At 43.5% G+C, this 71,087-nt stretch overlaps 6 protein-coding genes and 1 long non-coding RNA gene across 8 annotated transcripts in view; 5 read left to right on the top strand and 2 right to left on the bottom strand.

Annotated features, from left to right (window-relative positions):
* The window catches only part of LOC127296920 (alanine--glyoxylate aminotransferase 2 homolog 1, mitochondrial), a 10,477-nt gene extending 4,847 nt beyond the window's left edge, over positions 1-5,630 (top strand). Inside the window, exons 2-9 of the mRNA XM_051327168.2 lie at positions 3,001-3,231; positions 3,547-3,717; positions 4,122-4,265; positions 4,379-4,558; positions 4,642-4,867; positions 4,973-5,086; positions 5,169-5,255; positions 5,328-5,630. Of these exons, the coding sequence (XP_051183128.1) occupies positions 3,001-3,231; positions 3,547-3,717; positions 4,122-4,265; positions 4,379-4,558; positions 4,642-4,867; positions 4,973-5,086; positions 5,169-5,255; positions 5,328-5,371 (1,197 nt within the window). The 3' untranslated portion in view covers positions 5,372-5,630. The remainder of the gene's footprint in view (positions 1-3,000; positions 3,232-3,546; positions 3,718-4,121; positions 4,266-4,378; positions 4,559-4,641; positions 4,868-4,972; positions 5,087-5,168; positions 5,256-5,327) is intronic.
* A 12,677-nt stretch (positions 5,631-18,307) lies between these two features.
* Positions 18,308-20,056, top strand: LOC127349209 (uncharacterized). 2 transcript variants are annotated; one of them, XR_011742213.1, is made up of 4 exons: positions 18,308-18,692; positions 18,790-18,945; positions 19,060-19,134; positions 19,238-20,056. It is a non-coding gene; the product is annotated as an uncharacterized lncRNA (long non-coding RNA). The 2 variants fall into 2 exon arrangements; XR_011742212.1 differs by having other exon boundaries at positions 18,308-18,945.
* Positions 20,057-20,911: 855 nt separating this feature from the next.
* On the top strand, positions 20,912-25,766 carry LOC127296921 (nuclear pore complex protein NUP96). The gene is made up of 5 exons (XM_051327169.1): positions 20,912-23,682; positions 23,973-24,096; positions 24,388-24,539; positions 24,610-24,707; positions 25,169-25,766. The coding sequence occupies exons 1-5, from the start codon at positions 21,220-21,222 to the stop codon at positions 25,362-25,364; spliced, it is 3,033 nt and encodes a 1,010-aa protein (XP_051183129.1). The 5' UTR covers positions 20,912-21,219; the 3' UTR covers positions 25,365-25,766.
* Positions 25,767-27,681: 1,915 nt separating this feature from the next.
* LOC127296922 (uncharacterized) lies at positions 27,682-28,212 on the top strand. Its single transcript, XM_051327170.2, has one exon. It carries the CDS (start codon positions 27,767-27,769, stop codon positions 28,034-28,036), a length of 270 nt encoding a protein of 89 aa, XP_051183130.1. The 5' UTR covers positions 27,682-27,766; the 3' UTR covers positions 28,037-28,212.
* Positions 28,213-29,739: 1,527 nt separating this feature from the next.
* Positions 29,740-30,406, top strand: LOC127296923 (uncharacterized). Its single transcript, XM_051327171.2, has one exon. It carries the CDS (start codon positions 29,964-29,966, stop codon positions 30,210-30,212), a length of 249 nt encoding a protein of 82 aa, XP_051183131.1. The 5' UTR covers positions 29,740-29,963; the 3' UTR covers positions 30,213-30,406.
* A 308-nt stretch (positions 30,407-30,714) lies between these two features.
* Positions 30,715-35,362, bottom strand: LOC127349210 (putative MO25-like protein At5g47540). The gene is made up of 11 exons (XM_051374986.2): positions 34,772-35,362; positions 34,258-34,419; positions 33,905-34,023; positions 33,635-33,709; positions 33,326-33,419; positions 33,048-33,107; positions 31,975-32,043; positions 31,612-31,710; positions 31,321-31,365; positions 31,120-31,222; positions 30,715-31,031 (listed from the first exon to the last, which is right to left on the bottom strand). The coding sequence occupies exons 1-11, from the start codon at positions 34,955-34,957 to the stop codon at positions 30,967-30,969; spliced, it is 1,077 nt and encodes a 358-aa protein (XP_051230946.1). The 5' UTR covers positions 34,958-35,362; the 3' UTR covers positions 30,715-30,966.
* Positions 35,363-41,531: 6,169 nt separating this feature from the next.
* LOC139830186 (uncharacterized) lies at positions 41,532-42,765 on the bottom strand. Its single transcript, XM_071818186.1, has one exon. The coding sequence runs from the start codon at positions 42,741-42,743 to the stop codon at positions 41,646-41,648; it is 1,098 nt and encodes a 365-aa protein (XP_071674287.1). The 5' UTR covers positions 42,744-42,765; the 3' UTR covers positions 41,532-41,645.
* Positions 42,766-71,087: the final 28,322 nt, after the last annotated feature.

Genomic DNA, 71,087 nt, shown 5'->3' with positions numbered 1-71,087 from the left:
CAATGAAAAACTCTGCCAAGACTTTACTGACGATGAGATAAGCAACGCCCTGTTTCAGATTGGACCCATGAAGTCGCCAGTCCGGATGGTTTCCCGGCGCGTTTCTTCCAACGTAATTGGGGCCTTGTGAAAGAGGAAGTAATATCTGCTGTGAAGGAATTCTTTAGGACTGGTTCTCTGCCTGAAGGCACAAACGACACTTCTATTGTCCTAATCCCGAAATCTAAAGATGCCGTTAGTCTGAAGGATTATCGGCCTATTAGCCTCTGCAATGTGATTTATAAAATTATCTCTAAATGCATGGCAAACAGACTTAGACCAGTGCTAGACGAGATCATCTCACCCTCTCAGAGTGCCTTCATCCCCGGAAGAATGATTACAGATAATGCCCTCATGGCCTTTGAATGCATCTATGTGCTCCAGACAAACAACAATAAGGCAGGTGAATTCTGTGCTTACAAACTCGATCTTAGTAAAGCCTATGACCGTGTAGATTGGACATTCCTTGAAAGATCCATGAGAAGGCTAGGTTTTGCTGATAAGTGGATAGATTGGATCATGGCGTGTGTTACATCTCATCGGATATGCGATCCGGCTCAATGGTTCACTTCTTGAAGCATTCCACCCCACACGAGGACTGAGACAGGGCGATCCTCTATCCCCTTATTTGTTCCTTCTCGTGGCCGAAGGTCTTTCAGTTCTCATTGATCACGAAATCAGGGAGTCAAGAATGAAAGAACTTAAAATATGCCGTAGAGCCCCAGGCTTGTCTCACCTTCTCTTCGCTGACGACAGCCTCTTGTTTTTTGAAGCAAAAAAGGAGCAAGCGGAAATTGTGAAGAAAATCCTAGGAAAATATGAGAGGGGTACAGGTCAACTACTCAGCCCATCAAAATGCTCCATCCTACTCGGTAACAAAGTAAAAGAGGAAGATGGACAACAAACTTTATTAATTCTGAACATTGAGAAGGCTGAGTTTGAAGAAAAGTACCTCGGTCTACCTGTTCCAGAAGGTAGAATGAAGAATGGTCAATTTGAACCGACCAAAGATTGTATCCGAAAGTATATGAATGACTGGTGTGAGAAATATATGTCATCTGGGGCGAAAGAAACTCTCATTAAGTCGATGGTGCAGCGGTCTCTACATATGCTATGAGCATTTTCAAATTTTCGGCTGGCCTCTGTGATGAGTTCTCCCAAATCACCAGAAATTTTTGGTGGGGCGATGAGCTGGACAGAAAGAAAACACATTGGAAAGCTTGGGAAAAAATCATTGCCCCTAAGTATTTTGGTGGTTTGGGCTTTAGAGATTACAGACTTTTCAATCAGGCACTCCTTGCTAGACAGGCCTGGAGATTGCTTGCTTTCCCTAATAGCCTCTGTGCAAGGCTTCTAAAGGCCAAATATTATCCTAATGGTGAATTGACTGACACGGCTTTTATCCAGAATTCCTCTCCAGGTTGGCAGGGTGTGTGTCATGGTCTAGAACTTCTGAAGAAAGGAGTGATCTGGAGAGTACAAGACGGTTCAAAGATCCGCATTTGGCGTGATAATTGGATCCCAAGAGGAAACCTCAAGGCAAGCAAAAAGATAGGAAAAGGGAGACAAAGATGGGTCTCAGATCTTATTGATAAGAACTCCATGACTTGGAAAGAGGATCTTATAAGGTCCCTGTTTCCCAGCTATGACGCGGAAGAGATTCTGCGAATTCGTCTTCCACACTCTGCGGAACAGGACTACATCGCTTGGCATCATGATAAAACCGGTATCTTTACGGTCCGAAGTGCCTACAGACTCGCCCTATTACATAACTCGGAAGCTTTTTGCTCTGGCCAGCAGAGTAAGAGTCCAGAAGGTGACCGGATTATTTGGGATGCCATTTGGAAAACCAAAGTCCCTCAGAAGGTTAAAATTTTTACCTGGCGTCTTGCTACTGATGCGTTGGCTGTACAGGAAAATCGTTGGTCTAGAAACATGATCTTGGATCCAACCTGCACTATCTGCGGTCAGGAAAATGAAGATGGATATCATGCCATAATGAGATGTACAAAAGCGATTGCCTTAAGAAATAGCATGAGGGATGTCTGGGAGCTTCCTACTGAAGATAGGCTAAGAAATAGTGGGAAAGAATGGACGCTAAATATTTTGAACTCCTCCAATCCAGAGATGCGTGAAAAATTGATGCTGCTTTGGTGGCGTGCTTGGCATTTGAGAAATAACTGTATCTTTGGTGATGGCAAAGCTAGCATTGCTCATTCCACCGATTTCCTGAGAAACTACAGGTGTATGCTCAATAACAGGGGAGCCGAAATCCAGGCTGAAGATGTAAAAGGGAAAAAGCCAATGTTTGAAACTGAGAGAATGCCCATGGGAAGGAAACCTGAAAATAGAAGTCTAGAGTGGAAACCACCTGATGAGGGCTGGCAAAGTTTGAGTGTTGATGCTAGTTTTGTAAAAGAAACAAACCAAGCTTCTTGGGGTGCTGCGATCCGTGACCATTTAGGTCAAATAAAAATTACTGCCTGGGGAATTATCAAGAACTGCAATAGTGCTGAAATGGCAGAAGCTTTGGCTTGCCTGGAAGGAGTGAAGCAGGCTATAAACAGGATTGAGACTGGTCTTATAATCGAGAGTGATTGTGCATCTGTTATTACAAAGGTCAGCTCATGGGAGAAAGACCGCTCCCAGACTTCCAGTGTGATTACTGACATCCATCGGCTGCTGACCTTGCTTCCAGCTTACAAGGTTCAGAAAATTAGTAGAAATCAAAATAATCTGGCGCATGACCTGGCTAGTTGTAGTCGTGTGAGTAATAGCGATGGTGTGCTTCTTGGCTCTGTTCCTCCCTGCGTGTTGGAACGAGCTGGAGATGATTGTAACAGAACCCTTGTTTCCGTTTAATATATTACACCATTTCAAAAAAAAAAAAAAATGCACAAGATGTCTGAAGATATGGCGGCATGTAACGTCCTCTTACTTTCACCCTGTTTGCATTTTCAGCTCAACATCGTGGAAGGAAAGATGCAGTACCTGTTTGACGAACAGGGCAAGAGGTACCTGGATTGCTTCGGAGGCATCGTCACGGTGTCATGTGGCCATTGCCATCCTGATATCGTGAACGCCGTGCTGGAGCAGACCAAGTTGCTCCAACACACCACCACCATATACTTGCATCACGCCATCGTGGAGTTTGCCGAAGCACTTGCCTCCAAAATGCCAGGCAACCTCAAGGTAATAGACTTCCTTCCTTTGGTTCAGTGGCGGAGCTTGCCCAAGATGATCCGTGCGGGGAAAGAGAGAAAAGATGAATGTTTGGGGGTGCAAAAGACACCAATTTTTTTTCATCTAAGTCCCTAAAATAAAAAATTCTTCAGAGATTCTTCCAATTTTGGGGGTGGGGTGGGGGGGGGGGGGGGGGGCGGGGGCCCCCCGACTTACACATAACTACGCCACTTCTTTGGTTCATTGCTATTATAATTTATGACACGGACGGACTCGATGGCGAGAATCAAGTATGAGTGCCAATAATTTTGGGATGCTATGCAGGTAGTGTATTTCGTCAATTCTGGGACTGAAGCGAATGAATTGGCAATGTTGATGGCTCGGCTGTATAGCGGGAATCTCAGTATGGTTGCATTGAGAAATGGATATCACGGTGGGAGTGCTGGAACAATAGGACTGACGGGTTTGCAGACATGGAAGTATCCGATTCCTCAGGTGTGTGTCCTATTATGAGGAGATCATCACCAGATTTCTGTCCAATGTTTTTTTCTTCAGTAAGTTCAATAAATGAACTTAAAAAGATGATCCTATCACCAATTTTGATTTGATAAATGCTAAAATTGATACTCAAGCACAAAAGTATTTCTATATCTCTAGTTTTTCTGCAAGTTCATATGGACTTCATCTCGGTTAGTTAATTTGCTTATTTTTTCCGCAATGCTGTGTCGTGATATAATCGGAGGTGTTAGTCTATTCTTGCACTACTTTTGTTTAATTACGACCTAATTTTACTTAAGATGTTTCTTACTTATGAGTCATTTCCTCATTAGCAAACCAGTCTTGATGAGACTAAAAACTGTTAGTGCAAATGAGTCATAGCCTCATCACAACTTTTGCAGGGTGAGATTCATCATGTCATGAATCCGGATCCTTACCGTGGAGTTTTCGGGTCTGATGGTGCAGCTTATGCCAAGGAAGTGGAAGAACATATAAACTATGGCAGCTCAGGAAGGGTTGGAGGTTTCATTGCAGAAACTTTCCAAGTATGACAAATTTACAATTGTAGTATTCTTAAGAAATTGAATATTTCTTACAGGTATTATCCAGATGAACCTACTCATAAAGCAGTCTTCTTGATTGATGAACATGATTGTAGGGTGTAGGAGGTGCTGTTGAACTAGCCCCTGGATACCTCAAGTCGGTCTATGATACTGTCCGGAAGGCTGGTGGTGTTTGTATAGCTGATGAAGTCCAAAGTGGTTTTGGTCGTACTGGAAGTAACTACTGGGGATTCCAGACGCAGGATGTCATCCCTGACATTGTAACAATGGCGAAGGTTCGTCAATATTGGGAAAAAGCTCTACCTCTAAAGTTGGATTTTATTGACAGTACTCTTAATGTTTTTTCTTTTATTTCCAGGGAATTGGCAATGGCCTACCCTTGGGTGCACTTGTAACAACTCCTGAGATTGCAAGCGTGATGGCTCAAAAGATCCAATTTAACACATTTGGTGGCAACCCTGTTTGTTCGGCTGGTGGACTAGCTGTGCTCAAGGTTCTCGACAAGGAGAAACGACAGGCGCATTGCGCAGATGTTGGCGCTCACTTGGTGGAGCGTCTGAAAACTCTTCAGCAGAAGCATGAAAGTAAAATGTTCCCTCCATCCTATGATCAATTTAAACAAACCTTCTTGTTCATGTCTGAGATAATCTGTTGAAGCTATACTCATCCGTGGTTGTGCCTCTGCTCAGTCATTGGAGATGTTAGAGGAAGGGGACTGATGCTCGGGGTGGAGCTCGTTACTGACAGAACAGAGAAGACACCGGCCAAGGCCGAGACCGCTGTACTGTTTGAGAAACTGAAGGGTGATAACCTCATTGCCTACCCCCATGATCTCAAAATACTCATTGGCACCCGCCCCTAATTCTTTTACTTTTTTTGAACCAGATCTTGGCATTCTAGTCGGAAAAGGCGGTCTGCACGGCAATGTGTTCAGGATAAAACCACCGATGTGCTTCTCAAAGGAAGATGCAGGTTCGTATTGAAAAAACCTCCTGTTTATTCTGAGTTGCGCGCATGGGCTAACAAAAACGCTGGTTCCTGCAGATTTCTTGGTGGATGCCATGGACTACGCCATGTCAGGGTTCTGAGGACCCAGAACGTTCTTCCGCTCCTGAAGCGTCACCAGCAGCGACACGGCGTGCATGGATGCCCTGGTGCTGGTGGTAGTGTACGCACCGATAGCTGGCCTGCATGTTTATGTGTTCTCTGGTGCTGGTAGTCTCATACCTACCGATAGCTTGGGCTGCATGTTTACATGTATATGTTCCCGGGTTGATGTGTTCGTGATGGTGAAACAGAAGGGAATCCCTTCCCAGGGATGGAATAAATGAACGGCGATGAAAACAACGGAAGTGAGTGTGGAATGTGTTGTCGGGCTTAAGTGCTATATTTTTTCCTGGATATCATTTTCCAACTAGGACTTTCTTCCCATTTCCATTACATCACATAACGGAAATATATAGCATCCAACCAGTTTTCACCACAAAGAAAAGCTAAGGAAACGGGAAAAAGATTTGACTGACGCCCAGCTAAAGGAAACAAAAGATGGTAGGAAAACCCGCTGCTCAAGCTCGGAAATATACAACATCCAACCAGTTTTCACCACAAAGAAAAGCTAAGGAAACGGGAAAAAGGTTCAACTGACGCCCAGCTAAAGGAAACAAAAGATGGTAGGAAAACCCGCTGCTCAAGCTCGGCGTCTAAAGCCAAGCTACAGGGCAAAAAACCTACCCTACACTACTAAGTTCAAGGCCTCCATGACCACAAAACACCCCAGGTATATAGGTACATCATCTCACAGCTACAGGAACTGACATAGCAACAAATAACGAGGCTTCAAGCACTTCCATTCGTGAGCATCAGGACCCCCGGTCTTGTCCTTGGAGTCCCCGGCGCCACCGTAGCATCAAAATGAAGAGACGATGCCCGCTGCAGGATTTGATCCGCCCCATTCTTGATCTTCCCTTCGTCTTCGGATCCATATAGCCCTGCCCAATATTGTAAGAAAGAGCAAATCGTGGATCGTTACCAAGGGAGAACGAACAACAACTCCATCAAAAGTTATCTTGTTCAAAACGATGGAACCAAGCAACACTTTGCCATAGAGAGGTAGGACAGAAAGCAGTTCCCAAAATACCTCCCAAATTCCCCAAACCACTTAGGCATTAGCGCACTCAAAGAGTAGATGATTTGCAGTCTCATGTTGGTTCCAAAAAGAACATAGAGGAGAACCAGCCCATTTACGCTTTTTTGGGTTATCTCGGGTCAATATAGCATTCGAAAGAGTTGCCAAAGGAAATTTTAATTTTTAGAGGTATTTTTTCCTTCCAAATCCATTTATTATGAGAACCAGCTAGATTTCTCTTGAGGTGTTGATACATTGATTTTGTAGAGAAAACACCATTAGCACTCAAGTTCCAGGTGACTACATCCGAGACATTCGACATAGGGCGAGACAATGCCTTGGATTTGATAAAATCCCATTGCACCGCCATGTTAGGTAACAACCTTCTAAAAGGAACATCAAAGTCACAACTAAGCACTTTCTCGAAAGTCCAATATTGTCCATGACAAATGGCGAAGAGGGCCGGACAAGTTTCAGACAAAGGTTTATTATCTAACCAGGGATCAATCCAAAACCTCACCAGGTCCCGTTTACTTAGGACGAGTTTCCTCCCGCAAAATAGTACTCTTTCACCTTTGACGTACAAGGTCTTCTAGCCAGGGGAATCATGCACACAAGGTTTAACCGAAGCAACGGTTTTATTTCTCAAGTATTTTGCTTTTACAATTTGTTGCCACAAACCATTTTGCGTCTCTAATTTCCACCACCACTTACAGAGGAGGCTAATGTTTTGTTTCCTAGGGTCCTTGACCCCTAACCCGCCTTTAGATTTGGAAGGACAAATTCTTGACCACTTAACCATATGATTTTTTTCTTCATTTTTACAAGCCCAAAAGAAACTCCTTATATGTTTATCCATTTTTCCCACAAAAGTTTTGTTCAATAGGAACATAGACATATAAAAGTAAGGGATACCCGAGAGACTTGAAAAGGATACACTGATCCACACACATCATAAGAAAATGGAAAGTTATGCATTTTGTCTTCAAAACCAGTCATCCCAGGGACGGTGACCTAGCATACCAATGCATGTTGTAGTATATAAGTCGTTGATATGACATTCATGAAGGGGCTTCTTCACAAATATCACATCCCTCAGAGTGATACAACAGAAACATTGCAGGTCATAACACTCCATATTATATATTGCAAGCATGGTTCTTAACAAGTTGGTATTCTCACAGGTCCGATGAGAACACCCTACGATCTTACTTAAGTATCATTACAAGTCAAACTAAAGTAGACATGACGAGCTCAACAACTTATTTAGCCAAGTCACTACATTGCTCGGCTCCGATATGTCTAAGGTACTCTACTCCTCCGCCTCTATGTCATCTGCTCCGTAGACTATCCTATAGTCCACGCCTTCAACTCCTCCTGAAAGGTCTGGCTCTTCGTAGACCAACTCATAGTCCCCTTCTGGTGCTTCGGTGCAGGCCTCCTCTTCATGATCACAGTCTAGCAAGGGTGTCAAAAGAAAGTGAGTACAGAGGTACTCATCAAGTTCAAAAGAGAAAATGTGTTTGATGCACTAGCTACGGCCATGAGTCAGAAAATCTCAGGTCAATGCATGTTTCGCAAACATTTCTTTAAAAAGTTTATTTTATTCTGAAAACTATGCCCGCTATTTTTCACAGGTTGACTAGAACTTCACGGAGTTCCTTTCCTGCCGCGTTCGTAGTTCCCTTCCCGGAATCGGGAGTGACAGCCACAATTTAATACACTCTGCAGAGGTGCGTTACTTTTCCCATAAGAGAAATTATCCTTGTTGCCAACCAGGCATACTTTTCCGTCCACACTTCCTTGGTGTGAGGCCCAGTATAAGAACCAAGCTAATCACTGCCTTCTCCGTGACCCTGCATACCCACCCTTTTGTCCATCCGCACATCCCCGGTAGACTTCCCCCGATAATACGGCTTTACCCACGATGTACTATGGACAATCCATCATAGACGGTAGAGCGCACTCATCCTCAAGGATGGGGATTTAAAGGATTTTCCAACCGCTGCAGTTTTCTCGCAACACCCAGCCCGGCTCTATCAAGTCTGTTGATATGCATAAGTAAAAAGATACAACTGACTTCCCCATAGCCATTATAGATCTCATGGTTAACGCAATATGTGCGGCGCTAGAATCACTAGAAGGCATTGGTAATTAGTCCTAGATGAGTAGAACCCTTGCAATGGAACCTCCACCATCAGCACATACCATGGTTCCATTGCCCACCACATAGTCATATTCTTAATTGAAAAATAAACATTTTATTTTCAATGCAGCAGTGATAAGTATATTGCTTTGCAAGTAAATTGATAGAAAATAATCAATATGGCATGAGCAAGAGTGAACTTTCCTAGAGACTGCGAGATAGTGCAGTTCGAAGGTTTGGATGGAACCTGGACCTTGGGTTCTGAAAAGAAGCATCATTGTTCGATAAGGACAATGTTTTAAAATCCAAATGATATATGCATGATGGATTTGTTTTTGGTTGAATCCCTTTCCACGGAGTATTTCTTTCAAGATTTGTGTGATTAAAGCTTTATAGGAATATTTATTCCTTAGATAATAATTTATAATCCTTTAATATTATTTTGATGAGGATTTTCCTCAAATGAAAGGATTTGGAATAATAGAATTTTCCCTTTAAAATATTTAACTTATCTCAAAAGAAAGATTTGGAGTATTATAATTTCTCTTTTTGAAAATATTTGATTTAGAAAATATTCAAAGTCATTTGGAATTTTCCTTGATTTTTATATCAAAGGAAAATTTCAAATCTTAAATTCCAATTTGAAATTCATTTCAAAACTCCAGGATTTAAATTTTCATTGTTTATTTCATTTCATATTTTATTTTGGTTAAGGAGTAATTTTAATTAATAATTCCTATTTTTCTTGAATTTTTGGAGTTATTCTGGATTTCTTTACAATTTTTAAAGTGGAAGGGTTAAATTTGAATTTGAAATGATTTAAATCCTAGGGTGAGAAGACTAAAATGCCCATTGGGCCCAATGGTCAGGCCACCAGGGTTGGACCAGACCGCTTCGGCCCAAGTCTGACCGAGTCGGTCCACTCTCTCTCTCTCTCTCTCTCACGCGTCCTAACCCTAGCGCTCTCGCGACGCGCTGGCGATTTGCATCGCCACCGCCGTCGCCCCCATGCTCCGGCCAGCTCCAGCCTCGCCTGACCTCGCCACGGGTCGCAATCGAATCCCCTTGCGACGCTCTTTCCTTCTATTCGTGTCGATTCGACGCTCGCTACCTCCCTCTCTAGATCACCTCCATACTAGATCTAGAGCTTGGTCGCCTCCGTCGATTCTTCATCGATTCATGGCCTCCGATGATATGAGGGCGCCGTCGTCAACGTTTTCGTGTACCTGGAGATGGACCTGGTGCTGATGGTGCTATGGCGCCACCTGTGTCGTCGTCTCCAGGGTGCTGGTGCGTGCGGTGAGGATGCGCCGACGACTTCCCTAGGCTTGCAGCTACTGCGGCCGCGCGAGCACTGCCTCGCCATGCCATAGCCTCTGCTCCCAGGCGCATGGTAAGCTTCCCCTTCTCCTTCTTTGCTCACCCCTCTGTACCCTCCATTGTTTTACTATGCTCTTCTTCTCCTCCTTCTTTCTGATGATCATTATATCATACATGAGTGCTCCTCCTGATGCCATTGCATCCATTCACTTCTCTGTCTGGCTTGCTCTGGCCAGATGTTGCCATTGCTAGCCACTGGCCATGCTGTGCCACTACTGGTGCTGCTCCATTGCTACTACTGCTGCTCTGTATAGCTTGTCATGTGTATACTGGTGCTTACTATGTGCCTTTCTTGCTCCTACTCCTTGCAGTGCATCTGAGCCAGTGATGCTTTTGGTTGCCATGTTGTTCTATTGCTAGGCTCTACTGTTGTTTGACGAAGCATTAGCCATTGGCTAAGCTTCCTAGCACTTGTTGGTTACCAAATGGTTAATTGTGATGCCTACTGGTGTATGATCATCTACACTTGTGCCTTATGGTGCTACTGGTGCTATACCAGTGATACTTGTGTATGCCCTGTGAATGGTTTAGGCTAATCTTGCTTGTAGTAATTACTTGGTAAACAATGTTTGGTAGCCTGCTATGCTTTACTGAAGCATTGGCTTCAGTAAATTAACCTGTGCATGTCATGTTGTTGCCTTGTGATAGTTTGCTGTCAGATTTACTTGATGAACCATGTGTTGGTGATGATTCATTTGATTTAAGGATGCTTATATGAATTCCATGATGAATTGGAATTAATTACCTGTCTGAACCTCTTTGGTAATGAAGACAAGCTTGCCTGTGTGGCTTGTTTGCTTGTTGGGCTTGTGCTGCAATCTTAGTAGCTTGCTACTAATCTTGGTTGCAAATAATTTGGCTATCTGGTTGGTTTTATGAAAATAACAATATTCACAGTTGGGAATCATTTATATGAATGCCTTGTGGTGATCTTTTGATGAAAAATGGGTCCTACTGATGGTTTTACACCAAATGGTGCTAGGTAGATTAGTTGGCCACTATGTCTGGTTTGTCTAGCTAGTTTGGATAGCTGGGTGCCCTAGTTGCTTGTGCATGTCCAATTACTAGATTCACCAGCACTGGTCTAGCCTATTCTTTACTAGCATCACTTGGTCTATACCAAGTGATGATTAACCCTATAGAGCATCTGCTCCACACCAAGTGTGTATTAGCATGCTTATGATGGATTTGATCCTTGGATCCAATCTGGGTATGAGTTATACCTTGCTCCAGCTCCTAGATGGTTTCTTTTTGTTGATGAAGTGCTTTTGGCTGGTTGAGTTGATCATCTGCCCTTCACTTCCTAGCTCCTGGATGATCTTGCTCTATGTCACCATGGTCTACTACTTGGTTTTGCTTGGTTTGGTTTGGGTTCAATGGACGAACAGGATGAATATGGCTGTTGGTGTGTTCTTGCTGTCCTGTGGAGTTCATCTCTATCCTCTATTTACTGTGCTACTTATTGATACGTCTCCGACGTATCGATAATTTCTTATGTTCCATGCTTGTTTTATGACAATACCTACATGTTTTGTTCACACTTTCTGATGATTTTATGCGTTTTCCGGAACTAACCTATTGACGAGATGCCAAAGTGCCAGTTCCTGTTTTCTGCTGTTTTTGGTTTCAGAAATCCTAGTAAGGAAATATTCTCGGAATTGGACGAAATCAACGCCCAGAATCTTAAAATCCCACGAAGCTTCCAGAACACCCGAGAGCCACCAGAGGAGGGCCCTGTGGGCCCCAGATGATAGGCTAGCGCGGCCAGAGGGGGGGCCGCGCCCCCCTATTGTGTCGTCGCCTCGTCAGCCCTCCGACTCCGCCTCTTCGCCTATATAAAGGTCCCTGACCTAAAACATCGAGACGAAAAAGCCACGGTACGAGAAACCTTCCAGAGCCGCCGCCATCGTGAAGCCAAGATCTGGGGGACAAGAGTCTCTGTTCCGGCACGCCGCCGGGACGGGGAAGTGCCCCCGGAAGGCTTCTCCATCGACACCGCTGCCATCTCCACCGCCATCTTCATCAACACTGCTGTCTCCCATGAGGAGGGAGTAGTTCTCCCCCGAGGCTAAGGGTTGTACCGGTAGCTATGTGGTTCATCTCTCTCCCTATGTACTTCAATACAATAATCTCATGAGCTGCCTTACATGATTGAGATTCATCTGATGATGCTTGTAATCTAGATGTCATTATGCTAGTCAAGTGGATTTTACTTATGTGATCTCCGGAGACTCCTTGTCCCACGTGTGTAAAGGTGACAGTGTGTGCACCGTGTGGGTCTCTTAGGCTATATTTCACAGAATACTTATTCACTGAGTTATGATTTGAGTTGGATGTCTCTATGAAATTGTGGTGTGTTAGTACCTCCTATGAATGCTCAAAGTGACAGCGTGGGGTGTTCATTAGTACTTGGGAATACATCTTTAAGGTTTGCCTACATGATGAATTAGAGTTCGTTATCTTGCCAGAGAGTAATTCAGAATAGCATAGTGAAGTGCTTATATTTATATTCCTTTATGATTGCAAAGTTGAGAGTGTCCACTAGTGAAAGTATGATCCCTAGGCCTTGTTTCCAATACTGCTATCGCTGCTTGTTTACTGTTCTACTGCATCTGTATTGTCCGCAATATTACCACCATCAACCACACGCCAGTCCTGGACAGCAAAGCACTTTTCTGGCGCCGTTACTACTGCTCATACTTATTCATACCACTTGTATTTCACTATCTCTTCGCCGAACTAGTGCACCTATACATCTGACAAGTGTATTAGGTGTGTTGGGGACACAAGAGACTTCTTGCATTGTGATCGCAGGGTTGCTTGAGAGGGATATCTTTGACCTCTTCCTCCCTGAGTTCGATAAACCTTGGGTGATCCACTTAAGGGAAACTTGCTGCTGTTCTACAAACCTCTGCTCTTGGAGGCCCAACACTGTCTACAAGAATAGAAGCACCCATAGACATCAAGCACTTTTCTGGCGCCGTTGCCGGGGAGGAAAGGTAAAAGGTACTCACACTCCGGATCTCGGCTACTAAGCTATTTTCCGGCGCCGTTGTAAGTACTCGAAGCTATTTCCTTTAGATCCTGCAATTGCATCTTTTTGTTTCTTGTTTACACTAGTAAGGCATATTGGAAAACAACAAAAATATGTGAGATCTTTATGAACTTTATCTTGAACTAGGACATGATGTGTTTGAAGAGAGAATTAAAAAACCCATGGAACTTTATATGCATGCTAATGGGAATGTTATTAATATGAATGCTTTGAACACCATTGTTGCTAATGCTATGGAAAATTCTAAGCTTGGGGAGGTCGGTTTTGATGAAAATGATCTCTTTAGCCCTCCGGGTATTGAGGAGAAAGTTTATGTTGATTATGATATGCCTCCCATTTATGATGATTATAATGATAGTGGTCTTTTGGTGCCGCCTGTTATGGAGGATAAATTTGATTATGATTACAATATATCTCCTATATTTGATGATGAGAATAATAATGATAGCTACTTTGTTGAATTTGCTCCCACTACAATTAATAAGAATGACTATGCTTATGTTGGGAGTAGTAATAATTTTATGCATGAGACTCATGATAAGAATGCTTATGTGATAGTTATATTGTTGAGTTTGCTCATGATGCTACTGAAAATATTTATGAGAGAGGAAAATATGGTTGTAGAAATTTTCATGTTACTAAAACACCTCTCTATGTGCTGAAATTTTTGAAGCTGCACTTGTTCTATCTTCCTATGCTTGTTACTTTGCTCTTCATGAACTTGTTTATTTACAAGATTCCTTTTCATAGGAAGCATGTTAGGCTTAAATTTGTTTTGAATTTGCCTCTTGATGCTCTCTTTTGCTTCAAATACTATTTCTTGCGAGTGCATCATTAAAAATTGCTGAGCCCATCTTAATGGCTAAAAAGAAAGAACTTCTTGGGAGATAACCCATGTGTTTATTTTACTACAACAACTTTGTTTTATATTTGTGTCTTGGAAGTTGTTACTACTGTAGCAACCTCTACTTATCTTTATTTTATTGCATTGTTGTGCCAAGTAAAGTCTTTGATAGCAAGGTTGATACTAGATTTGGATTTCTGCGTAGAAACAGATTTCTGTCTGTCATGAATTTGGGCAGGGTTCTCTGTAGGTAACTCAGGAAAATCTTCCAATTTTTGTGAGTGATTCTCAGATATGTACGCAACTTTCATTCAATTTGAGCATTTTCATTTGAGCAAGTCTGGTGCCTCTTTAAAATTCGTCTTTACGGACTGTTCTGTTTTGACAGATTCTGCCTTTTATTTCGCATTGCCTCTTTTGCTATGTGGGATGGATTTCTTTGTTCCATTGACTTCCAGTAGCTTTGAGTAATGTCCAGAAGTGTTAAGAATGATTGTGTCACCTCTGAACATGTGAGTTTTTGATTATGCACTAACCCTCTAATGAGTTGTTTTGAGTTTGGTGTGGAAGAAGTTTTCAAGGGTCAAGAGAGGAGGATGATAAACTACGATCAAGAAGAGTGAAAAGTCTAAGCTTGGGGATGCCCCGGTGGTTCATCCCTGCATATTTCAAGAAGACTCAAGCATCTAAGCTTGGGGATGCCCAAGGCATCCCCTTCTTCATCGACAAATTATCAGGTTCCTTCTCTTGAAACTATATTTTTATTCGGTCACATCTTATGTACTTTACTTGGAGCGTCTGTTTGTTTTTGTTTTTGTTTGAATAAATGATTGTGTGGGAGAGAGACACGCTCCGCTGGTTCGTATGAACACATGTGTTCTTAGCTTTTAATGTTCATGGCGAAGGTTGAAACTGCTTCGTTAATTGTTATATGGTTGGAAACGGGAAATGCTACATGTAGTAATTGGTATGATGTCTTGAATAACTTGATGCTTGGCAATTGTTGTGCTCATGATTAAGCTCTTGCATCATATACTTTGCACCCATTAATTAAGAAATACATAGAGCTTGCTAAAATTTGGTTTGCATAATTGGTCTCTCTAAGGTCTAGATAATTTCTAGTAAAGAGTTTGAACAACAAGTAAGACGGTGTAGAGTCTTATAATGTTTACAATATGTCTTTTATGTGAGTTTTGCTGCACCGGTTCATCCTTGTGTTTGTTTCAAACAACCTTGCTAGCCTAAGCCTTGTATCGAGAGGGAATACTTCTCATGCATCCAAAATCCTTGAGCCAAACACTATGCCACCTGTGTCCACCATACCTACCTACTGCATGGTATTTCTCCGCCATTCCAAAGTAAATTTCTTGAGTGCTACCTTTAAACAATTCAAAATTTATCACCTCTGATTTGTGTCAATGTTTTATAACTCGTGAGGAAGTATGTGGTGTTTATCTTTCAATCTTGTTGGGCAACTTTCACCAATGGACTAGTGGCTTCATCCGCTTATCCAATAATTTTGCAAAAAGAGCTGGCAATGGGATTCCCAGTCCCAAATTAATTAACCTAAATAGACACTCCTCCGTGGTATGTGATTGTTGGACGGCACCCGAAGGATTCGGTTAGCCATGGCTTGAGAAAGCAAAGGTGGGGAGGAGTGTCATCATAATAAAACTAAAATAAAAAGGCACTCCTTCATAGTATGAGATTGTTGGCAGGCACCCGAGGATTCGGTTAGCCATGGTTTGTGAAAGAAAGGTTGGAAGGAGTGCCACCCAAAAATAAAAATAATTCATGGGAGCCGCTCTTTGAAGGTTTGTCTGGCAAGGGGGTTAGAGTGCCCACTACCATTCGTTGACAACAACAAACACCTCTCAAAATTCTACTTTTATGCTCTCTTTATGTTTTCAAAACCAAAGCTCTAGCACAAATATAGCAATCCCTGCTTCCCTCTGCGAAGGGCCATTCTTCTACTTTTATGTTGAGTCAGTTCACCTACTTCTTTCTGTCTTAGAAGCAAACACTTGTGTCAACTGTGCATTGATTCTTACATGCTTGCTTATTGCACTTATTATATTACTTTATGTTGACAATATCCATGAGATATATATGTTATAAGTTGAAAGCAACCGCTGAAACTTAATCTTCCTTTGTGTTGCTTCAATGCCTTTACTTTGAATTTATTGCTTTATGAGTTAACCCTTATGCAAGACTTATTGATGCTTGTCTTGAAAGTACTATTCATGAAAAGTCTTTGCAATATGATTCAATTGTTTACTTATTGCATTTACATTGTTTCGAATCGCTGGATTCATCTCATATGCTTTACAATAGTATGATTAAGATTATGTTGGTAGCATGTCACTTCAGAAATTATCTTTGTTATCATTTACCTACTCGGGACGAGTAGGAACTAAGCTTGGGGATGCTGATACGTCTCCGACGTATCGATAATTTCTTATGTTCCATGCTTGTTTTATGACAATACCTACATGTTTTGTTCACACTTTATGATGATTTTATGCGTTTTCCGGAACTAACCTATTGACGAAATGCCAAAGTGCTAGTTCCTGTTTTCTGCTGTTTTGGTTTCAGAAATCCTAGTAAGGAAATATTCTCGGAATTGGACGAAATCAACGCCCAGAATCTTAAAATCCCACGAAGCTTCCAGAACACCCGAGAGCCACCAGAGGAGGGCCCTGTGGGCCCCAGATGATAGGCTGGCGCGGCCAGAGGGGGGGCCGCGCCCCCTATTGTGTCGTCGCCTCGTCAGCCCTCCGACTCCGCCTCTTCGCCTATATAAAGGTCCCTGACCTAAAACATCGAGATGAAAAAGCCACGGTACGAGAAACCTTCCAGAGCCGCCGCCATCGCGAAGCCAAGATCTGGGGGACAGGAGTCTCTGTTCCGGCACGCCGCCGGGACGGGGAAGTGCCCCCGGAAGGCTTCTCCATCGACACCGCTGCCATCTCCACCACCATCTTCATCAACGCTGCTGTCTCCCATGAGGAGGGAGTAGTTCTCCCCCGAGGCTAAGGGCTATACCGGTAGCTATGTGGTTCATCTCTCTCCCTATGTACTTCAATACAATAATCTCATGAGCTGCCTTACATGATTGAGATTCATCTAATGATGCTTGTAATCTAGATGTCATTATGCTAGTCAAGTGGATTTTACTTATGTGATCTCCGGAGACTCCTTGTCCCACGTGTGTAAAGGTGACAGTGTGTGCACCGTGTGGGTCTCTTAGGCTATATTTCACAGAATACTTATTCACTGAGTTATGATTTGAGTTGGATGTCTCTATGAAATTGTGGTGTGTTAGTACCTCCTATGAATGCTCAAAGTGACAGCGTGGGGTGTTCATTAGTACTTGGGAATACATCTTTAAGGTTTGCCTACATGATGAATTAGAGTTCGTTATCTTGCCAGAGAGTAATTCAGAATAGCATAGTGAAGTGCTTATATTTATATTCCTTTATGATTGCAAAGTTGAGAGTGTCCACTAGTGAAAGTATGATCCCTAGGCCTTGTTTCCAATACTGCTATCGCTGCTTGTTTACTGTTCTACTGCATCTGTACTGTCCGCAATATTACCACCATCAACCACACGCCAGTCCTGGACAGCAAAGCACTTTTCTGGCGCCGTTACTACTGCTCATACTTATTCATACCACCTGTATTTCACTATCTCTTCGCCGAACTAGTGCACCTATACATCTGACAAGTGTATTAGGTGTGTTGGGGACACAAGAGACTTCTTGCATTGTGATCGCAGGGTTGCTTGAGAGGGATATCTTTGACCTCTTCCTCCCTCAGTTCGATAAATCTTGGGTGATCCACTTAAGGGAAACTTGCTGTTGTTCTACAAACCTCAGCTCTTGGAGGCCCAACACTGTCTACAAGAATAGAAGCACACGTAGACATCACTTATAGCATCTGGTGATGCCCTGCTTGGTCGACAACACCACTATGGCTGTGCGCCGTGGTGTCCTGCCCTATTTCACCATGATGTGTGATGGGAAAAGATCTAGGCTAGCTTTGGCTTTGGTTGGGACTTGATCCCCCAGCCAATGCTTATCTAGTCCATCTCTTCTTATTTTTACTGTCCAAGTGGCTTTGACACTTGTTATTGGACAATCTGGTTCCTTTTGCTTCCAATATTGCAGGTTTCATGTTGATCAAGAATTGGAGAATATCAAGTGAAGATCTTTGAAGATTTAGTGTAGGAAAATATTCAATGTTGTAATTTTCTTTCTATTTACTTATTTCTGTTTTGTATTTGCTCCAATTCAATTGTAATATAAATGAATTATGTAAAGACAATGTAATATTTGTGTTCGAAAGAAGCCTGGTGATCGGATGTATACGTGAGCACGTATCCAATGATCAACACGTGTCTAACGGCGTGGCTCGTCCGTGAAGTGATAACGCACTAGCTGATATCCTTAAAAAATGTCCTCCTGCCCCGGCCTCCACTACATCGCCCCTACATCGCCGCCCCCTGCCCCGGCCTCCACTACATCGCCGTCGACAGGAGCTCGAGGGGCGGCCAAGGTCGGGGGGTCCTCCTGCCGTGCCCTCCGCCTGTCCCCCGTGCGCCGCCCCAGCAGCAGCAGCTCGCCCCCGGCGTCCGGCGAGATCGATGGTTGGCGGTGGTCCACCCAACCTCCGCCTCGTGCTGTTGAGGATTCTTGCACCTCAGACGCTGCTGGTCCCGTGCGCGCAGGTGGCGCTGCTGCTCGCGTCAGTGCACGCTGCCGGAGTGCGGCCCGGAACCGGCGATGGACGCCGGGGGCGGAGCTGGTGCTGCGCGCGTCACGGGCGAAACTAATCTAACTCGTTACTGAATGTGAATGGTTTCTGAATTTCAATTCATTCCCTTTTCCTTGGTTGGTTTCTGATGGAAACTAATCTAACTCGTTACGAATCCTTTCCCGTTGTGCCACATCACAGCTTCCGTGTTCGGTGAGCAGCGTCGTCTCCAGCCGATGGCCCCCGAGCAGAAGGCCCGGTGGACCAAGGAGATCGACTGGCTCCTCTCCGTCGCCGACCACATCGTCGAGTTTGTTCCATCACGTCAGGTGTCCAACGATGGCGGGCACCATGGAGGTCAGAAACAAATCCCCTCCTAATTTCCATCACAGTACCTGCACTACGTGACCTCATTATGCAAATCAAGGTACAACGGCAACAGATTTCGACATTTCCTTTTTTGTCAAACAGGTAATGATAACCCAGCAGCGCAAGGATCTGCAGATGAACATCCCCGCCTTGCGCAAGCTCGACATGATGCTCCTTGTAATAACAACTGCCCGCACCCTTCTCCTAAACATATAGTACAAGATTTTTCCGTGGAGATAACTGAATTGCTAATTTGCTACCGATACGTACGGTCGTCCAGGACGCAAGGAAGAGGTGGAGAGGCTGGGAAGGATGGAGCCGCTTAACTCGACGTTGTTCGACTACGTGGGCCCCCGGGACGGAGACATCCAGTGCACGCTGCCGGAGTGCGGCCCGGAACCGGCGATGGACGCCGGGGGCGGAGCTGGTGCTGCGCGCGTCACGGGCGCGGACGAGGCCGTTTCTTCACCCGGGTGGCCGGCCCCTTCGATGCAGGGGAGAGGTGCGGGGGCTGGGTGTGGACGGCCCCGTGCTGTCGTCGGAAGCCATCACCACCGCGCGTGACTCGTCTCCATCTCGCGGTCGGGTGGTCTCCATCTCCTCCATATGCTGCTCTCCAATCGAACCACGGCGGCGAGGCCCAGGAACGGGATTCCTCCCGTGACCTGCTCTCCAATCGAGCCTCCCAGTAGCGGAATCGAGCCTGCCGTGCTCGACGGTGGAGGCCTGCTGCCGCTGCCCTCCAATTGACGACGACGGTCGCGGATCCCCCGTCGCTGCTCTCCAATCGAATAACCATGTCGTGCTCAATGGTCCATCCTGCACATCCCAATCAAACGAATCGGCTCGCATCGGGTCGAACACAACAGACACCAAAAAAGATATTCGCTTTAACACCGTATGTTGCCGTTAGTTCAGACAGTGGTATGATGGAATCTCAAAGGCAATCCAACGATGGCTGATGGGTGCTCACGTATACACGCGGTCACCAAATCCACTCTCTATTTGTGTTAAATCAATAAAGCTCAAGTTTTACTTATGAGCTATTTGTAATACTTATGATTTATTTATGAAATGTGTTGTGTCAATGTTATATTGATTTGAGTTAGGAATTATTAATTCATTTGAATTTTTTATTTACTTATCTTCTTATTTGTTTGAAATTTGAATTCAAATGTCTCTCCAAAACCCTAGTTTCAAAAGAGATCATGTCGAAATTTATAACACTCTCATTACTCTAACCCTAATAGCAACGAGAGAGAAATTTCGATCTCTCTTAGGTTTTATGCAATTAAGCGCGAAAATTTCCCCCGTTTTACGATGAAATGCACAACCCTATTCTAAATCTACCCCGCGTTTGTCCTATGTTCTGGGATATTACAGCAGGTAAAAGTGCAAAACTTTTCCATTTTTAGCTAGGTGGTGTGTTCTCGCAAATGTCCCACATAATTGTAATGCTATTGGGAAAAGACACAATTAGGAGGTGTGTTTTGGCAAACGCTAGAAAATAACGGTGTCCTGTAGCAAATTTTTCCTAAACAAAAACCTCTTAGAAAAAGGGTACACCAATCCACACGAAACAAACAAACAAATAAATATGGCAAAAAGAAATACGACGAAGAATACACTACCATACACTGAAATCCACGGTGTCCAAACAAGGCCTAAAGGGTCTTAAAGGGTGTTATGCGTTGTTTAGGACAAGGCTTAAATTCTCTTCTTTTTTGAGAGAGAAAGACTTATTTTTTTTTAGAACAGGTTTAAATTCTCTTGATTTTTTTTTGAGAAAGCTTAAAATTCTCTTGAATCATCGAATGAAATTAGCGCAATATTAACTGGGGGCCCACAAGCTATGGCCGAACCCTTCACGAGCCTTGTCGACCGAAACAGCCCAATGGACCAATACACTTATCCAACGAGATTCGGTACGGCCCACGCGTCTGACGGATGGACGCGCCCTAACTCGCAGATCGCACTGCCAAGCCGCGCCGCCGCTCTCGTCGGGCACACGCAGCTCAGTCCACTCAACTTCCTCCGCCGTCTCCACGCGGCGAGTCCGTCGACCGCCTCCCTCGCCGCGCCGTGGCCTCACCGCTGCGGTCCCGCCCTCCCCCGAGGGCTGTGTGCCGGCGGCGCGCCCACCAGTAGGCGGAGGCGCGACCTAATTGGGGGCCAATCGGAGGCGCCGGGCTCGGGCGGCACCGCGGCAGGCTGCCAGAGAGCCACCGGCTGCTCAAGTCAACTTCGTCCCCATTACCGCGGATGGCTGCCGACTCCATGTTCCCGGTCCTGCGTGCCTCCGACTACTTCACTCGGCCGTCGATCGACGAGCTGGTCGAGAGGGAGGCGGCTGATCCAGGCTACTGCAGCCGGGTTCCAGGCTTCGTCGTCGGGAGGGTGAGGTATGGACAGGTTAAGTTCTCTGGCGACACCGATGTGAGGGGGTTGGACCTGAATGGAATCGTCACGTTTGACCGCCATTGCGTGGAGGTTTACGGGGACGAGGCTGGTAAACCTGCGGTAGGGCATGGCCTTAATAAAGCTGCGGAGGTGACGTTGAGGCTGGATCTGAGGGGGCTTCCAGAGGCCGGCGCCCTAGTTGAGCTTCTGAGGTGCCGCGCCAAGAAGCAGGGTGCTAGGTTTCTCTCTTTCGATCCTGTGAATGGTAACTGGAAGTTTGAGGTCGATCACTTCAGCAGGTTTGGGTTTGTGGACGAGGAGGAAGACGACGTTGCCATGGATGAGGCGGTTGGTCGACAACCACCGATTGCTCAAGTAAGAGACCCACCTCCCAATGGACATCAACTGGAGCTTTCGCATTCATTGCCTGCTCATCTTGGGCTGGACCCTGCAAAGATGCAAGAGATGCGGTCAGCCTTGTTTCCCAATGATGAAGATGATGAAGATATGGAGGATGGCTTTCCATCTGATCACAGATACCTCAGCAGAGAGAGGATGAGTGTGGATACACCCGACACCAGTGCTAAAGGTCAGAGGCTGAGGTCTCTGTCTCCTTTGCACGATTCTTCTCAGAAATTCGGAAGGAGATCTGGTATGCTTCCGAGGAAAGAACCACATGCACTGCTGGAATATCATGTTAATTCTCCGGACCCTGGTCCATCTTCTCATGGTATACTTATGTCCGGAAAGAACAAGGGATTTCCGATGAGAATGACCAAGGTAGAAGGCTTTAAACTGCCAGCTGAGCAAGCAACTCCTGTTGCTGGAAAAACATATTCTAACTGCGTAGTGGATGCTGCTTTATTCATGGGCAGATCATTTCGAGTTGGCTGGGGACCAAATGGCATCCTTCTCCATTCTGGTAGTCTGGTCAATTGTCCTGGAACTGGCCTTTCTTCTGTTGTTCACATAGAGAAAGTTGCAGCTGATAAAGTTGTGCGTGATGAGCAGAACAAAGTTAAAGAGGAGCTGACGGAACTATGTTTCTCGGATCCAATGGACCTCCACAGGAGGCTTGATCGTGAAATTCTGGAAACTGAGTCTGGCAAATTTAAATTGAAGCTTCACAAAGTTGTGGCCAGTCGTTTCGTTTTGCCAGAGATTTGCAGGTCATATATCGATATCATTGAAAGGCAGCTTGAAATCAGCGACTTATCTATGTCTTCGCGTGTGCTGTTAATGCATCAAGTTACTGTTTGGGAGCTGATTAGGGTCTTGTTCTCTGAGAGAGCAGCTGGTAATCAGTTGGAATTTAGTGGTGATGAGGATCAGGAGGGCATGATTTTGGATAAGAAAGAAGGTTCTGCAAACATAGACCTTGAAGCACTCCCTTTGGCTAGGAGAGCAGACTTTAGCAACTGGTTACAGGACAGTGTTTGTCACCGGGTACAAGGAGAGGTGGGCTCCTTAAGTGATGCCAGGTACTTGGAACATATTATTCTGCTTCTGACTGGTCGACAATTGGACACTGCTACAGAAATTGCTGCTTCAAGGGGTGATGTTCGGTTGGCAATCTTGCTAAGCCAGGCAGGTGGATCGATGTTAAATCGATCTGATGTTGCGCAGCAACTAGGTATGTGGAAAATAAATGGTCTGGACTTCAATTATATTGAGGAAGACAGGCTAAAGGTATATGAGTTGCTTGCTGGTAATGTACAAGGTGCTTTACTAGATTCACCACTTGACTGGAAAAGGTACCTTGGTTTAATCATGTGGTATCAGTTATCACCAGATACATCACTTGATATCCTAATTCATTCTTATTACCAACTACTTGGTGAGGGCAAAGTTCCAAATCCTGTTCCTGTATACATTGATGAAGGACCTCTCGAGGAAGCACTTCAGTGGTCCCCAGGTGACCGTTTCGACATATCATTTTATTTGATGCTTCTTCATGCCAACCAAGATGAGAAGTTTGGGCTGCTAAAAACTATGTTCAGTGCATTCTCGTCATCGTATGACCCCTTGGACTACCATATGATCTGGCATCAACGCTCTATTCTGGAAGCTATTGGAGCTTTTAGTACAAATGATCTTCATGTACTGGATTTGAGTTTTGTTCATCAGCTACTATGTCTTGGGAAGTGCCATTGGGCTATCTACGTCATTCTGCACATGCAGCATGTGGATGATGCGCCTTACATCCATGAAAAGTTAATCAGGGAAGTTTTGTCGCAGTATTGTGAAATATGGAGCAAAGATGAGGCTCAGAGGCAATATATTGAAGAACTTGGTATACCAGCAGAATGGATACATGAGGCTCTGGTTAGTATAATTCCATAGCTGTCAACAAATTATCTGTCATGCAGTCAATGTATATATTCTTAATGAATTTTTGTCTAACCATCGATTACAGATACTCCCTCCGTCTCATGAAACTTGTCTCAACTTTATTTAAATTTTGATTGTATCTACATACTAAATAGTGTCTAGATTCATTCAAATTTCGACAAAGTTAAGACAAGTTCCATAGGACGAAGGGAGTACTTAGGAATGACACTACAAAAAAGAAAATACACTTGAGCCTTGCATAGCTTAACATTATCTATATGCAGGCTCTTTATCATGAGTACTATGGAGACCGGCAGGGTGCGCTGGAGAATTACATTCAATGCGGAAATTGGAAGAAAGCTCATACTATTTTCATGACATCTGTTGCTCATTCCTTGTTTCTGTCATGTAAGTTTTCCGTGCAATGCACTAAGCAAGTTGTTGTAAAGACTTGAATTCACTGTTCACTTTCTTATGGTCCTAACTTCACAAAAATGTGCAGCTGTACTACTTGGCTACATCTCGAAAACCTAAATATGTGAAGCTTGGATTTTTCTGTGCGATTCTATTAATTATTACTGTTCCGTTCATATGTATGACAAGATGTCCTGTCAATTGCTTTAGTAGTTCTGTTATTAATTGCATGGTTTATATTGTAGTATGTGTTTATAAATTCTTGTTTATTGGTATATTTTTCAGCAAAGCATCAAGAGATCTGGGACATTACCAACGTTTTGGAGAATCACAAGTCTGAAATTGCTGACTGGGACGTTGGTGCTGGAATATACATAGACTATTTCATTATAAAGAACTCTATGCAAGAAGATAGTACGATGGATGATGATGATTCAGTAAGCATTTTTTCCTTCAAATATTTCCCGAAGATTTCCCATCCAATACAACCTTATTTCTATCTTTCAGGATCCACTTGAGACGAAAAATGAATCATGCAAGAGTTTCTTCATCCGATTAAATGATTCGCTGATTATCTGGGGAAGTAAATTACCTGTCGAGGCGAGGTAAGATACTGTTTGTTGATGTAACAGATATACAGCCCTGCGCACTTTCTTCTTTTGAATGAAGGGATTTCTCCCCAATTTCATGAACGAATCACTAAAGGTTCAATACATGGTTCAAAAGTAAACTGAAAACAGTAAACAACACTGCAGCCTGCACGTAACCAAATATTTACCTACATGAAATTGTTGGTCTTCCATGTCACTGCTTTGACTGAAGTAATCCTGTTTTCAAGAACATATTTTAGTTTTGATAAGTTCGCATATAATTAGGTTTTGCAGAGAGCTGTACTTAGTAGAATTGCATAACCCATTCCAAAACCAAGCTTCTTGGTGACAGTTGGAAATCTTGGTCATTCCTTACACAGCTCAGCTGATTTTATTTTTTTAAAATTCGTTGACACGTAGTGGGGTTTTTTTTTTTTTTTTTGGTTTAGAACATATCTCATTTTTATGTATGGCAGGGCATGCTACTCGAAGATGGCAGAGGAACTCTGCGAGCTTCTAATGAATTCCCCTGGCGAGGGCTCAGCGCCAGGTCTCTACATGGGCTGCTTTGAGACGATGCTCAACGCTCCTGTCCCTGATGATCACAGGGCGTCCTACCTGCAGGAGGCCGTCTCCGTTTTCACCGACATACTTTGCCAGGATTCATTCTAGGTGATCCGTGTAATTGTTTCTTCGGATGATCCACGATGTTGTTTGGTGGATTCAAGTCTCGGAATCTTGATTTGCGCAAGAGCTCCAAATGGGGGAGTTACATCACAGTTTCCAAGCCTGGTACAGAGAGAAGTTTCTGTAGAACCTGCTATTGGTTGGTGCAGACTGCAGAGGATTGCCACCCACTGTAAACTCCTGAAGAACTGTAACGAGATTTTCCTGAACAGAGTGCAACTTGTCCTGTAACACCCGTGAACTTGCTTCTACATGTATTCAGCTGTTAGATGTTATTACGATGAACAAGCAACTTGTTTAGGGTTTGCATCAGTCAGTAGGTGGGCTAGAGATGAACGAGTTGTTGTAGATTTATCAGATGAGAGATAAAAATCTTGGTTGATCTCATTATGGCGTGCACGCCAACTAGCGTGCACATGTACGTTGTGCGCGGGTTAAAGATGGATGTAGGTTTGTCGCGGGTGAAATGTTTGGTTGATCTTGTACTGGCGTGCAAGTCATGGAGAGCGTGCTGAAACTGCTTTCCGCAGAACCCTGCGAAACCGTGGCTTGTTTCAGGAAAGCTTGGGCCTAATACCGGGGACGGAAGGCGACATGAAGCAATAAAACTCACATGGCTTTCCGTACTTTGTTCTTTAGTACCCAGTGTCTTATATTATTTCTCGACGGTACCTCCTACCTGTGCAAGTTAACTCGCCTCTTGTTAGTACGATTGACTCGAGAGTTCGTCACTAGTCGTCCAAGAAAAGAGAATTCGTCCTCGATGCCTGCCATCGTGTGCTCCAATAGCTGAAAAATAAAGAAGATTGCCCATGACTGTGCAGGGGTCTGGAAGATGCTCATATCCAACCCAGCAGTAACCCGATTCCTTTTTTTTTTTTTGAAATGGGGGGTAAAAAAGACTTTGCCCCAATCGATAAATTAAGAAGAAGTTTTACAAGACTGTAAAGTAGGTTTATTACAAGGTTTACTCTCCCGGGATCAATTCACCCAAACGCTTGGCACCCACCAAAACCCATAACCTTGCCTCAATTTTTTTCCCAAAAAAGACTATTTGCAAAGGAGCGAGCTTGTTTCGAAAAACTCTTGTGTTACATTCACACCAAACTTCCTAAGAAACTAACAAAGTGAGTGAAGCCATAGCTTTGAGATTGATCGCGGCTTCGCTCGACATTCTCCACCACTCCGCATGCAATTGAAAGACCCACCCAATGCGAAGGAACAAGTTCAGGAATGCCCAACTGTACCATTCTTTAACCCGCCTCCAAAGGTGGACGGTGAAGTGACACTGAACGAAAAGATGATCCACCGATTCCATGATTTGCTTGCAAAGAGGGCAAATGCCGCAATTAGGCTACCCTCTCTTCTCCGCGCGTCCAAATGCAATTTTGGTTTGCAAGCCACACAAAAAGTTTAACTTTAGGCGACTTTCAAATGTACTTATTCGTGGCCGAGGCGATAGGTCCAAGAAATTGCACTTCGTAGGCCGACTTGGTGGTGTATTCTCCATGCGGCGTGAGCCTCCAACCAATGTCGTCCTCGATGTCATGACGGAGGTTGATCGAATGAAGAAGGGACCAAAGCTCGACAATTTGCCAAAGGTTAGTAACCCGATTCTTATCAACGAAAAGAAGATACACATATCTAAACCCAGTAGTAATCCGATGCTTATCATTTATCACCTGAGGTTGGGTGGTTAGGAGGGTGGTTGTACCCCCAGCCCACCAGAGTTCAAACCCTAGGTTTGACATCTGTGTGTCTCATAAAGGCGGAATATTCATTCAGTGGGAGCGACGTTAAAGTCGGACAATGCACCGTGGTGATTTCGTCAATTTCAAGATCCAATCCGCCGCTCGGTTAGGAGGTGCTCATAGGGGTAGGGTGTGCGTGTGTGCGTTCATAGGGGTGAGTGTATGCGCATGTATGTGAGCGCCTACGTTTGTACTGTGTTTCTCAAAAAAAAAACGAAACTTGATCACGTTGCTACGTCAGGTACGGTTCTTATCACGAGTCACGACCGCATCCACCCACCCACTCACACACCGGCCAACAGGATTTTAAAAAGGAGACTGACCAGACCACCGAAACAGCTGCAGCTCTCGCGTCGGCGCGTGGGCGTCCGTCCCCGGCGTCACGGAAACAGACGAACGGCACCCGGTAATAAACAAAACCAGCGGGTGATTGCAGCGCAAACCCACCCACGACGCCGGCCAACCGGAGAGACTTATCCGAACCCAGCAAAAGCGAAGCATACTTGGAGTAGCAATCAACATGTACAGATACCCGTCCTATAAATGCACACCACGTCCCAAGTCCATTTCACAGCACAGAGCAAAGCAATCCAGAGCAACAGTTTCCTGCTAAAGTTGAGTTTTGTTGAGTTGTCAATGGCGGACATAGCGATGCTGGTGGCCGATGAGGAGTTCGAGAAGAGGCTCAAGCGAGGGGCGCCCGGCGCCGGTGTCAGATCCGACGAGGCGTCCATGGGCAAGGCCAACTTCGGCGCCGTGAACAAGGTGTGGGGCTCCTGGGTCGAGTCAGCCACCGCCGCCGCGTCCGGGGTCAAGGTGCACGTCGCGGTGCTCGTCAAGGCCGACATGGCCGAGCCCAAGGCTCCGATGGCCGTGGCAGCGTTCAACGGCTTCTTCTCTGCTTAGTAACTTCCATCTTCTTCTTTTAGTGGAGAAATCGAATTGATTTGGAGGAGTTACCATGTACTACTACCTCTCCTCAGCCTCCTCGTACCCACAGCCACTTTCAGTGTGGTTTGTACATAATCGTGTACTGTACTGATTTGCCCTAGTGTAATCGAACATTCAAAAGGTCCTTCGCAGATGAGTCTAGTTTTTTCAGCCTCCTCGTACCCACAGCCACTTTCAGCCACTTTCAGCCATTTTTCTTCTTTTAATGGAGAAAAATGGAATTGATTTGGAGGAGTTATTATCATGTTAATACTAGTACATCTCCTCCTCCACCTCGTACCCACAGGCCGTTTGTACATAATCGTGTGCTGTACTGATTTGCGGCAATGAAGAAATTTGTACAGTACTACTCTTATATTTGACAAGAACAATGTATTTGCGTTCTTATGCTGTGGATCTAAATTGTGTGCCGAACTGCAAACTACTAGCTAGACTGGTCAGTATACTCAAATGGTTTTGCCCCTCACACCCCGACTCCGATTGATAGGTCATCATATGAAATCGAAACAATTATGGTTTGTCGGAAAGTATGTGTATGGAAGACATATATTGGCTCTGTCCTTTTGGGCCTGGAACACCGATATGCCGTGAATCAAGATTATATATTATCATATTTGTGGTTTTTTTGTGTGTGGTTGAAACACCAGAAAGCCGTGAATTAGGATTATGCTTTGACAAATGCTGTTAAGAATTCAAGCATGATAGGTTCTGTTGGATTGAGCCCTCGCCGAAGATAAATTGGTTCACATAGTAAACTTGCGGGCATAAGTTTGCTTTCTTTAAATTATTACTTGCATAAGGATCACTTTCAAAAGATGTAAGCTTAGTTGCGGACTGACGCTATCATGATCTGAATTCTGAAAGAAGGTGTTTTGGACCGATGCTGACATAATGTTGTCGGCAGTGTTGAATGGTGATTAAGGTGGTCATTTTAGAGCGTTGATTTTTGCAAGTATGCCTACAACACATCCCTCATCATGTAGATGTACGTGTTGTACCAAATTTGACCAGATATTTGACTATCCAAGTATTAAAAATAATTTATATCGTTCTTCATTTAAGATGGACAGGTACCACAACACGCATCTTGTCAGATGGGTTCCCTACAAGCACTTTAGGCCGTAGAACCGCTGAAAAGGTTTGAAAATTTCATAAAAATGAGTGAGTAGAGAACAGACGTGTCTATAATCCCATAAAAATTCAAATTTAAATTCAATCTGCACAAAGAGAGAAAAAACAAGTCCACCTATGAATAATGTCATAAAAGAAATAAAAAACAAAAAAAAATCAAGGCACTATTCATAGCTGGATTTGTCATTTATGTTTCTCTATGTGTAGAATGATTATAGATTTCAAATTTTGTGAGGCTATAGAATCATGCCTTGTCAAACATATCAAATTATATCGACTCTTTTCAAATATCATAGCAGTGTTACCAGACACTGATAATACTTGTAGCAACAGAACCTTTCTGAACTCAGCACGGTCGTGCCTACCAATGAAACTTGTCAAAGTGGTATGCCCGTCAGGTCCTCCCGGCTACCACATCCACCATCCGGCCAACGGGTTTTAAAAAGGAGACTGAAAACAGGTGCAGCCCGTGCGGGGGGCGCCGGTTTCCGGCGTCGCGGGAAACCAGCAAAACAAGCAAAGGGCACCCAGTACTAAAACAAAACCGGCGAGCGTCCACGGCACAAACCGACGACGGAGAGGCTTATCTGAACCCAGCGTAGCAAAGCAACCAACGTTTGTACCGAGATCCATCCTATATATATGCCCGCCACGGCCAAGATCCATTCACACAGCATCCAGAACAAAGAAATCCATAGCAACAGTTTCCAGCTGAGTTGAGTTTACTTGTGTTGAGATTTTTCGGCTACCAATGGCGGACATAGCCTTGCTGGTGGCGGAGGAGTCCGAGAAGAGGACCAAGCAAGTGGCGCCTGGCGCCGGCGAAGAGGCTTCCAAGGGCAGGGGGAGCTTCGAGGGCATGGCCAAGGCGTGGGGCTCCTGGACCGAGTCCGCCGCCGCCACTGCGTCGGAGGTCAAGGTGCACGTCGCACTGCTCGTCAAGGCAGAGCCCAAGACCCCGTTTTCCCTAGCAGCCTTCGATGGCTTCTTCTCTGCTTAATTAGACCTCGCTTCTTATTTCAATGGCGAAGGTGGAGTTAGTTAATTTGGAGAAGTTTATCTGTATCTCTCCTCCTCCAGCCCCCTTCCTCCCCAGAGCCAATGTCACTATGATCTGTACATAATCGTGTGCTTTACTGATTCAGTGCTATATATGAAGTCTAAGAATACTATGTACCTGCGAGTATTTTGTTCTGTAGAGTGTAAATTTTCCTCAAGTCCATGGACAGTGGCTATAGCTAAGGAACAATTCTGTTTATCCCGACAAGATGTAGCGTATATAGTCCATACGTGGGTGACATAGGAAGTGAACGGTATGGCTAATTGAGATACTACACATTTTCATGTCAGCCAGCTTAAACACCACTGTCAGTATATTAAAATTAAACCGGTTTGGATCTCGTCGCTGAATCGACCTACGCTGTCAAAGGGAGCGCCTCACGGTCTAAGTCACGTCTTGTTGGTACAAAGTACAAACACAATCAACACTCAAACTACTTAGATTTCCAGTCAATATTTCAGACTTCATTGCAGTAAAGTACCGTGTCTTGTTTCCTGAGATTTTTATGTACATTTTCGGCAGCAACTACGCATTTTACCTTTTATATTTGAAATTTGGTGCCAACAAAGTAACAAACTAGATGGTCAAACCGGCCACAACATCTGGGCTTACTAATTCAACCTGGAAGTCGCTTTATGGAGCACTTGCAGAGAACAAAAAGAAGAAAACATGTTGATCCTGCATGTGATTCGATCTACAACTCCATAGCCAAGATGTCCATAGAGACTTGTTCTTTGTCAGACTCGAGCAGCCTATCCTCTGAATATATCAGCGCCAAAAAAGAACTCTTAGAATTTACCGTCAGGTTTATAGTGGGATCAAATTAAATAAGATAAAATTTTCCTACCTTTTTCTATAGTGAAGTCTTTCAAGAACCTGAGGATTTTGCTCTTGTTTGTCAACAGTATGCTAACGATCTCACGTGGCTTATTCTGATTGGCAGTGAACAACTGAATGTACACACGCAAAAATTATATATGTTTAGTAGCTCGTATGCGACTAAATATAAAATGAGCAACTCCAGAAAAACAGAGGCTTGGAACTGTACCTTGAAAACACGGAAGGCCTCTATTTGTATAGCCTTGCTTTGTTCCTGATGATGTGAACATGACAGGTTAAATAAACTTAATTACCCGGTCAGTGACCCTAAACCCCTAAACCTTGAAAACACGGAAGGCCTCTTTTTTTTGCGAATGATACTCATGGAAGCTATAACAGAGCATATCCAGTTCCAAACTATGTGCACATTCAAGCACCAAGATAGCACAAGATGTATTTTGGAATGCAAAAGGCACGCTTTTCATGAGACATGGTGAAAAGCACCAAGACAATATCTCACCCTTAATAGGTTCATTAGAACTATGAGGTTTTCCTTTGAACTGACATAGCGCACCATCACTGATGAATTTAATCTCTCCAGAAGAATGTCCCCAAGTAGCTGAAAGATACACCGTATGCAAGTACAAAAATGAGTTAAACTCAACCAATCATCTTGAAGACTGCTTTAAAACTTTAATAGCAAAGACAAGACATAATAAATTGTGGATTGAATGCAGGATAGCAAAGTTGAAAAATAAAATGGAGACAGCGAAACATGACCAATATTAACATACCTGAATAGATTGCCTTCGGATAATATAGTTTGAAGACAAGTTGAAAAATAAATTGGAGACAGCGAAGCATGACCAATAAAAAAACATACCTGAATAGATTGCCTTCGGATGATATAGTTTGAAGACTGTAGCAGCTTCGAGTTAAATTCTGGAAAAAACTGACATTTGTATTGTGATTAGAAAGGGAAAGTCGTGATTGAGTTAAGCTTTACCTACACCCACTAAATTTGGATATTATTTTTGTCGCAACACAACTGTAAAATATATCTTGGAAAAAATCTTGAGTAGAACATTCTACAATCTTAGAAAAGGAGGAAAAACCGACAGTATTTTGCACGTACAAAAATAACTAGTAGCAACTACTGCCATATTACCATAAATAAGGTGCACACACTTTTCAAGACAAAACTTTGAAAAACTTGAGCAACAATATCTGGATTATGTTGTACAAAACTGATATTGTTAAATTTTTACTGGAAAAATACTTTCCCAAGATACCAATTTTATATCAAACAATCACCATTTGCCTGGACTAATTATTCATCAAAGACAACACATGCGCCTAATTTATTGAAACGAGAAGTATATGCAAATCTAAATTCATAGAATAGTAACTTTTGCCTCTCCTAGATAGCACAATATATTAATGTGAAACTTTACAGTTGAACATATAACTTTAGTGCTAAATGTGTAGATTTTTTAAATTAATTTATAATGAAAAAAATATCTAAAAGGAGTGTGAGTGTGGTACAACCCAACTTATCAAGCCCGACCTAGTTAGGAAGGATACACAGAACAATAAATTAAAACCATATTGCTCTCTCCGCTTTTTGTATATAAGGTCATCACACGTTTTGAGGTAGAACTTTGACTACTAATTTTATCAATAAAGTATGAGTTATATGTCACCAAAAGTATACCATTGGATTCATATTTGAAAGATGTTTCCAACATAATGTTTTTGGTGTCATATAACTTAACTATAGTTTTTTTAAGGTCTAATGATGAGTTTAAAGTTCTATCTCGAAATGCGTAGTGACCTTATATATAGAAAGGGAGGGAGTGCTAACTATAAGCAATCATAAAAGTATATGAGTCATCTCATCATTACAAATAAACCATATCATGAAATTTTCAAACACCATCATGTGGAATAACTTACCCAATCATAATTGTTGTTGAAAAACTCGGCAGCGGTTGATTTATGCCTTGTCAAAAGTTCCTATTACATATGCAATAAGAAAAATTGTCATCACTAATGTTACACAAACATTTTGAGACCGGTCTCGTTCATATCAAATTATAAATATCAAATGATATAATTTTAAATTAGCATAGATAAGTATGAAGAATTAATATGAGAAAATGTAGAAAGCATGTGCCTGGAATTTAAAAATTGTCTTTTATAACATTTATTATATTTAAAATTCATGTATTCACCTTAAAAGTCTTGAAGGCATCTGATGCTAGGTTGAAGTCCGGGAACTGAATATAATCAAAGAATTTCCTCATGTGTTGAGAAGATAATACATACCTACAATATGCTAATGAGTGCATATTAATATAAACTGAAAAGAACTAGACCAACCTTTAAATAGTGGTGATATTGGCATCAAAGAGATAAAGGATGTCATCAAGAGAGGTATTTAGATTATAACTAACTGTGTTGTTTACATTATAATGATCTACTGTTTGACAATAACCACTTGGAAACTTCCATTTTTTGTAAAAATAAATTATGTACAATACCTTGCAGCAACTTGGTGACGTATGCAGTCCCTTAACATGGAACTATAATGTATCGCAATGTCCGTGTTATCGTAGCTACAAAAAAAGACGAGTAAATAACATGTGGTAAGTTCTAACTTATAACTAACATAACAAGTGAAACTGCACAAATATGAGGATCTTAAATGATGGCCACTCCGAACTTCATGGCTTAAAACTATGTTTTAAAGAACTTCTATGGATTATCAGTATAGCTCATATTAAGTACTATCCAAGTCTTGAGTTACTTACCCACACACTAATATATCCAAAAGATCTTGGTTGACTTCCAAGTAATCAGAAGCAATTATCCTCGAGTCCACCTTTTGCCTTTGCAGATTTGCAATAACTTGAGTTACATCCTTTTGAGTCTGGAAAAAGGAAAAAAGTTCCTCTTTTATGTAAACATTATTACAACTTTATATATTTTTAATTGGCTTTTACACAACAGTCATGCGGTATTTTTATTGCCAAAGAAAAGCCCCGAAAGGTTCCTACATATAAAGTAATACCAACTAAACAATCTTAGGATCCAGTGTTGTTATTGATTGGAAAAAAAGTGTAACAACCAAGTTCTTGAGAAAAGTTTAAGTGTCTTGACTTACTTCCAAGTCCATATGTGGAAGGTTAACAATTATGAGACGCAGAATATTCTCTTTGAAGAACTCCTTAGTCAATTGTGTGCATGCTTCTGCAATCGGTTCTGCGTCACCATTTCCATACAGAGTGAATTTCGTCTCCCTGATAGCTCTGCTTAGATCTTCCATCTGCATATTAAGTCAAGTGTGGATTCAATCAGGTGCATCAAAGCATGAACAAGAATAAACTTTGGCAATTTCTGCTCCATTTTTATAACACGCCTATATTTCATTTTCTTCCATATATAAAAAATCGTTGTCGTAGTCTTCCGGACACACTTTGGCAATAAAATAGTTCACGGTAGATGTATTGGTAAGAATTTTCTGCAGAATTCACCTAGATTTTGTGAGAGTTGTAGTTAATGACTATGCAAAATATAGTTAAATACCAACAGTCTAATGCTGCGCAAAATCGCACAAGATAAACCGAACAAAGTTTTCAGAAGAATGACTAAACATGAATGAACAGACGTATCGTCACCTTCTGTTCACGCTTGCTGTCAAGCTTCCCACCGCAAGGTTCCGGATGCTCGGAGAGGAAGCGGAGGAGCTCGCCCATGTGTCGCACCAGCTCCGTTGGACTCCTTGGCTTGGACCGGAACAAACCCCCGCTCCCCGCCGTCTTGGCATTGGTGCCGGATACGCACGGCCACAGGCACCCCGTCATCGGATGATCTTGACCTAGCCGGGGCCTATCGACCTCCCTAGATTCCTACCCCTGGCCACTTGTCTTCCCTGGTGATTTCCTTCGCGCTGCTGCTATTTTCACCTGCGACTGTGTGCGTGCGATCGGATTGGATTAGGGCTCCGGCGAAACAACAGACTCCGGTCTGTACAGTGTGACTACGCCACTCGTCGCAGGTAGTGATGTGATGGGGGTGGCGCGGCGGCGGCGGCGGTGCGAGGAGGGAGGCTAATCGATCGAGTAGAGGAGAAGAGAGGGATCCCTACAAATCAAGCCGGAGTCCCCACAACGAGGGTTGATGGATGGGATGGGATCGGATCGTGTCTTCTTTCCTTTGAACGGGAATTAAAGGATCGGATTGCGCGACCGCCAGAATCCACGCGTGGTTATAGCCTTATAGAGGGGCACATCAAAAGGGATGTTGATGGGCCTTTTGACATAGTTTTACAAACGAACGATGTAACGCGGACATACGCAAGATATGGTACCGGGCCCGGATTTTCAACTCGTGTGAATCAGCCCGGTGAGAGTTTTTTTTCTCTCTATCTACTACTTTTATCTCTGCCCCCCCCCCCCCCCCCCCCCCCAACAAAAGAAAACTACTCTTTTTTCTGCCCTAGAAAAAAACTACTTGTTTCTCTTTTAAAAAGAACACACTAACTTTTTTGAAAGCTATGACACACGCACGTGAGGAGAACACGTGGCACGGCGGTGTTGCCACCGTTGGATCGATTCACTCAACTGGCGGATGATAATTATAACTTTTTCCCTTGTCACATGGCAAGTTGCCACTTGCCCGCCAAAAATCCATGCCTATCGGTGTCCAAGGTTTTTTTATTAGTCCGATGATCAAGCCAAGTTGACTTGAAATCTTTATTACAAGTAATATGGGTGGCACGTGCACATATACGGTTGTCACACAATTAAAACCCATGCACATTCACTTATGTGAGACATGTGTTTTGTATTCGCACGTTTACAATTTACAAAGAAGTTCTACCCGACCGCTTGTGAGTAATTCATACCAGACAACTCTATGCGATCACATCAAAATTTCATGGTGGTCACAAAAAAATATGACATAAAAGAAATTTAGGGAAGAGTGGTAAAACATATACACTATAGGAATGACTCGAAACGTCGATGGCCTGTTCATACGCCGACGGCCAAAAGTCGAACCGTCGGCGTATGGGCCACCAGGTCGTCGGCGTAGGGATGCTCTCGGCGTAGGAAACGCTACGCCAATGGTTGCCCTCAGCACATCGCGGGCCGCCGGCATAGGCATGTGCATGCGGCCGTACAAAGTTAGGCCGTGACGCCGCTGTGACGGCTTCAAGGCTACGCTCAGCGTAGAGGTTGAACTTTTTCCCCTCCACGCACCCCCTCCCCCCGTGTATCGCCTTTTTAAGTTACAACTGGAAGTCAGAAAATAATTAAAAAATTCAAAAAATAAAATCCTCGAGATTCCTGTATGTTATGCAACCTACTATTGGAAGAATTAACAAATTTGAATTTTGAATTTTTTTGCAAATTTATTTTTTGAAAAAAGGTAAAATGGCATTAACTTTTGCATACGATGTTAAAAAATGTATAATATATCAAAATGATCGTGAGAAAACAAATATGCGGGAGGGATTCGATCCCGGGACCTCACGCTAGTCCAGATGGTGAAGTTCAAGTATTACCCAACTCATCTACTATTGCTTAACGCAAGAATAAGACAAGAATAGTTTTTTTTACATATTTTTACTATTATATTCAAGTTCGTACCTCATTAAAAATGTTTAATGTTAAAGATTAGAGATATCTTGACCGTTCAATCTTACTAAACGTCTCCCTTTTGACATCTAGACCGTCTAATCGTACTAAATATCTCCCGCTTGATATCTAACCATCCGTAAGATGTACCCTTCTCAAAATCTTCTAAGCGACGATCACTTAGCTCTTTACTATTATATTCGAGTTCGTACGTCATCAAAAATGTTTGATGTCAAAGATTGGAAACATCTTGACCGTCCAAATCTTACTAAACGTCTCCCGCTTGTCATCCAGACCGTCTAATCGTACTAAACATCCCCGCTTGATATCTAGCCATCCGTGAGATGTACCCTTCTCAAAATCTTCTAAGCGAGATCACTTACCAAATTAATGTCAGGAGCATTAGTTGCGGAATCGTCCCAATCAATTAGGAGAAAATAATTGACAATATATAGAAAGAATACAACCAAAACATCAATCACCGGAATCGCCATAATCAATTATGGGAAAATAATTAGTAAAACATGGAAAGAATACAGCCAAACATCAATCACTGGAATCGTCACAACCAATTAGGAGAAACTAATTGGCAATACATGGAAAGAATATGGCCAAACATCAATCACCGGAATTGTTCCATTATTAACGTACGAAAAAAATCAATAGGAGGGTACAACCTGAAATGTTAGTACTAGGTGGAAAGCAATCAGGACGGCTACAGGGAGGCATCCTGACTTGATGTAATCCATCACCGATTCACCGTCATCACGTCGCCATCGTCCTCCTGCGCCGCCTACGCGCTCCAGCACCCCTTGCCACGTGCCCCTGCGTCGAGGGCCTAGGTACACCGCCACAGCTCTCCAGCACCCCTAGCTCGTGCACCCAACCCCGTCGATCTTCTCCGCCGGCCGGAAAAATTTCTCCGGATCGCTCGCGCCATGCCGCACATGGTCAGTTCCATGACAACAGCCACCACCATCCAATCAATCAAAAAGTAACCATCGTTCACCGGCCGCGTCGGGGTGGTTGCCTCCTCAACCGGTGCAAAAAAAAGGCATGTCCCTCATGGTTTGTCTCATGTCCTGTTGTTGTGGTTCTCATCTGCCTTGCATGTAGCCGTTTTCTATCAACTATACCCACTGCCTCGATACCTTGTGCTGCGGAAGATGCCGATGGACGCCATTATCCATTCTGCCAACGCAGTCGAGTTCGAGTTCCAGGTGAGAAGATGAGAATTCTTCACGGATCACCGCAACTTCAGGCGTGTGTGGTAACTGGTACAAATTTGTACATGTCGCTTGATGACTATGCCGGGGCCATGGAGACCGCCAACGACATGTTCATGGCTACCTCCAAATCCGTGTTTGAGCCTTTGATGTACCTGTCTCGCTGTTGGCCATCGCACTGAAGTAACTTTGTGTTGTACTGTTCTTTATTTCAGCTTGATCGTGTATGAGTTTCCAAAATCCCATGGTGCTGATATCTGCCATTCTTAATAAATTATATGCACTTAAGCTCTGCTCATATGATAAATACGTGAATATATTTTTGCCCTTTCAAAGATTTTTCTCACACTCTGTATTGTATTTTCGTTTGCATAGCACTAGGTTTTGTTTTTGCTGATATCAAACATTAACAGGGAGCTTTTACCATGGTTTACTATGTACAATTTATAAAGAAAACTCGGCAAAATATTGAAAAGATGAAGAGATCACTCTTAAACTAATTGGTCTGCACCTTTTTCTCCGGTTTAAATTAACCTTGAAGTGTACACAATGGCGTGTGAGATACATATTGCTAAATATGCTCTTTCTCTCTCCAATGTTATAAATAGATTTGCAAATGCTTCTTGACTTAATACCTGAATTAACATGAAAAAATCATTACCATTAAGAGATGGGTTCTGAGTGAATTCCTTTTGACATATGATATTTCCTATACCCAGCTGTATGAAGTGCCTTTCGGGATGCCTGTTATAGTTACCCTTGTATTTCTGAACATGTTTTTTTGAGAAATAGCATATGTGACACACTAGTATATATGAACTTCCTTTTGTTTGCATTCTTGCCATCTATTGTTGGCTGTATATTTCGTTAGAGAGAACGACATGCTACTTGTTCAATTATGTAATGGTCATGAAACATATATAAACCAATTGCCCCTATCCCTCGTTGGTATCATGCTTTTTATATTCCCAGTCAACTCATATTTTCTTTGTACGACACATTTCTTATATCTATTTTTCTCTCCAGAGTGCTGGCTCTAGAGAATCGGGAAGCTTTATTCTCAAATCTGTGAATAAACCGACGTCCTAGATCAAGAGATCTATGATTGCCAGAGAATGGTGTTCTATTAGTTAGTACCGCAGGTAAAAGACTTGATTATAATCGAGGAGAAAGATAAAATGTCTTCATGAACTTAATCCAAAACGCAAAATGTATCGCTATCCTTCGGTAATATTGCTTTCGAGACAAGATTTTGGAACTAAGTGATATTTATTATATTTTTTTATCTAGACCATTATGCACTTCTTCATGGACTTCGGGAAGATGGTTTTCGTGGCATGTCCCTGTCGGCTTAAGAATCTTCTCTTGCTCTTGCATGGTGATGCTTGGTTCGATGCATCTGGCATGGGCTATGCAAGGTGATTAAGGATGGTGAGCTACTATGGCTGATCATACAATTTTCTAGAAATCAAGATGAATGTAGTCATAAGCATTTTGACCATCAGACACAAGTTTCTTTTTACTTCGAGTGAAAGTTCCTTTTTAGTCCTTGACTCTCTGTTTTCTCACGGCTGTTGAAATGAGGTAAAAGACCGATGTAGGGACCTAGAGTAGAAATGTGAAAAAATATTGTTGTTATATTATTGTATTTAAATTATTTCCGTGCAGTTGCAAGTTATTATTCTTTTCAACATTATAATATATATTATATAAGTTGATAATATATATTTTGATAAACATATTAGATCCATGTTATCATTTGTGTCTACATTAGAATCCTTCTATGAACTTATTAGGGTTGTGATTGTAACACGATTGTCCCACTTTCAGTCAATTTAGTTTGGAATACCAGTTACCCGACTAGCTGAGTTGACCATGTTTTATTTTTCTATATATCTTTGCTTATATAATGCACATCCTACCTGGTTTGGATTTTCTCCAAAATAAACATATATAAGTTGTTCCTCATAGGTTACATAAAATGTCTTATATAGTTAGACTATTTTACATTCCTCAATATATGCAGGGAAATCATTGTCATTGACGCAGGGTAGGGCATATCACGGTGGTCATAGGCCATGCCCGCTGCAAAGCTAATGTGACACCAAACCTTGATGATGAAGTGTGGGGAACAAATTTGTCATCACAATGTTACCCTCTATGTCACTATTTGTATTGAATTATGAGACATCAGATGTAACAAAAAGGATGAAATATTTTAATAAAATGATGAACTACATCTTTATGTCATAGAATTCCATGCATATATAGTGAATTAGTACATTTTTTTGATCTCTAAGAATAATTTTTACAAACACTTGAATTGGACGAACAACTGGTCCGATCAGTAAACCGCGATCCCCGAGGCCTACCGGTTCGGTCGTCGATCCAGAGAGCACATATGATAGCTTTATCATTATTAATTATAGTTACAACTTGCAAGTAGGGTTCCAACTTCGGTTGTGTGGGGTTGTCATCGAGATTTTTGTGTGTGTTGTATTTTAAAAAAAATTCACTTGTAAATATGGTTATAACTATTTTTTTTGCAGTTGCAACTCACATTTATTTTTCTAGTTGCAAGTGTGGTTCCAACTGAGACTTTCTTCAGTAATAAAATATTTTTCAGTTGCAAGTTTGGTTGCAATTAAGATTTTGTTTTCAGCTGCAAGTGAAGTTGCAATTGCAAAAAAAATTCAAGTAGGAAGTGTCCCTGCAAGTAGACTTTTTCAGTTGGAAATATGGTTGCAACCGAGACTTTCTCCAGATGCAAGTGTGGTTGACACCGAGAATTTTTCTAGTTGTAACTGTGGTTGAAGCTGAGAATTAATACAGCTGCAAGTGTGGTTGCAACTGATATTTATCCATTTGCAACTACGTTTGCAATCGAGCTTTTCTGAAGTTGCAAGCTGGATTGCGGATTGCAACTGAGAATTTTTTTAAAATACTCAAATTATGAGAATGTTACCAAATATTTTTTGTCGCGGGATTTTATTTTACCAAATATGAGAGGGAGAAAATTTAACTTGTGTGTTTTTAAAAGAAAACCTGTTAAATTGTAAAATATGAAAAAATAAATGAAACAACTATAAAATACGCTAACATCATTCTACGGAGTAGTAAGCTAGTTCTCTGTAGACAAGCCCTAGAAAGACCCTAACAAATTGTGTGCGATGTGGTGAGTCTCACGCTTAGGTGGAGGACCTCCGGTCGGTTTTTTAAATGAGCATAAACGATTGTCCCCACTAAACTCCCAAATGAAATGACGGTACAAGGGATCAATGGAATGTGAGTTATCACCGGATTGAACAATAAATCGATTTTTCTAACAGCGCCGTAGCCTACCGGCCAAGTTTCGATCCTCCGTTTCTTCTCGTGATTCGTGCTACAAAATACATGGACCACATGCTTAAGTTTCAAATATTTGTAACTTAGCTAGATTGTAACTTAATGATACACATAGTGATGCACGCACATAGTGATGCATGCATCACGATGCTGTTTTAATGGTGGATGCTTGACGGGTAGGCCGCACGGCTGTTAGAATTGAATTTCCAGATCGAACAACCCAACAACAAAAACTGTCTGCCGAACTCTAAGCATGCCGATGCTAAAAACAAAGGAACATTACGTATTCCAGGGACACCAGACGTACTGCGTATGCATACATGCATGCACGTATCTATCTACTACTTTGCTGGGTTGAAGGACCGGAGCTCCCAGCGCGTCGTCCCAAGGATGCCCCACACAACCGCGTCGTACCTCGGTGACTTGGCACCCGGGCCTTCCACAGCGATCTTCAGCTCATAGATGTATCCGCCGTTCGACGGTTGGGTCTTGCAGCTGATGACGTTCACGAACACCAGCTCGAGCCGCTTCACCAAGGCATAGATGCGCACCGCGAATTGCCCCACCTGCCGGATCGCCTGCAAGTTTACATTTGGCACGGGCGTCCACGCTGGCGGTGTAAGTGGTGGCGGCGACAATGGCATCGACGACGACGGTGAAGGTGGCGGCGGTGGTGATGGCGTTGGAGGCGGTGGCGGGGACATGGGCATCATTAGCGGCGGTGGAGGTGATGTCGTTGGAGGAGGCGGCGGATACATGGGCATCACAACTGGTGGTGGAGGTGATGGCGTTGGAGGAGGCGGCGGAGGTGATGGCGTTGGTGGAGGCGGCGGAGGTGATGATGTTGAAGGTGGCGGTGGGGAAATGATCATTGGTGGAGGTGGCAGCGGAAATATGGGCTCCCACACAGGTGGTGGAGGTGATGGCGGGGACACAGGCGTCGATGCTACCAGTGGCGAGGGTGGTGGGGATATGGGCTCCCACGTAGGCGGTGGAGGTGAGGACGCTGGAGGAGGTGGCGGAGGAAATAGCGTTGAAGGTGTTGGTGGGGACATGGGCGTCGAAGCTACAAGTGGTGGTGGTGGTGGGGATATGGGCTCCCACACCGGCGGTGGAGGCGATGGCATAGTTGAAGGAGGCGGTGGAGGTGATGTCATAGTTGAAGGAGGCGGTGCAAACATGGGCATGTGTCCTTCCGGTGAAGGTGGCGACGGGAACAATGGCATGGGTGCTTCATGTGAAGGTGGCAGTGGGATTGTGAAGTCCCATATCGGTGGTGGAGGTGATGGCGTCGGAGGAGGAGGCGGGGACATTTCTCCCACTAGGCTCGGTGCTGGTGCGTAAGCCGTGTAACTGTCGGCGTGGGCGATGGCAAATACGGCGACGAGTAGGAGAGGGAGCCTCATGTCGAGTATAGTGTGTTCTGTATAGCTATGCATGGCTGTATGGCTGCACAGTGCACACTAGCTTGTTCGGCTTGAGCATACTGTACATCTCGTGTCCTATTTATAGCGTGGCGCAGTTACGGACTCTCGGTTGGTAAGAAGGTATGCATATGAACGAGTAGATCCAAAGATACAGACTGTTTGTTTGAACAGCCAGTGTGAGTTAATTGTTTTTAGCTGTTCAACACTCAAATTTTGTGCGTAATAACAGTTGACTTTGGACATCTCTCTGATCTATGCAGTTGATGAGTTGGGTTAAGTACCGTAGCCAGCTGGAATGTACTTGGTACAGGACAAAACAAGGTCACCGCGCTATCGATCGACAGGCATTGACACCGATGCGAACGATAGTCTACGAGACCGGCCTGTACATAGTCAAGGTCAGCGAGCTTCTGTACAAATATTTTGCGAGGATTGTGCACACTGCATCGCATAAATCGTCAAGTTAAAAAGTGCATGGTGGCCAGAAGTCATTTCGTTTGAACACTTATGATTCGCTCGGCAAAATACAAGTGTGCATTGTTAGCAGCCTGCTTAATCAACTTTCCCTAAAAGTCGTCCCAATTGATCCCCGGTAGGAGCGCACCTCAGTTTTTCACTCTCGGTTGCTGCAAACAATCTCGATCGATGTGTTACAACAACACCATGACTTTGGCATTTTGACCGTCCAATGCCCGATCGATCGGTGACCCACTTGAGTTTTGAGCTCGATTTGCACGGGCAGTAGAAAGATACACGGCTCGACGGAAATTAAATGGTTGATGGCTGTCACGGAGTACTTCTGGCTTGCATGACAGCTAAGTAACATTGGTTGAAGACAAAGTCCGTTTGCTTGTACATGAGAACGTATATTCTGATTCGAGTTCGTGTCTGTCTGTCTACTCTCGATCCATGGGGGCAGGCCAACACGTAGTAGGGCGCCATGAATTCTCAAGTTGACCTCGAGGAGTTTTCTCATGTTTTGTTTTGTTTTGCGTATCCCATCGTCTCTTGGGCTGCGTTGCACATCAATGTGCTCAAGTACTGATCTTGCATGCTGCACATTTCATTAGCACACGTGTTATCGCCATTTGGTACAGCCAGAAGTTTGAATACAGTAAGACTAGTCACAATGGGGAGTATCATATAGTAGTATCATGCATATGATACTAGTGTGTGATACTATCTTCACAATGCATAGTATCATGTAGTAGTATCATAAGTTAATTATATTTAGTGATTTGTAGAATCTCAATGCAAAAGTGTGTACAATACAAGATTGGTTTGACATTAATTTTTCTAGTTCTACGTGCTATGCTACAGTATCTACCTATGATACTACTACCATCTCTTTCTTCATTTATTAATGTGACACATCAGCTTTTTTGCATGCATGTGATGCATGATACTAGCTATGATACTCTCATTATGGGTAGTCTAAGCGAAGGAAGACGAAAAAGATCCAAGAAGATGCAAATAAGTCGCAGTGCTCGAAACCTGTTTATAAAAAGAGCGAAGATGGTTCTTAACTGAAGAACGGGTAAACACAGTCAAGAAATCTTAGTGGACGTTTTCTTTTACCAAATATCAGACTTTGTTAATTAGGCCACAAAATGTAGGCTAGACCCAACATAGTAAAACAAACACAAGTATCTCTTTTGAAATTAAAAGTTACACAGAGGCACTTCGAATTATTGTTCGATGTGAAACTCCCAATTTTGCACACACTGTCATGTTGAGCTCACCCATCAAAGTCACAAATTTTCTCCTGTCATGTTGAGCTCACCCATCAAAGTCACAAATTTTCTCCTGTCTTCATCTTCTCGTGGATTAGTCCTCACCACCATGACCAACTTATGGGAAGCGATGCGGACAGTGCACGTCAGCAACGGCTGTGGACAACAACAACAAAAATGACACGAGGGCGTATTCAAAGCACCAAATGGCTAGAGTTGTGGTCGCCACATCGCACGCCATGGCTAGGGGCTACCGACGATGGGTGGACAGCTAAAGCGAAAGGTCGGGGAAGATGGGCTATGGGGCCCTAGGGAGCAAGGAGGCCCGCACTATTAGTGCTATGGCGTCACTATATAGGTCACCAGTGGTGTATAGTTTTTTCGCATTGAAATTAAAGAACACACGTGGAGGGAAAGTTACACCGGTTTTGGGCCAGATTACTAAAACATGATCAAATCCCCCAAACAATTACCCAGGCGAGTGATGCAATGCAATACACCTTATACTTCAGATTTTTTCTTAAAAGCCTATACATCTTATATCAAGGAACGGAGGGAGTACTATTTTTTGGGGCTGCACATTATTTGTATATGTTATGCTTACATCCATAAATTGTTTCACATGAAAACTTAGTATACGAGAAATAGAGGAGTAACAAAAATTACTTTCCACCATCCAACTAAGAGATTAAGACCCATATATGTCGCCAGTGTGGTGGAAACTATGGAGAACTAGGCCATGGATGCGCGCTTTGCTGCGCTCGTCCACCCTACAAAAAAACCAATGATATATTTGAAAAAAATCTGAAAAGTAGAAATATTTCATAAATTTGAATGTGGTAAGTTAGAATTCCATGATATCGGTGATATTGCATAGTTATTAGAAGTTAGAATTGATCCAACACGAACAAAACTAATTTAAGTACATTACTTTTTCTAATATCACAAGTTATGCCAAAATAGGGCTAGATTTGAAAAACCTCTCATCTCACATATGAAATAAATAACGCAGTCAATGACTATCACTAGTAGAAAACCTCTCATCCATCTAAGCCATTGGTACCGGTTCCCTTACGAACCGGTACCAATGGGGTCATCTATACCGGTTCAATGGCTCTGGCGGGCGAGGAGATTTGGTACCGGTTCGTGAGGAGCTTTCGTACCGGTTCGTGTTAGGAACCGGTACGAAAGGTCTTCGGCCAAAATTCAGACGCGTGGTGGGGCCCGGGCTGGACCTTTGGTACCGGATCGTAACACGAACCGGTACCAAAGGGTACCCAGCTATATCAAATCGCCCAGACCCTTCCCGAGCCCCCTGCTGGCTCTCATTTTTCTCTTCTTCCTCACACTCTAAATTTTTCTCCACCTCTCACACTCCAATAATCTTTATTTTTCTCCACCATTTTAACAAGATTAACGACCTCCATCTATCCAAGGGTTAGCAATATCATCCTTTCTTCCGGCGTTCCTAATTTAGCTCATTTCTTTGGTAGTTTAACTCGTACTATTTTTCTAGTGCTAGCAAGGTGTTTGATGAAATGCCTAAGTTAGGGATTTTACTTTTTTTATAATCAATTTGAGCTGAAATTATGGTATATTTTGTAGGTTTTAATTAGTATCATCCCCGTCCTCACCGCCGTCGATCGCTAGCGTCGTCCCCTAGCCCGGACTGCATACAACCTCGGTGAGCCTCTTCTTTTTTATAAAAAAATCTTAGTTTTATGTGATGAACTTGAATATTAATTAAGTTGGTCACTCATATATCCATGATGTTGTGTACTTAATGATTTTTGATATACATATAAAATGCAGATGAGTCGACAATGGATGTACGGTGACCGGTGCCATCCCGAGTTCATTATCGGCATGCATTATTTTCTCAACGTGGCTGAGGCAAACAGCAAATCGAATGGTTTCATGTATTGTCCATGTAGTTCCTGTAAGAATATGAAGGATTACTCTACCTCGAAGACCCTTCACGTCCACTCGCTGGAGAATGGTTTCATGCCCAGCTATAATTGTTGGACCAAGCACGGAGAAAGAGGGGTTATATTGGAAGACAACGAAGAAGAAGAGGATAGTGACAACTATCCCTTATTCACTCAAGACGGTGGTAGTAGAATGGGGAAGACGAAGAGTCAAGAAGAGCCCATTTTCGATGAGCCGATTTTTGATGACCCGGATGACGATTTGGGTCGGGCCATTCTTGATGCGAAGATGAACTGCGGAAATGAAAAGGAGAGGTTGAAGTTGGAGAAAATGTTAGAGGATCACAACAAACTGTTGTACCCAAATTGCGAAAATGGTCAGAAAAAGCTGGGTACCACGCTGGAATTGCTGCAGTGGAAGGCAGAGAATGGTACTTCTGACAAGGGATTTGAAAAGTTGCTGAAAATAATAAAGAAGATGCTTCCAGGGGAGAACGTGTTGCCCTCTAGCACGTACGAAGCAAAGAAGGTTGTCTGCCCTCTAGGATTAGAGGTGCAGAAGATACATGCATGCATCAATGACTGCATCCTCTACCGCGGGGAGTACGAGAATTTGAATGCATGCCCGGTATGTAGTGCATTGAGGTATAAGATCAGCGTAGATGACCGGCGATGTTGAGGGTGAGTCCACCCCCAGGAAGAGGGTTCCTGCGAAGGTGATGTGGTATGCTCCTATAATACCACGGTTGAAACGTTTGTTCCAGAACAAAGAGCATGTCAAGTTGTTGCGATGGCACAAAGAGGACCGTAAGAAAGATGTGATGCTGAGACACCCCGCTGACGGGTCGCAGTGGAGAAAAATCGACAGAGAGTTCAAGTCATTTTCAGATGACGCAAGGAACTTAAGATTTGGTCTAAGTACAGATGGCTTTAATCCTTTCGGGGAGCAGAGCTCCAGTCATAGCACCTGGCCAGTGACTCTATGTATCTATAACCTTCCTCCTTGGTTGTTGATACGTCTCCGACGTATCGATAATTTCTTATGTTCCATGCCACATTATTGATGTTATCTACATGTTTTATGCACACTTTATGTCATATTCGTGCATTTTCTGGAACTAACCTATTAACAAGATGCCGAAGTGCCAGTTGCTGTTTTCTGCTGTTTTTGGTTTCAGAAATCCTAGTAAGGAAATATTCTCGGAATTGGACGAAATCAAAGTCCAGGGGCCTATTTTTCCACGGAGCTTCCAGAAGACCGAAGAACACACGAAGTGGGGCCACGAGGTGGCGACACCACGTGGCGGCGCGGCCCAGGGGGGGCCGCGCCGCCCTATGGTGTGGCCCCCTCGTCTGGCCCCCGACTCTGCCCTTCCGCCTACAAATAGCCTCCGTGACGAAACCCCGCATCGAGAACCACGATACGGAAAACCTTCCAGAGACGCCGCCGCCGCCGATCCCATCTCGGGGATCCAGAGATCGCCTCCGCACCCTGCCGGAGAGGGGAATCATCTCCCGGAGGACTCTACGCCGCCATGGTCGCCTCCGGTGTGATGTGTGAGTAGTCTACCCCTGGACTATGGGTCCATAGCAGTAGCTAGATGGTTGTCTTCTCCCCATTGTGCTATCATTGTCGGATCTTGTGAGCTGCCTAACATGATCAAGATCATCTATCTGTAATCCTATATGTTGCGTTTGTTGGGATCCGATGAATAGAGAATACTTGTTATGTTGATTATCAAAGTTATGCTTATGTGTTGTTTATGATCTTGCATGCTCTCCGTTACTAGTAGATGCTCTGGCCAAGTAGATGCTTGTGACTCCAAGAGGGAGTACTTATGCTCGATAGTGGGTTCATGCCTGCATTGACACCGGGACAAAGGATGTAAAGTTCTAAGGTTGTGTTGTGCTGTTGCCACTAGGGATAAAACATTGATGCTATGTCTAAGGATGTAGTTGTTGATTACATTACGCACCATACTTAATGCAATTGTCTGTTGCTTGCAACTTAATACTGGAAGGGATTCGGATGATAACCTGAAGGTGGACTTTTTAGGCATAGATGCAGTTGGATGGCGGTCTATGTACTTTGTCGTAATGCCCAATTAAATCTCACTATACTCATCATGATATGTATGTGCATTGTCATGCTCTCTTTATTTGTCAATTGCCCAACTGTAATTTGTTCACCCAACATGCTGTTCGTCTTATGGGAGAGACACCTCTAGTGAACTGTGGACCCCGGTCCAATTCTCTTTACTGAAATACAATCCACTGCAATACTTGTTCTACTGTTTTCTGCAAACAATCATCTTCCACACAATACGGTTAACTCTTTGTTACAGCAAGCCGGTGAGATTGACAACCTCACTGTTTCGTTGGGGCAAAGTACTTTGGTTGTGTTGTGCAGGTTCCACGTTGGCGCCGGAATCCCTGGTGTTGCGCCGCACTACATCTCGCCGCCATCAACCTTCAACGTGCTTCTTGGCTCCTCCTGGTTCGATAGACCTTGGTTTCTTTCTGAGGGAAAACTTGCTGCTGTGCGCATCATACCTTCCTCTTGGGGTTGCCCAACGAACGTGTGAAATACACGCCATCAAGCTCTTTTTCTGGCGCCGTTGCCGGGGATCTGAAGAAAAGTTACACCACAAAGATCTCTAACTCCCACGTCAACTACACGCCAGCATCTTTTTCTGGCGCCGTTGCCGGGGAGATCAAGACACGCTGCAAGGGGAGTCTCCACTTCTCAATCTCTTTACTTTGTTTTTGTCTTGCTTAGTTTTATTTACTACTTTGTTTGCTGCACTAAATCAAAATACAAAAAAATTAGTTGCTAGTTTTACTTTATTTGCTATCTTGTTTGCTATATCGAAAACACAAAAAAATTAGTTTACTTGCATTTACTTTATCTAGTTTGCTTTATTTACTGTTGCTAAAATGGCCAACGCTGAAAATATTAAGTTGTGTGACTTCACAACCACAAATAATAATGATTTCTTATGCACACCTATTGCTCCACCTGCTACTACAGCAGAATTCTTTGAAATTAAACCTGCTTTCAATCTTGTCATGAAAGATCAATTTTCTGGAATTAGTTCTGATGATGCTGCTGCCCATCTTAATAATTTTGTTGAATTATGTGAAATGCAAAAATATAAAGATGTAGATGGTGATATTATTAAACTAAAATTGTTCCCTTTCTCATTAAGAGGAAGAGCTAAAGATTGGTTGCTATCTCTGCCTAAGAATAGTATTGATTCGTGGACTAAATGCAAGGATGCTTTTATTGGTAGATATTATCCCCCTGCTAAAATTATATCTTTGAGGAGTAGCATAATGAATTTTAAACAATTAGATACTGAACATGTTGCTCAAGCTTGGGAAAGAATGAAATCTCTGGTTAAAAATTGCCCAACCCATGGACCGACTACTTGGATGATCATCCAAACCTTCTATGCAGGACTAAATTTTTCTTCACGGAATTTATTGGATTCAGCTGCTGGAGGTACCTTTATGTCCATCACTCTTGGTGAAGCAACAAAGCTTCTTGATAATATGATGATCAACTACTCTGAATGGCACACGGAGAGAGCTCCACAAGGTAAGAAGGTAAATTCTGTCAAGAAACCTCTTCCTTGAGTGATAAGATTGATGCTATTATGTCTATGCTTGTGAATGATAGGACTAATATTGATCCTAATAATGTTCCATTAGCTTCATTGGTTGCACAAGAAGAACATGTTGATGTAAACTTCATTAAAAATAATAATTTCAACAACAATGCTTACCGGAACAATTCTAGTAACAACTATAGGCCATATCCTTATAATAATGGCAACGGCTATGGTAATTCTTATGGAAATTCTTACAACAATAATAGGAGTTCACCCCTGGACTTGAAGCCATGCTTAAAGAATTTATTAGTACACAAACTGCTTTTAACAAATCTGTTGAAGAAAAGCTTGGGAAAATTGATATACTTGCTTCTAAAGTCGATAGTCTTGTTGCTGATGTTGATCTTTTGAAATCAAAAGTTTTGCCTAATGAGAATCATCATAATAAAATTGTTACTACAGCAAATGCCATTCAAGTTAGAATTAATGAGAATATAAGATTAATGGCTGAACTGCGTGCTAGGTGGGATAGAGAAGAAAATGAAAAACTAGCTAAAGAGAAGAATATAGCTAAAGTTTGGACTATTACCACCACTAGTAATGCTAATGCTACACATGTTGCTGCACCTTCTACTCATACTAATAAAAGAATTGGTGTTAGCAATGTTTCCACTTCTAATGCAAAGCGCGAAAAACTGCTCGAAATCGCTAAATCATTAAATCGCACTGTGATAAAGCTGCTGAAATTTTTTCCAACATTGGGGATGATGATCCCATTGCTTTAGATTATAATGGTTTGAATTTTGATGATTGCCACATCTCTGAAGTTATAAAGTTCTTGCAAAAACTTGCTAAAAGTCCTAATGCTAGTGCTATAAATTTGGCTTTCACGCATCATATTACAAATGCCCTCATAAAAGCTAGAGAAGAGAAACTAGAGCGTGAAGCCTCTATTCCTAAAAAGCTAGAGGATGGTTGGGAGCCCATCATTAAGATGAAAGTTAAAGATTTTGATTGTAATGCTTTATGTGATCTTGGTGCAAGTATTTCTGTTATGCCTAAGAAAATTTATAATATGCTTGACTTGCCACCGCTGAAAAATTGTTATTTGGATGTTAATCTTGCTGATCATTCTACAAAGAAACCTTTGGGTAAAGTTGATAATGTTCGCATTACCGTTAACAATAACCTTGTTTCTGTTGATTTTGTTGTCTTGGATATTGAATGCAATGCATCTTGTCCCATTATATTGGGAAGACCTTTTCTTCGAACTGTTGGTGCTACCATTGATATGAAGGAAGGTAATATAAAATATCAATTTCCTCTCAAGAAAGGTATGGAACACTTCCCTAGAAAGAGAATTAAGGTACCTTTTGATTCTATTATGAGAACAAATTATGATGTTGACACTTCATCTCTTGATAATACTTGATACACACTTTCTGCGCCTAGCTGAAAGGCGTTAAAGAAAAGCGCTTATGGGAGACAACCCATGTTTTTACCTACAGTACTTTGTTTTTATTTTGTGTCTTGGAAGTTGTTTACTACTGTAGCAACCTCTCCTTATCTTAGTTTTGTGTTTTGTTGTGCCAAGTTAAGCCGTTGATAGAAAAGTAAGTACTAGATTTGGATTACTGCACAGTTCCAGATTTCTTTGCTGTCACGAATCTGGGTCCACTTCCCTGTAGGTAGCTCAGAAAATTAAGCCAATTTACGTGCATGATCCTCAGATATGTATGCAACTTTCATTCAATTTGAGCATTTTCATTTGAGCAAGTCTGGTGCCATTTTAAAATTCGTCAATACGAACTGTTCTGTTTTGACAGATTCTGCCTTTTATTTCGCATTGCCTCTTTCGCTATGTTGGATGAATTTCTTTGATCCACTAATGTCCAGTAGCATTATGCAATGTCCAGAAGTGTTAAGAATGATTGTGTCACCTCTGAATATGTCAATTTATAATGTGCACTAACCCTCTAATGAGTTGTTTCGAGTTTGGTGTGGAGGAAGTTTTCAAGGATCAAGAGAGGAGTATGATGCAACATGATCAAGGAGAGTGAAAGCTCTAAGCTTGGGGATGCACCCGGTGGTTCACCCCTGCATATATCAAGAAGACTCAAGCGTCTAAGCTTGGGGATGCCCAAGGTATCCCCTTCTTCATCGACAACATTATCAGGTTCCTCCCCTGAAACTATATTTTTATTCCATCACATCTTATGTGCTTTTTCTTGGAGCGTCGGTTTGTTTTTGTTTTTTGTTTTGTTTGAATAAAATGGATCCTAGCATTCACTTTATGGGAAAGAGACACGCTCCGCTGTAGCATATGGACAAGTATGTCCTTGGTTTCTACTCATAGTATTCATGGCGAAGTTTCTCCTTCGTTAAATTGTTATATGGTTGGAATTGGAAAATGATACATGTAGTAATTGCTATAAATGTCTTGGGTAATGTGATACTTGGCAATTGTTGTGCTCATGATTAAGCTCTTGCATCATATACTTTGCACCCATTAATGAAGAAATACATAGAGCATGCTAAAATTGGTTTGCATATTTGGTTTCTCTAAGGTCTAGATAATTTCTAGTATTGAGTTTGAACAACAAGGAAGATGGTGTGGAGTCTTATAATGTTTTCAATATGTCTTTTATGTGAGTTTTGCTGCACCGGTTCATCCTTGTGTTTGTTTCAAATAAGCCTTGCTAGCCTAAACCTTGTATCGAGAGGGAATACTTCTCATGCATCCAAAATACTTGAGCCAACCACTATGCCATTTGTGTCCACCATACCTACCTATACTACATGGTATTTTCCAGCCATTCCAAAGTAAATTGCTTGAGTGCTACCTTTAAAATTCCATCATTCACCTATGCAATATATAGCTCATGGGACAAATAGCTTAAAAACTATTGTGGTATTGAATATGTAATTATGCACTTTATCTCTTATTAAGTTGCTTGTTGTGCGATAACCATGTTTATCGGGGAACGCCATCAACTCATTGTTGAATTTCATGTGAGTTGCTATGCATGTTCGTCTTGTCTGAAGTAAGGGCGATCTACTCTGAGTTGAATGGTTTGAGCATGCATATTGTGAGAGAAGAACATTGGGCCGCTAACCGAAGCCATGTTCCATGGTGGAAGTTTCAGTTTTGGACAAACATCCTCAAATCTCTAATGAGAAAAGAATTAATTGTTGTTGAATGCTTTAAGCATTAAAAGAGGAGTCCATTATCTCATTTGTCTATGTTGTCCCGGTATGGATGTCTAAGTTGAGAATAATCAAAAGCGAGAAATCCAAATGCGAGCTTTCTCCTTAGACCTTTGTACAAAGGCATAGAGGTACCCCTTTGTGATACTTGGTTAAAGCATATGTATTGCGGTGATAATCCAGGTAGTCCAAGCTAATTAGGACAAGGTGCGGGCACTATTAGTACACTATGCATGAGGCTTGCAACTTATAAGATATAATTTACATGATGCATATGCTTTATTACTACCGTTGACAAAATTGTTTCATGTTTTCAAAATCAAAGCTCTAGCACAAATATAGCAATCGATGCTTTTCCTCTATGAGGACCATTCTTTTACTTTCAATGTTGAGTCAGTTCACCTATTTCTCTCCACCTCAAGAAGCAAACACTTGTGTGAACTGTGCATTGATTCCTACATACTTGCTTATTGCACTTATTATATTACTCTATGTTGACAATATCCATGAGATATACATGTTACAAGTTGAAAGCAACCGCTGAAACTTAATCTTCTTTTGTGTTGCTTCAATGCCTTTACTTTGAATTATTGCTTTATGAGTTAACTCTTATGCAAGACTTATTGATGCTTGTCTTGAAGTGCTATTCATGAAAAGTCTTTGCTATATGATTCACTTGTTTACTCATGTCATACACATTGTTTTGATCGCTGCATTCACTACATATGCTTTACAAATAGTATGATCAAGATTATGATGGCATGTCACTCCAGAAATTATCTGTGTTATCGTTTTACCTGCTCGGGACGAGCAGAACTAAGCTTGGGGATGCTGATACGTCTCCGACGTATCAATAATTTCTTATGTTCCATGCCACATTATTGATGTTATCTACATGTTTTATGCACACTTTATGTCATATTCGTGCATTTTCTGGAACTAACCTATTAACAAGATGCCGAAGTGCCAGTTGCTGTTTTCTGCTGTTTTTGGTTTCAGAAATCCTAGTAAGGAAATATTCTCGGAATTGGACGAAATCAAAGCCCAGGGGCCTATTTTTCCACGGAGCTTCCAGAAGACCGAAGAACACACGAAGTGGGGCCACGAGGTGGCGACACCACGTGGCGGCGCGGCCCAGGGGGCCGCGCCGCCTATGGTGTGGCCTCGTCGGCCCCCGACTCTGCCCTTCCGCCTACAAATAGCCTCCGTGACGAAAACCCCGCATCGAGAACCACGATACGGAAAACCTTCCGAGACGCCGCCGCCGCCGATCCCATCTCGGGGGATCCAGAGATCGCCTCCGGCACCCTGCCGGAGAGGGGAATCATCTCCCGGAGGACTCTACGCCGCCATGGTCGCCTCCGGTGTGATGTGTGAGTAGTCTACCCCTGGACTATGGGTCCATAGCAGTAGCTAGATGGTTGTCTTCTCCCCATTGTGCTATCATTGTCGGATCTTGTGAGCTGCCTAACATGATCAAGATCATCTATCTGTAATCCTATATGTTGCGTTTGTTGGGATCCGATGAATAGAGAATACTTGTTATGTTGATTATCAAAGTTATGCTTATGTGTTGTTTATGATCTTGCATGCTCTCCGTTACTAGTAGATGCTCTGGCCAAGTAGATGCTTGTAACTCCAAGAGGGAGTACTTATGCTCGATAGTGGGTTCATGCCTGCATTGACACCGGGACAAGGTGGACAGAAAGTTCTAAGGTTGTGTTGTCTTTGTTGCCACTAGGGATAAAACATTGATGCTATGTCTAAGGATGTAGTTGTTGATTACATTACGCACCATACTTAATGCAATTGTCTGTTGCTTGCAACTTAATACTGGAAGGGGTTCGGATGATAACCTGAAGGTGGACTTTTTAGGCATAGATGCAGTTGGATGGCGGTCTATGTACTTTGTCGTAATGCCCAATTAAATCTCACTATACTCATCATGATATGTATGTGCATTGTCATGCTCTCTTTATTTGTCAATTGCCCAACTGTAATTTGTTCACCCAACATGCTGTTCGTCTTATGGGAGAGACACCTCTAGTGAACTGTGGACCCCGGTCCAATTCTCTTTACTGAAATACAATCCACTGCAATACTTGTTCTACTGTTTTCTGCAAACAATCATCTTCCACACAATACGGTTAACTCTTTGTTACAGCAAGCCGGTGAGATTGACAACCTCACTGTTTCGTTGGGGCAAAGTACTTTGGTTGTGTTGTGCAGGTTCCACGTTGGCGCCGGAATCCCTGGTGTTGCGCCGCACTACATCTCGCCGCCATCAACCTTCAACGTGCTTCTTGGCTCCTCCTGGTTCGATAGACCTTGGTTTCTTTCTGAGGGAAAACTTGCTGCTGTGCGCATCATACCTTCCTCTTGGGGTTGCCCAACGAACGTGTGAAATACACGCCATCAGTTGTGCATGAAGCGGAAGTTCATTATGATGCCAGTGCTCATCCAGGGCCCGAAGCAACCAGGCAACGACATTGATGTGTACCTGAGGCCATTGGTTGAAGAACTTTTAGAGTTGTGGCGTGACGAAGGTGTACCTGTGTGGGATGAGCACGAACAAAAGGAATTTAACCTACGAGCGTTGTTATTTGTAACCATCAATGATTGGCCTGCTCTTGGTAACATTTCAGGGCAGTCAAACAAGGGATACAATGCATGCACACACTGTTTAGGTGAGACTGATAGTAATTATTTGGGAAACAAGAATGTGTACCTGGGGCATCGTCGATTTCTTCCAAAATAACATCACGTAAGAAAGAGAGGAAAGCATTTCGGAGGTGAGGCAGATAACCGAACGAAGCCTACCCGCCCTAATGGGGAAGTTATATATGATATGGTCAAGGATTTAAAAGTGATCTTTGGAAAGGGTCCCGGCGGACAATCTGTTCCGCATGATGTTGACGGACACGTACCCATGTGGAAGAAGAAGTCGATATTTTGGGAGCTACCCTACTGGAAATTCTTAGAGGTTCACTCTGCAATCGGCGTGATGCACGTGACGAAAAATCTTTGCGTGAACCTGCTAAACTTCTTGGGCGTGTATGGGAAGACAAAAGATACACCGGATGCACGGCAGGACCAGCAAAGTATCCACGAAGGAAACAACCTGAATCCAGAGAAGTATCAAGGTCCTGCCAGCTATGCTCTTACCAAAGAGGAGAATGAGATCTTTTTTGAAGTCCTGAGTAGCATCAAGGTCCCGTCTGGCTTCTCGTCGAATATAAAGGGAATAATAAACATGTCGGAGAAAAAGTTTCAAAACCTAAAGTCTCATGACTGCCACGTGATTATGACACAATTACTTCCGGTTGCATTGAGGGGCTTGTAGGAAAATGTTCGAGTACCCATTGTGAAGCTATGTGCGTTCCTCAATGCAATTTCTCGCAAGGTGATCAATCCACTTACTCTACAAAATTTACAGAAGGATGTGGTCCAATGTCTAGTCAGCTTCGAGTTGGTGTTCCCACCATCCTTCTTCAATATTATGACACATCTCCTAGTTCACCTGGTCGAAGAGATTGGCGTTCTCGGTCCTGTATTTCTACACAACATGTTCCCCTTTGAGAGATTCATGGGAGTCTTAAAGAAGTACGTTCATAACCGTGCTAGGCCGAAGGAAGCATCTCCAAGGGCTATGGAACGAGAGGAGGTCATTGAGTTTTGTGTTGACTTTATTCCTGACCTTAAGCCGATCGGTGTTCCTGAATCGCGCTATGAGGGGACACTGCGTGGAAAAGGCACGCTAGGAAAGAAATCAGCAACGTGTATGGACGGACATTCTTTCACTCAAGCACACTACACAGTTCTACATAATTCCATCTTGGTGGCTCCGTACAAAGAGGAACACAAGGAGATCTTACGCTCTAAATACCCGGAGCAACGTGAAGATTGGATTGATGGAGAACACATGAAGACTTTCGGCGGTTGGTTGCAAACACGTCTCATGAATATCACCGATGACGAGCAGCTGTACTTGTTGGCCAAGCAACCATCTTCTACTATATCGACTTTTCAAGGGTACGAGATTAATGGGAACACATTTTACACTTTCGCCCAAGACAAAAAGAGCACCAACCAAAACAGTGGTGTCCGCTTTGATGCAGAAGATGGCAATGGGAACAAGGTCACATATTATGGGTACATAGAGGAGATATGGGAACTTGACTATGGACCTAATTTCAAGGTCCCTTTGTTCTGGTGTAAATGGTTCAACCTGAAAGACGGGGTACAGGTAGACCCGCGATGCGGAATGACTACGGTGGATTTCAAGAATCTTGGGTACGACACCGAACCATTCGTCCTAGCCAGTGAAGTGGCTCAGGTTTTTTATGTGAAGGATATGTCTAGCAAACCGAAAAAAAGAAAAGAAAGGCAAGAGGACACATCATACGATGAGCCAAAGCGGCACATAGTTCTTTCAGGAAAAAGAAACATCGTGGGAGTAGAGGACAAGACAGACATGTCAGAAGATTATAATAAGTTTGACGATATTCCACCCTTCAAGGTAAAAATTGACCCAAGCATCATCTTAAACAATGAAGATTGTCCATGGTTGCGTCGCAGTAAGAAGAAAGGGAAACGGGCGAAGAAAACTCAGAAGACTAGAGGAGATGGAGTATAACTTGTGTATCTCAATATGGAAATCACTTTTGTGTAATGATGTTACTGTATGTAAGATATTAACAATGGAGATGGTTGGCTTGTTTTACTAGTTAAGTCACGGGCTTGCAGGGAAATTTTTCCGAGGCGGAACTTCCGAATATGCCATATATAGGGCATGTGCACCAAGGGCATATTCGAGAAGTTCCACCACGGGTGATTTCCCAACCCTTTCCGCAACATTGTTAGAGAAGATGGAGTCTTCCACGGGCTTGCAGGGAAATTTTTCCGAGGCGGAACTTCCGAAGATGCCATAGGGCGTGTGCACCAAGGGCATCTTCGACAAGTGATGGCATGTATTTCACACGTTCGTTGGGCAACCCCAAGAGGAAGGTATGATGCGCACAGCAGCAAGTTTTCCCTCAGAAAGAAACCAAGGTTTATCGAACCAGGAGGAGCCAAGAAGCACGTTGAAGGTTGATGGCGGCGAGATGTAGTGCGGCGCAACACCAGGGATTCCGGCGCCAACGTGGAACCTGCACAACACAACCAAAGTACTTTGCCCCAACGAAACAGTGAGGTTGTCAATCTCACCGGCTTGCTGTAACAAAGAGTTAACCGTATTGTGTGGAAGATGATTGTTTGCAGAAAACAGTAGAACAGTATTGCAGTAGATTGTATTTCAGTAAAGAGAATTGGACCGGGGTCCACAGTTCACTAGAGGTGTCTCTCCCATAAGACGAACAGCATGTTGGGTGAACAAATTACAGTTGGGCAATTGACAAATAAAGAGAGCATGACAATGCACATACATATCATGATGAGTATAGTGAGATTTAATTGGGCATTACGACAAAGTACATAGACCGCCATCCAACTGCATCTATGCCTAAAAAGTCCACCTTCAGGTTATCATCCGAACCCCCTCCAGTATTAAGTTGCAAGCAACAGACAATTGCATTAAGTATGGTGCGTAATGTAATCAACAACTACATCCTTAGACATAGCATCAATGTTTTATCCCTAGTGGCAACAAAGACAACACAACCTTAGAACTTTCATCCTTTGTCCCGGTGTCAATGCAGGGATGAACCCACTATCGAGCATAAGTACTCCCTCTTGGAGTTACAAGCATCTACTTGGCCAGAGCATCTACTAGTAACGGAGAGCATGCAAGATCATAAACAACACATAAGCATAACTTTGATAATCAACATAACAAGTATTCTCTATTCATCGGATCCCAACAAACGCAACATATAGAATTACAGATAGATGATCTTGATCATGTTAGGCAGCTCACAAGATCCGACAATGATAGCACAATGGGGAGAAGACAACCATCTAGCTACCGCTATGGACCCATAGTCCAGGGGTAGACTACTCACACATCACACCGGAGGCGACCATGGCGGCGTAGAGTCCTCCGGGAGATGATTCCCCTCTCCGGCAGGGTGCCGGAGGCGATCTCCTGGATCCCCCGAGATGGGATCGGCGGCGGCGGCGTCTCTGGAAGGTTTTCCGTATCGTGGTTCTCGTGCATGGGGTTTCGTCACGGAGGCTATTTGTAGGCGGAAGGGCAGAGTCGGGGGCCGGACGAGGGGGCCACACCATAGGCGGCGCGGGCCCCCCGGGCCGCGCCGCCACGTGGTGTCGCCACCTCGTGGCCCCACTTCGTGTGTTCTTCGGTCTTCTGGAAGCTCCGTGGAAAAATAGGCCCCCGGGCTTTGATTTCGTCCAATTCCGAGAATATTTCCTTACTAGGATTTCTGAAACCAAAAACAGCAGAAACAACAGAATCGGCACTTCGGCATCTTGTTAATAGGTTAGTTCCGAGAAAATGCACGAATATGACATAAAGTGTGCATAAAACATGTAGATAACATCAATAATGTGGCATGGAACATAAGAAATTATCGATACGTCGGAGACGTATCAGCATCCCCAAGCTTAGTTCTGCTCGTCCCGAGCAGGTAAAACGATAACACAGATAATTTCTGGAGTGACATGCCATCATAATCTTGATCATACTATTTGTAAAGCATATGTAGTGAATGCAGCGATCAAAACAATGTGTATGACATGAGTAAACAAGTGAATCATATAGCAAAGACTTTTCATGAATAGCACTTCAAGACAAGCATCAATAAGTCTTGCATAAGAGTTAACTCATAAAGCAATAATTCAAAGTAAAGGCATTGAAGCAACACAAAAGAAGATTAAGTTTCAGCGGTTGCTTTCAACTTGTAACATGTATATCTCATGGATATTGTCAACATAGAGTAATATAATAAGTGCAATAAGCAAGTATGTAGGAATCAATGCACAGTTCACACAAGTGTTTGCTTCTTTGAGGTGGAGAGAAATAGGTGAACTGACTCAACATTGAAAGTAAAAGAATGGTCCTCATAGAGGAAAAGCATCGATTGCTATATTTGTGCTAGAGCTTTGATTTTGAAAACATGAAACAATTTTGTCAACGGTAGTAATAAAGCATATGCATCATGTAAATTATATCTTATAAGTTGCAAGCCTCATGCATAGTGTACTAATAGTGCCCGCACCTTGTCCTAATTAGCTTGGACTACCTGGATTATCACCGCAATACATATGCTTTAACCAAGTATCACAAAGGGGTACCTCTATGCCGCCTGTACAAAGGTCTAAGGAGAAAGCTCGCATTTGGATTTCTCGCTTTTGATTATTCTCAACTTAGACATCCATACCGGGACAACATAGACAACAGATAATGGACTCCTCTTTTAATGCTTTAAGCATTCAACAACAATTAATTATTTTCTCATTAGAGATTTGAGGATGTTTGTCCAAAACTGAAACTTCCACCATGGAACATGGCTTCGGTTAGCGGCCCAATGTTCTTCTCTCACAATATGCATGCTCAAACCATTCAACTCAGAGTAGATCGCCCTTACTTCAGACAAGACGAACATGCATAGCAACTCACATGAAATTCAACAATGAGTTGATGGCGTTCCCAATAAACATGGTTATCGCACAACAAGCAACTTAATAAGAGATAAAGTGCATAATTACATATTCAATACCACAATAGTTTTTAAGCTATTTGTCCCATGAGCTATATATTGCAAAGGTGAATGATGGAATTTTAAAGGTAGCACTCAAGCAATTTACTTTGGAATGGCTGGAAAATACCATGTAGTAGGTAGGTATGGTGGACACAAATGGCATAGTGGTTGGCTCAAGTATTTTGGATGCATGAGAAGTATTCCCTCTCGATACAAGGTTTAGGCTAGCAAGGCTTATTTGAAACAAACACAAGGATGAACCGGTGCAGCAAAACTCACATAAAAGACATATTGAAAACATTATAAGACTCTACACCGTCTTCCTTGTTGTTCAAACTCAATACTAGAAATTATCTAGACCTTAGAGAAACCAAATATGCAAACCAAATTTTAGCATGCTCTATGTATTTCTTCATTAATGGGTGCAAAGCATATGATGCAAGAGCTTAAACATGAGCACAACAATTGCCAAGTATCACATTACCCAAAACATTTATAGCAATTACTACATGTATCATTTTCCAATTCCAACCATATAACAATTTAACGAAGGAGAAACTTCGCCATGAATACTATGAGTAGAAACCAAGGACATACTTGTCCATATGCTACAGCGGAGCGTGTATCTCTCCCATAAAGTGAATGCTAGGATCCATTTTATTCAAACAAAACAAAAAACAAAAACAAACCGACGCTCCAAGAAAAAGCACATAAGATGTGATGGAATAAAAATATAGTTTCAGGGGAGGAACCTGATAATTTGTCGATGAAGAAGGGGATGCCTTGGGCATCCCCAAGCTTAGACGCTTGAGTCTTCTTGATATATGCAGGGGTGAACCACCGGGTGCATCCCCAAGCTTAGAGCTTTCACTCTCCTTGATCATGTTGCATCATACTCCTCTCTTGATCCTTGAAAACTTCCTCCACACCAAACTCGAAACAACTCATTAGAGGGTTAGTGCACATTATAAATTGACATATTCAGAGGTGACACAATCATTCTTAACACTTCTGGACATTGCATAATGCTACTGGACATTAGTGGATCAAAGAAATTCATCCAACATAGCGAAAGAGGCAATGCGAAATAAAAGGCAGAATCTGTCAAAACAGAACAGTTCGTATTGACGAATTTTAAAATGGCACCAGACTTGCTCAAATGAAAATGCTCAAATTGAATGAAAGTTGCGTACATATCTGAGGATCACACACGTAAATTGGCTTAATTTTCTGAGTTACCTACAGGGAGGTGGACCCAGATTCGTGACAGCAAAGAAATCTGGAACTGTGCAGTAATCCAAATCTAGTACTTACTTTTCCATCAACGGCTTAACTTGGCACAACAAAACACAAAACTAAGACAAGGAGAGGTTGCTACAGTAGTAAACAACTTCCAAGACACAAAATAAAAACAAAGTACTGTAGGTAAAAAAAAACATGGGTTGTCTCCCATAAGCGCTTTTCTTTAACGCCTTTCAGCTAGGCGCAGAAAGTGTGCATCAAGTATTATCAAGAGATGGTGCATCAACCTTACCTTGGGCTTTACCCTTACCTTTCTTGTTGTTTTTCTTTCCCTTTGGTTTAGGAAATATATGAGTTTCTCCCGGTATAGAGGTGAATTTCAGAGTGCCTTCTCCGACATCAATGACTGCTCCCAATAGTTTCAGCAGGGATCTTCCGAGTGTGAGTTTTCCTGTTTCAACAACAAGATAATCAATGGATATTGTTCTTCCACGAATAGTTGTATGCACACCTGCAGCTATTCCTTTAGGAGTTATGGTAGAGTTATCAATGAGAGTTATTTCTTCTCCTCCTTCCTCAACTCCCCAAAGTTTCAAAGATTTATAAATACTTTCAGGCATAAGGCAAAATTCATACATAATATCACAGTAGGCATGGAGGGTTCGATCACCGATAACAATTTTAACAGCAGGATCCCACAATGAGAGTTTAGAGTTCACTAAAACTTGTTCAAGACGATTACGAACGTGGCAATAGTTATCATTCAAGCGAGATGTACTTATCTCTAGATTATTTAATCTACTATATATGCTAGTGAGGACTGAATCAAAGTTATTAGCTGAATCATGTGATGCAACCAACTTCTTTATGGCATTAAAAGCTTGATCCCCATTGCAATGAAGGAAATCTCCTCCCACCAAAGTATCCAAAGCATATCTATAGCGAACCATAAGACCAAAATAAAAATTACTAAGGAGCAAACTTAGAGTCATTTGAGGTTCAGTTTTACGATAAGAAGAAAAAATTCTAGACCAAGCATCCTTAAAACTCTCCTCATCCCCTTGTTTAAAAGTGAAGACTAATTCTTCAGGTGAAGAAGTAACAGGTTCAGAGCTAGACATGGTAACAAAAGTAACTAATTTTTTTTTTGTATTTTTAATATAGAGTGCAAGACAATAAAGCAAACTAGATAATTAAATGCAAGTAAACTAATTTTTTTGTGTTTTCAATATAGCAAACAAGATAGCAAGTAAAGTAAAACTAGCAACTAATTTTTTTGTATTTTGATTTAGTGCAGCAAACAAAGTAGTAAATAAAACTAAGCAAGACAAAAACAAAGTAAAGAGATTGAGAAGTGGAGACTCCCCTTGCAGCGTGTCTTGATCTCCCCGGCAACGGCGCCAGAAAAAGAGCATGATGGCGTGTATTTCACACGTTCGTTGGGCAACCCCAAGAGGAAGGTATGATGCGCACAGCAGCAAGTTTTCCCTCAGAAAGAAACCAAGGTTTATCGAACCAGGAGGAGCCAAGAAGCACGTTGAAGGTTGATGGCGGCGAGATGTAGTGCGGCGCAACACCAGGGATTCCGGCGCCAACGTGGAACCTGCACAACACAACCAAAGTACTTTGCCCCAACGAAACAGTGAGGTTGTCAATCTCACCGGCTTGCTGTAACAAAGAGTTAACCGTATTGTGTGGAAGATGATTGTTTGCAGAAAACAGTAGAACAATATTGCAGTAGATTGTATTTCAGTAAAGAGAATTGGACCGGGGTCCACAGTTCACTAGAGGTGTCTCTCCCATAAGACGAACAGCATGTTGGGTGAACAAATTACAGTTGGGCAATTGACAAATAAAGAGAGCATGACAATGCACATACATATCATGATGAGTATAGTGAGATTTAATTGGGCATTACGACAAAGTACATAGACCGCCATCCAACTGCATCTATGCCTAAAAAGTCCACCTTCGAGGTTATCATCCGAACCCCTCCAGTATTAAGTTGCAAGCAACAGACAATTGCATTAAGTATGGTGCGTAATGTAATCAACAACTACATCCTTAGACATAGCATCAATGTTTTATCCCTAGTGGCAACAAGACAACACAACCTTAGAACTTTCTGCTGTCCCGGTGTCAATGCGGTCATGAAGCCACTATCGAGCATAAGTACTCCCTCTTGGAGTTACAAGCATCTACTTGGCCGCAGCATCTACTAGTAACGGAGAGCATGCAAGATCATAAACAACACATAAGCATAACTTTGATAATCAACATAACAAGTATTCTCTATTCATCGGATCCCAACAAACGCAACATATATAATTACAGATAGATGATCTTGATCATGTTAGGCAGCTCACAAGATTCGACAATGATAGCACAATGGGGAGAAGACAACCATCTAGCTACTGCTATGGACCCATAGTCCAGGGGTAGACTACTCACACATCACACCGGAGGCGACCATGGCGGCGTAGAGTCCTCCGGGAGATGATTCCCCTCTCCGGCAGGGTGCCGGAGGCGATCTCCTGGATCCCCCGAGATGGGATCGGCGGCGGCGGCGTCTCCGGGAAGGTTTTCCGTATCGTGGTTCTCGATGCATCGGGGTTTTCGTCACGGAGGCTATTTGTAGGCGGAAGGGCAGAGTCGGGGGCCGTACGAGGGGGCCACACCATAGGCGGCGCGGGCCCCCCTGGGCCGCGCCGCCACGTGGTGTCGCCACCTCGTGGCCCCACTTCGTGTGTTCTTCGGTCTTCTGGAAGCTCCGTGGAAAAATAGGCCCCTGGGCTTTGATTTCGTCCAATTCCGAGAATATTTCCTTACTAGGATTTCTGAAACCAAAAACAGCAGAAAACAGCAACTGGCACTTCGGCATCTTGTTAATAGGTTAGTTCCAGAAAATGCACGAATATGACATAAAGTGTGCATAAAACATGTAGATAACATCAATAATGTGGCATGGAACATAAGAAATTATCGATACGTCGGAGACGTATCAACAAGTTCCGCCACGGGAGATTTCCCAACCCTTTCCCCAACATTGTTAGAGGAGATGGAGTCTTCCACGGGCTTGCAGGGAAATTTTTCCGAGGCGGAACTTCCGAAGATGCCATAGGGCGTGTGCACCAAGGGCATCTTCGACAAGTTCCGCCACGGGAGATTTCCCAACCCTTTCTTCCATCCATGGTGATGAAACTCTCCATCCATGTTGGCTTGTTGAGCTGCTTCCCATGGTCTATCGATGCTCCTTTTATAGGCAGAGCGTCCTTATCCTGCCGACAGCTTTAGTACCGGTTGCAGACACCAACCGGTACTAAAGGTTACCCACGCGTCCTTATCCCACCGACAGGGCGTCGTGCGCTACATACTTTATCTCATCGAGCAGGGCGTCCTTATCCCGCCGACAGCTTTAGTACCGGTTGCACCCACCAACCGGTACTAAAGGTTACCCACGCGTCCTTATCCCGCCGACAGCTTTAGTACCGGTTGCACCCACCAACCGGTACTAAAGGTTTGCCTCGATCTGTCTTCCCGCCTATTTTCTTCCCGCGCTTTCCACCGGTTCCCGCCTCTGTCTTCCCGCCATTTTTTCACTATATATATGTAGGCTTGGCCACCATTTACATATCACATCTAGACTCATATCTGCAAACCTCATCATTCTCTCCCATGGCTTCCATCGCATCTCTAACCCCCCGGGAGGCGGAGGCGCTTTGCGCCTCGAACTACCCCTGCCCGCCGGGCTACCGCGTCCCGACCGGCTGGTTGCTAAGCGTCGGAGGCGTACCGGTCCCTCCAGTCCCTCTAGGTGTGGCGCGCGAGATGGCCATCACGAACCACTACTACTTCGAGCTCACGCCAGAGCAGCGGAGGAATCCCCAGTGGCATCCCGACTACAGCCCGACTTGGGAAAGCTTCTTCATCAATCGGCGTGAGAGGGCGCTTGCCAGGCACGAGGAGGGCGGCCCGCCTCCTCCGAACTTCAACGAGGCCGGCCGTCGGCTGTGGTGGCGCGGCCGGACTCTCCAGGGCGTCATGGCCTACCGTGGCCCCCGCCTGCGCTACCCTCAGTCCCAGCCCACGCGTGCTCACCCGCCGACGTTCGAGTACCGCGACCCCGATGCTAGCGACGATGATGACGGCGACTACGACGACTACAGTGGCGACTACTACAGGGCTAGGCACGAGTATGACTGAATGACTCCAGTAGAATTTGGTCATGTATCTTTAATTTTCAGTTAAGCTATGTACTTTTAATTCGAGTTCAATCGTAATAAAATTTCATTCCCGCCCTTTCTTTTCCCGCGCGGCGTCGTGGCCGGAAAGTTTCCCGCGCGACGTCGGGGCGGGAAAGTTTCCTGTCTTGCGGACGGCGTCGTGGCGAGAGTAAAGAAAAGAAATAGAATAGAGAAAAGAAATAGAAAAGAAAAACAAAAGCAATAGAAAAAATAAATAGAAAAGAAATAGAAAAGAAAGGAAAAAGAAAAGTAATAGAAAAAATAAATAGAAAAATAAATAGAAAATAAAGAAAAAGAAACAGGAATAGAAAAGAAACAGAAAAAAAAAGAAAAGCAATAGAAAAAAGAAATAGAAAAGCAAAAGAAAAGAAACAGAAAATAAAAAGAAAAGAAACAGAAACAGCAAAAGAAACAGGAAAGAAAAAGAAAAGAAAAAGAAAAACAAAAGAAACAGCAAAAGAAAAACAAAAAAAAAACCTTTGGTACCGGTTGGTACCACCAACCGGTACGAAAGACCTTTCGTACCGGTTGGTGGTACCAACCGGTACCAAAGGTATTTCCCCCTAGTAAGGACTTAGCGCGGGCAAAAATTCCCAACTTCTTCTTCCGCGCGCGCCAACCTCGCAGAGCTCCGTCGCCTCGCCCTCGCCGTAGCCGTAGCCGCCGCCATCGCCGCGTCGCCGTCGCCGTAGCGGCCGCCCTCGCCGTAGCCGCCGCCGTCGCCCTCACCGAAGCCGCCGCCGTCGTCGCCGCGTCGCCCGCGCGCCGCTCCACCTCTCCCGCCGCCGTCGCCCTCACCGAGGTGAGCACCGGCCCCTCCTCTCCCTCCCTCGCCTCCCTCGCCTCCCTCGCCTCCCTGGCCGGCGCGCCTCGCCGGGAGGAGCCCGCGCGCGCGTCGGCTGCCGCGCCACGGTCGCCGCCGGCCTCCCCCTCACGCACGCCCGCAGGTGTTCGAGAAAGCCGCGCCGCGCCGCCACCCAGCTAGCGCGCCTGCCCGTGCCCGCGGTGCGCCTGCCGCCGTGCGCCTGCCGCTGCCGCGGTGCGCCTGCCCTGCCGCGGTGCGCCTGCCGCTGCCCTGCCCCTGCCGCTGCCATGCTGCTGCCCTGCCCCTGCCCGTGCGCCGTGCCGCTGCCCTGCCCGTGCGCCGTGCCGCTGCCCTGCCCTGTGAGTGTATGGCCAATTTGCAAATTTGAGCAAAGGCCATACTTTCTTGGTTTGAATTCTTAAAACACAACCCTATATCATTTCAACACAAGACAACACCATTTGGGTCAAAGAAAATCAAAGAAAAAGGGAAGAAAGTGAAAAACCCTAAGTGACATGCTAATGGTCAAATCTGCCAAAAATAATATGATGCCTACTTTGAGCCCCTTTGGTTAACTATTTCTAAACTAAACTTGCTAATCTTTTTGCCCAGATCAATAGTACTCATAAAAGTGAACAACTTGGTCAAAGTCAACCTTGCTGATTCAAAGTCAAACTCTTAATATAAGTATGCAAAGTGGCAACTTCGAAACAAATTTTAGATTGCCCCAAATTTTGGAATATTCACAAACCAACTCCAAATCGCAAACCAAGACCACCAATTGCCGCCGCGGCATAGAGAGAAGAGCGAGAGGAGGAGCGCCGAGTGTTAGGGTTAGGGTCTGTAGCGGTGCCGAGTCCGTGGCGGTGCCGCCGCGACATAGAGAGAAGAGCGAGAGGAGGAGCGCCGAGTGTTAGGGTTAGGGTCGAGAAAAAGAGAGAAGAGCGAGAGGAGGAGGGGGAACACCGTGTCCGTGGCCGTGGCGGTCCGTTAGGGTTTTTTTGCTTTCTTCATTTCAATTGTTATCCATCTAGCAATCTGTTATATGATCATGACATGATGAATGAAATACAATTGCTTTCTTAATTTTGCAAAGGACATTGAGGTATGGAGGACGGCACCTTCGTCCGAGATGAGGAGGGGGAAGAAGCGGTGCAGCAATTGATCTATGAGAGTGCCCGTGGTCCGGAACCCGACGATGGAGATGACAACGAGTTCCAAGACTTTCTGAATGATTTTGGCGAGGGACTTGAGTCTGAACAAGTTAGAAGAGACAACGAAGTGTCCATCACAAACTCCGGTGAGGTGTACATCTATGTATCAATTAGTCTATATGTTCATCCCTAGATGCATTCATTTATTTGTATTGCACTTATTAACGAATAATTTTTTGTTTTAGCCTTCTGGATCATCGAGCAAGTCTGTTAGATCAAAACGAGGCCCGACGCGGGTGCTAAAGGGCGAGGGCAGGTTAGCCCTCACGGCATTCAAGGATAATGGTGAACCAGTGGAGCCCAAGGAGTTTTGCCGCAAATTTACAAGTCAATCCGGAGTTATTGTTAGGGACCATGTACCGATCAGCATTCAAGAGTGGCATAAGCCGAAGAACCCGGAGAGTGGTGCTAGTTATGTCAACGACAAGATGAAAAAAAATTCTTTGGGACACGCTACTGACAAAGTTCAGCCTACCGGAAGACATGACGGAAGGCCAGAAGAATAAAGTCAAGGAATGGACATGGAAGAAGATGGCCATACAATTCCAGAGCTTCAAGAAAAATTTATGGGACAAATATAAGAATGAAGAACCAGTATTCGATGATAATCTAGTGAAGATAAAAGATCACTGGGCCGCATTTAAGGAGTATAAGAAATCGTCTACTTTTGTGTCCCGATCGAAGAAAAATACCGAAAATGCTGCAAAGAAGAAACTTCCGCATCATTTGGGGTCAGGTGGCTACAAGAGTGCCATTCCGAAGTGGACAGCGTTTGAGAATAAACTGATGGATCATGGAATCACTCCACAGACATGGGACTGGCCCGAACGGTCCAAGTTCTGGTTGTTCGCTCATGGGGCAGGGTTGGACCCAAAGACAGGGTTGATCGTTGCGAAGGGAAAATGGAAGGAAAAAATTGAGGCAATTGTACCGAAGCTTGTAGATGCAATTGAAAAGGTCAGAAAGGGAGAGTACATTCCCGATCGAGAGAATGACGAGCTGACACTCACTCGGGGAACCCCGAACATGTTGGACGGCAGTACGAGCTCGCCCAGGTCTCACCATGAAGGAAGCGTGGCCGGACAGCGCGACACTTATAGAAGCCGTTCGCGAAAGAAGAAGAAGGACGCCGACATTGTAACGGAGTTGTTATCTAGGGTGGAGGCTCTTGAGAGAGAAATCAGAGGGCACCCGATCAGCCGCTGTTTCTACAGGATCCACAAGCCGATGCTGCCCCATCTCAGCGAAGAAGCAGTGTCGGTTCCTCGCATCTTGACGGATGTGGAGGAAGCTACCCCGTGGATTATGTCACGGAGAAGACAGATTGCGAGCTACATATGTTAATCAGGACCGCGTCTGTTAAGGTGGCGGTCGGCTATGTGTACCCAAGTGAAGATGGAGCAATGCACCATCATATGCCCATTCCACCTGGTTGTGTTCGTGTCGGGGTGGATGAAGTTGTTTCGGGTTTTGAAAAAGTGGAGCTTGATATTCCTAGAGGTGAAGATGAGAGGACACTGGCCGATGTCAAGCACGGTTTCGCCCTATGGCCGAAGAAGTACTTCGTACTTTTGCAAAGGCCACCGACTCCTACACATGAGCAGCAAATGCCATCGACTCCTCCTGGTGGCAGTCCTGGTGAGCAGCCAAGTCCACACCTACCTGAGAGGGACCCCAGCGTGAGTCCACCATCTCGAGATCCTCCGCGTAAGACAGCGTCCGTTAAGCGGAACGGTACGCCGCCTAGGAAGAAAGCTAGAAAGGAGAAACAACTGCCGCCTACTGAGAAGTTACCTTGGGAAAAAACTCCAGAGGAAAACGCGGAGGCCGTTCAGGCCGAGGTGAAGAATTTTTTTGCACCGAAAGTGCCAGAGATACCTTTCAAGAAGACACTAGATCGGGAGAAAGTTGTGCGTACCGTTGACAATCTATATGACCCTGTACCATCGCCGCCATCTGACTATGCGCGTTCTATTGAAAGGTCGTATGACAAGATGATCGAGGCGACAAAACCCGTTCAATCGGGTATCGTGAGATAAAAGGGATACACAGTGTCTACCAGCTCGGACAACAACCCGTTCAATCGGTCGCCCCTCTCAAGGTGTTTGACGGGAAGACCGTTCAAAGTTCTCGACAAGACGCAACTGATTACGCCTTAGCTGAACCAGCATATCAGTTTGTTCAAGGGAAAGATTTGGTCGAGAATCTCAGGAAGGTACCAACATGTATGCGTAACTTGCATTCGTGGTACCTTAAGGCCTCAAAGGAAGGGATCGAGACTATCATGGTGCGAGTTAGGGAAGAGCACTACTTCCAGGAGTACTGTGTGAACGTTGACTTCGCCGAACTCTTTCAGTTATACAATCTCCGGGCCCTCGACAAATCAATCATCAGTTGCTATTGTCTGTAAGTGATTTATTTATTTAATTTGAGAAGTCGTTCATTGTCTGCAGATTATAATCTTTTGTGCGCTATATTATGCAGATCGAAGATGCTCGAATGCAAAAGGGACGATATCACAGACATTGGGTTCATTGACCCGAACACAATGCATGTTAAAACCATAGAGAATCCCCTCTATAACAAGGATACACCGCAGACTTTGCTAAGGTTTTTGAAGCGACAACGTGACAAAAAGCTAATACTTTGGCCTTACAACTTCGAGTGAGTCTTACTTGTCTTATAACACATTATATTTTGCTCACCGT

The sequence above is a fragment of the Lolium perenne genome, chromosome 4 (genome assembly GCF_019359855.2).
Source record: "Lolium perenne isolate Kyuss_39 chromosome 4, Kyuss_2.0, whole genome shotgun sequence".
NCBI lineage: Eukaryota > Viridiplantae > Streptophyta > Magnoliopsida > Poales > Poaceae > Lolium > Lolium perenne.
This window is presented reverse-complemented; position numbering and strand designations above follow the sequence as displayed.

Coding starts and splice junctions, on each gene's coding strand:
- LOC127296921 (XM_051327169.1), top strand. CDS start 21,220: ATGGCTGCCGACTCCATGTTCCCGGTCCTGCGTGCCTCCGACTACTTC. Junction 23,683..23,972: donor AATGGATACATGAGGCTCTG/GTTAGTATAATT, acceptor ATCTATATGCAG/GCTCTTTATCATGAGTACTA. Junction 24,708..25,168: donor AAATTACCTGTCGAGGCGAG/GTAAGATACTGT, acceptor TATGTATGGCAG/GGCATGCTACTCGAAGATGG.
- LOC127296922 (XM_051327170.2), top strand. CDS start 27,767: ATGGCGGACATAGCGATGCTGGTGGCCGATGAGGAGTTCGAGAAGAGG.
- LOC127296923 (XM_051327171.2), top strand. CDS start 29,964: ATGGCGGACATAGCCTTGCTGGTGGCGGAGGAGTCCGAGAAGAGGACC.
- LOC127349210 (XM_051374986.2), bottom strand. CDS start 34,957: ATGACGGGGTGCCTGTGGCCGTGCGTATCCGGCACCAATGCCAAGACG. Junction 34,024..34,257: donor TTCCACATATGGACTTGGAA/GTAAGTCAAGAC, acceptor TCCTTTTTCCAG/ACTCAAAAGGATGTAACTCA. Junction 31,366..31,611: donor TTCTAATGAACCTATTAAGG/GTGAGATATTGT, acceptor TCACATCATCAG/GAACAAAGCAAGGCTATACA.
- LOC139830186 (XM_071818186.1), bottom strand. CDS start 42,743: ATGCATAGCTATACAGAACACACTATACTCGACATGAGGCTCCCTCTC.